This window comes from Aegilops tauschii, chromosome 5 (assembly GCF_002575655.3).
Source record: "Aegilops tauschii subsp. strangulata cultivar AL8/78 chromosome 5, Aet v6.0, whole genome shotgun sequence".
NCBI lineage: Eukaryota > Viridiplantae > Streptophyta > Magnoliopsida > Poales > Poaceae > Aegilops > Aegilops tauschii.
This window is the reverse complement of record NC_053039.3, coordinates 582,741,481-582,813,569: the sequence shown is the minus strand read 5'-3', so window position 1 is coordinate 582,813,569 and position 72,089 is coordinate 582,741,481. Positions and strand designations below refer to the sequence as shown.

At 44.6% G+C, this 72,089-nt stretch overlaps 1 protein-coding gene and 1 long non-coding RNA gene across 4 annotated transcripts; one reads left to right on the top strand and one right to left on the bottom strand.

Annotated features, from left to right (window-relative positions):
• Positions 1–14,123: 14,123 nt before the first annotated feature.
• On the top strand, positions 14,124–17,679 carry LOC120965477 (uncharacterized). Of its 3 annotated transcripts, XR_005758522.3 has the most exons (3): positions 14,264–14,683; positions 14,776–14,827; positions 15,282–17,679. It is a non-coding gene; the product is annotated as an uncharacterized lncRNA (long non-coding RNA). The 3 variants fall into 3 exon arrangements; XR_005758521.3 differs by lacking the exon at positions 14,776–14,827 and having other exon boundaries at positions 14,124–14,683; XR_005758520.3 differs by having other exon boundaries at positions 14,124–14,683; positions 14,776–17,679.
• Positions 17,680–18,047: 368 nt separating this feature from the next.
• LOC109736656 (tau-cadinol synthase) lies at positions 18,048–24,824 on the bottom strand. The gene is made up of 7 exons (XM_020295868.3): positions 23,735–24,824; positions 20,353–20,614; positions 19,582–19,954; positions 19,209–19,427; positions 18,952–19,087; positions 18,603–18,851; positions 18,048–18,510 (listed from the first exon to the last, which is right to left on the bottom strand). Exons 1-7 carry the CDS (start codon positions 23,834–23,836, stop codon positions 18,220–18,222), a joined length of 1,632 nt encoding a protein of 543 aa, XP_020151457.1. The 5' UTR covers positions 23,837–24,824; the 3' UTR covers positions 18,048–18,219.
• Positions 24,825–72,089: the final 47,265 nt, after the last annotated feature.

The following is a 72,089-nucleotide window of genomic DNA, read 5'->3' as shown; positions in this document are numbered from 1 at the left end:
TAAACTACTCACACATCATCGGAGAGGCTATGGTGTTGATGTAGAAGCCCTCCATGATCGATGCCCCCTCCGGCGGAGCTCCGGAAAAGGCCCCAAGATGGGATCTCACGGGTACAGAAGGTTGCGGCCGTGTAATTAGGTTTTTGGCTCCGTATCTGGTAGTTTGGGGGTACGTAGGTATATATAGGAGGAAGGAGTACGTCAGTGGAGCAACATGGGGCCCACGAGGGTGGAGGGCGCACCCGGGGGGGGGGGGGGTAGGCGCGTCCCCCTACCTCAGCCCTCCTGGTTGATGTCTTGACGTAGGGTCCAAGTCCTCTGGATCACGTTCGTTCCGAAAATCACGTTCCCGAAGATTTCATTCCGTTTGGACTACGTTTGATATTCTTTTTCTGCGAAACTCTGAAATAGGCAAAAAACAACAATTCTGGGCTGGGCCTCCGGTTAATAGGTTAGTCCCAAAAATAATATAAAAGTGTATAATAAAGCCCACTAATGTCCAAAACAGAATATAATATAGAATGGAACAATAAAAAATAATAGATACGTTGGAGACGTATCACGTCACAGTAAGCCGGCAATATATGACAATTGAACAGAGCATTGTGTGCTCAAATTTTTGGGTTGTCACCCTTACTGCACTGCTATGATAAGCCGGCGGTATGATCAAATATCAAAGGTATGATATATTTTGTTATGATTATATATGGTTATGATTAAACCGGCCCTGGTTATGAACTGTTTTAGTCACCAGGGGTTTTATATGGGGTATTATGATCCGTCCTGCGGTAAACCGCCAGGACACTTGTGATCTGTTTGTATGCAGGAACATATTCAAATTGATGACATTATACACACAAGTGGCAAATCTTAAATTGGCGGATCAAACAGTGTTGGGCAAAACACAAACGTGCATGATGGCACGACAGAGCAAAGTTTCACTAGTTTATTACATGACCGAGTAAGCCAAAAAGATCAAGTGTTTTCAAAGGATCACATATGTTGAACCGCCCGGCTGATCACTCTTCTTGGCCTTGACGACTTGAGGCGTCTGGATCATCCTTCTCCGGTTCTTCGTCCTCCTCCACCGTCTGGAAATTTGGTGATGACCAATCGATGCCACACAAGGCTTGGAATTCAGCTTCATCATCTATAAGTTTGGACGGATCAACTTCAGGGGCGAAAGTATGCTTACGGATTGGGGGGATTAGATCCATCACTTTATAAGTCGGCATGGGCATCTTCTGATTCTCCATGTCATAAGCCGGTTGGTATCTTGAAAGATCCGTTTCATCTGCAATCAGGCTGGCCAGGGGACGTATCTCCTTCATGCAGGCAGCAAAGTCTTTCTTATCAAAGGGCGTGCCATCTTCTTTTAAGATTGGATACCTAGTAGCTATCTCGGACGGGTCTAGCTCTGCTAGCCACGCCTTGGCCCGGCTTAAAGCTGTCACGGTACCGGCTCTTGCAGACGACCGCTTCATCTCATCAATCCTCACAGGCAGAATAGACAGTTTTTTCAAGACGTCACTCAAAAGAGTAGGTGCTTGATTAGTCGGAGAAATCGTGGCCAGTGTGTGCTGAGTTCCAGTATATAGCTGTTCAACAAGTGTATAAACAGCGTTGAGCTTCACAAGCATATCTTGGCTAAGATTGCTGCTCCTTGGACCTGAGTAATAATTATGGATTGGTTAGAGGCAGTTTATACATCAAGAAAAAGATTCAATTTTGATGCTAGCAAGGCGACTCACCAAAAATAGCAGAAACCATCTGGGACACACTGTGTTTTAAACCGGTAAGCTCAGTGGTCACCTCTTGAAGGGCCGACTCCGCTTTTTCGGCCCGCTGCGTCAAGGCAGTTTTCTCTTCAGCCCAGGCGTTTCTTTCAGCCTCAAAATTGGTCTTCAGCTTTTCCGTTTCAGCCAAGCTAAATTGGAATTTTGAGTCAGCCTTCCGGGTCTCAGATTCTTGCTGCTCCAGCATAGTCTTTGCATCAGCCAATTGCGATTAAAGTTGAGTAGTGGCGTCCTGTACAAGCACAGATTTGTGAACACATTCATATCTGGGTTACACGAGTATAAGTCCCAAGCCTTTTTGCAAGCAACAATACTTGGCACTTGGGGGCTAATGCCTGCCGAAAAAATTATTCATACAACGGCTTATGTAAATAAGTCCCAAGCACTTTGCAAGCAAGAGTACTTGGCACTTGGGGGCTAATGCATATTGTTTGCGTCTTCTTACTACTTTATGATGACCCGTTTGTGCTGCAAACGATCACAACCGGCTCATGGGGGCTACACAAATAAGCTTTGATTTCTAAACAATGATGAATAGGACCGGCTCATTCATGCTGATTAAACCGGCACTTGGGGGCTACGGATGGTGAAAGCCGGCTTTGACAGATTCTATCAAAGATATTCCTCATAATCATGGTTATTTTAAGTCTACAGCACATTTAATTCTATCATATGCAGTAGACTTGGGGGCTGAAAGGATATACATAATTTATCAAAGGAGGAAATTGTATCTCATAGTTTTGATGCATCTGCTTCACCATATCAATTTCAAGGTCGCGGCTGGTGTGCACTTGATTGAGATAGCCAGAGAGTACTTCGCTAGTACTTAATTGAGAATAATTGGCGATGTGAAATCTCACTTTCCGCTTTTCAATGAACTCCTGTTTGGCGGAGTGCTTAGCCAAGACAGTTGGATTTCCGATTCTTTAAAGCCGGTGCCAGTGATCATAACATCGTCGGCATGTGTTTCTGACAGTTTAAGTGGGCTTGGCGATTCAGTACTCAAAGGATTGAGGTTTGTCTGGTTGCTGGAAAGGTCAGGAATCTCTGGTGGAACATCATGGACAGGCTCGTCGGGTTGTAGCATGGAGGTGTCAGATGCTGGAATTTGTTGTTCTGGTTCATGGGCTTTGGGATCTTCAGCCGGCTTGATCACCTTTGACTTCTTGCTAGGCTTGGACTTTCCACTACATGGGTCATGAGAGGTCAGTACAAATATAAAAGAGCATAAGGAGATAGAAAATGAAGAAATTGTTATTACCCAGGAGCAGTCTTGAAAGCCGGCAACTGGGTCTGTGATGAGTCACCAGAAGAAGAGCGAGAAGCCTCCAGGAGGTTTGAATCAGAAGAATTAAGTGGCTGGTGAATGAGACCCGCCAGTGGGTAAAAAGAGTTTAAGTTTGGAAGGACCTCGTTTCGAAGTTTCCGCGGAACTGGAGTATTCGGTAAGCCCGAGGATAATTCTTCACCTCCGCTGGTCCGAGTTTGACGCCGTTTCTCATGCTACTGTTACTTCAAAAGAAAGTGAGGATCCAAATGAGCTAAGGGGTGTGAAAAGCTTACTTTCCGGGTTACTCGTCGAATTTTCTGTCTTGGCAAAGGTGCTGAGCCGGAGAAAATAACAGTTACCCCTTCTTCAAATGCTTGGCTGGCCCCCGTGTCATCCTGATAATAATCAGTGTCAATAAGATAATTGAAAAAGGAGCCAAGGGGATCAAGGGCTACCTCCGACTCAGAGCTGTCATTCAGTTCAAACATATCAGAAGCATTTGATTTCTTCTTATTTTTCTTGGCGGCTTTCTTGTCAGCCCTGGCCTTTTTTGCAGCTTCATGGTCATATTTCTTTTTCCAAAAATCAGATTCAGCATGTGAAACTCATCAAAGTTGAATTAATACAATATTTGAATGATGATGTAAAAGTAAGTAATTTGAAGACTCACATCTGGTGGCGGCTTATGTTTGCAAAAAGGGTTCAGGCCCACTTTGCTGCAGTCTTCCGGATCTTCATTCAGAAGGGTCTTTGTCATTTCATTGATTGCCTCCTCAGTTAAATGCACGGAGCTGTGGCGCAGTGGATCCTTTACACCACCCGTGTAAGTACACATTAAGCCGGGTCGGCGACTCAAGGGTACGATTCACCAAGAAACCCAGCACCGAACCAAGTCAATGCCAGTTAACCCATTTCCTAGCAGATCCTTGACCTTTGTAATGGTGGGGGCAAGCTTTGCACGTTCAGCAATGGCAAGCTTTTCAGGAAGACGATGCTTTGGGTCAAGACGCTGGTTATGATAACCCGGCAGTGGATTCTCGTCAGCCGGAGAGGTGTCTTTGCAGTAAAACCATGTATGGTTCCAATCTTTGGGGTGACTCGGCAATCAAGCATAGGGGAAGATAGCATCTCTTCTTCGTTGAATTGAGATTCTGCCAAGTTCCAAGCTGGGTCCGTTCGTAAACTCGTTTTGGCGGTTCAAATAAAAATATTCCCTAAAGAGTTCAACACTGGGCTCCTCTTGAAGGTATACTTTGCAGAAAACTTGAAAGTTGCAGATGTTTGACATGGAATTGGGCCCGATCTCTTGAGGATGAAGTTGAAAGAAGTGCAGAACATCTCGGAAAAATTTAGAACCGGGCGGTGAGAAACCTCGATTCACGTGATCAGTAAAATCAATGACCTCATCATCCTTTGGATGAGGTCTTTCTTCGCCTGGATCGGGGGCATGCCAATGCATGACATTTTTATTGATAAATAGCCGATTTTGACAAAGTCTTTGAGCGTGTTTTCAGTGACAATGGAGGGAACCCAATTACATGAAGTGACTGTCTTCGGCGGCATTGTGAAGAAAGAAGCCTAAAGGAAAGAAATTTTTTGCCGGTTTAAGTTGATTCATTAAGCCGGAACTAAAACGCTGCAGTATATATTCAGAGTGGCGGCTTAAATGGGGCCTAATGATATATGACTAGTCATAACTGGTGATGTAAGCCGCCATGACAATGCTGATATTTAAGATCTATCAAGGGCAGATTCTGATAAGTATTGGATAAACAGGTTCTATACATTGGAGCAGTTGATTTTGGATCTAACGCTGTTGAAAAAAAGACAGATAAAATCAAATTTTAATATCACAGCAGCCAAGGAACTAGCGTATTGGCGAGATTTCTGCATCTAAAGAGGCATGTTCAGTGATTAAGAGAAGGTACAGAAACAGTTTTCCGCGTATTTCAAAAGTTATTTGGATCAAAAGGGGTAAAACCGAAGTATGATGAAGAACAACGACGAACTCTGAAGAACTTCGAGAAACCCTAATGGAGATCTATAGCGGATAAAGTAGAGGCACTTACTGGATCCACTAAGCAATGGAGAGGCGCCATGTTGTTTCTCTGGTCATGTTCATGTCGAGGCAGCGGCCAGGGTCGAGGAAGGTGACGACCTCGGCGGCGGCAGTGCTTAGGCATGCAGATGCGTCGCAGAGAGAGGTGGAAGACGAGAAGGAAAAGAGGGGAAAATGAAAAGAGGCTGCCTGACCCTATTTATAAGGAGAAGGATAACAAGTGGGCACGAAAAACGAGGAGGCCAAAGAATGATTATCCAGCTAATCGGATGCCTCGATTTTCGGGATGGTTATTAAGGATAAGGATCTGTTAAGATATGTTGGATATTGTGCAAACTTAATGGCAGATGATGTCATGGCGGGTTTTCGTAATTCCAGGAGATGACGTCATGGCAGGTTACCATATCTCGCAAGAGCAAGCAAAGAGGGATTTTTTCTAAGTATTGAAGACTGACATGAACAAGTTCAACTCAACCTGGGGCCTAATGTTGGGGATATGACTATTGGGTATGACCCGCCCAGGAGGGGCCGGGTTATCTCAATGGCGGTTCATCAAGACGAAGCCCATGACGATGTTGAAGATGGCGGTTCATGAAGCAGACTTACTAAGGTCCTGCAAGCCCAAGAGGCGACTTAAGGCCCATAGGTGTAAACCGCCATATGTGTATGACTTGTATTGTAAGGCAAGGGTAATTAGTCACCGAGCCGGACACGTTGTTTATGAGCTGGCCGGGACTCCGTGAGCCGCTGGGTGTCAACCTGTGTATATAAAGGGACGACCCGACGGCGGTTTAGGGCAAGAAACAAGAGATCGAAAGGTAGGTCAAGCGTATTCGCTCCCTGGTAATCGAGACATAAGCAATACCACCTCAAACTGGATTAGGCCTTTACCTTCACCGCAAGGGGCCGAACCAGTATAAACTCCCTATGTCCTTTGTCCCGTTTAACCCCTTTAAGCTAACCTAGTTGCTATGGCTCCACGACTAAGCCCTCACACTAGGACATCTGTCGTGACAATTCCGCGACACCCAGCGTATGCTTTCTTCAAGAGAGAAGCCCCTAGTGAAACTATGGCCCCCGGGTCTATTTTCCATCATATATTTTCAGATCTATAAAACCAAAAACCCAAAAATACCTTGCTGCAATTTATTTACTTTTACTTTGTTTTACGTTTTAGTAATCTTTTATATCTATCTCTATCAGATCTCACCCTTGCAAGTGACCGTGAAGGGATTGACAACCCCCTTATCGTGTTGGGTGCAAGTGTTCGATTGTTTGTGCAGGTGCATAGATTGGAGACTTGCGTGTACCTCCTACTGGATTGATACTCGGGTTCTCAAACTGAGGGAAATACTTATCTCTACTTTGCTGCATCACCCTTTCCTCTTCAAGCGAAAAGCCAACGCAAGCTCAAGAAGTAGCAGGAAGAATTTCTGGCGCCGTTGCTGGGGAGGTTCTACATCAAGCCTACCAAGTACCACCATAAACTATCATCTCTTTCATTACATTATTTGCCATTTTCCTCTCGTTTTCCTCTCCCCCACTTCTAAAACATTTTCAGAAAAACACAAAAAGATTTGCCTTTTTATTCGCCTTCCTTCGTTGGTCTTTGAGTTCGACCTTATGTCTTACTTGGTTTGTTTGCTTGTTCGCTTGTTATAATTGTGTGTTTATTGAAAATCAGAAACAAAATGTTTATGGATCCTCATCTACTAGCTAATCTTTTTAAGAGATCCAACTATGATGAACCAATTGCTAGTGAGTTGGGTGCACTAGAATATCTTTATGAAGTTTTGCTTGAGATTCGTGAATCTGAAAATTGTGATGAAGTGTGAAAAGAAGAAATTTATGAAGTGAAGAAGAAGAAAAGAAGAAATAATAGAGGTAAAAAGGTATCTCTCCCAAATAATGTTGCTCCTATTATTGTTGTGCCTCATGAAAATGAATGAAAATTAATTGTTGAAGATGATGCACTTGATGATGATATTGCTTCCATGTCCTATGGCACTATTGATGATGATTTTTTTATGCCTATGGCACAATATTAGAATTTTTGGAGTAGTAGAAGTATGGTTATTTTCCAGATGATTACAAACTATTCTGTTTTTGACAGATTCTGTTTTCAATGCATAGTTTGCTTGTTTCCTAGTTTCTATGGCTTATATTGCTCAATATAAATTGTGGAAATGATAAGGTACAGTAGGAATTGTTTGAGAACAATTATGAATCTTGTCTTTGACAGTATCAAAGTGAATGATTTGATTTATCATACTAACCTATCTCACGAAGTTCCGGTAAGTTTTGTGTTATTAAAGATTTCAAGTTTTGGGTGAGATATCGATATGAGGAGAATAAGGAGTGACAAGACCCTAAGATTGGGGATGCCCAAGTCACCCCAAGTTAATATTCAAGGAATATCCAAGCAACTAAGCTTGGGGATTCCCCAGAAGGCATCCCCTCTTTCATCTCCAACAATATTGGTAACCTTACTTGGGGCTATATTTTCATTCGTTGCATGATATGAGTTTTGCTTGGAGCATCATTTTATTTTGTTTTGATTTGATTGATGCTATATATAATAATGTTTTGCATCTTTTACTTCAAAAGAAATGTCAAGTATAGCCTTTGCCATGCTTATTTTGCAAGTATATGAGTTGCTGTTTCAAAATAGAAAGTTTATAGCTGTTGCAAAAATTCTCTAGAAAAGTCAGAATGTGATAAAATGTTGAAACTTTTTGCACAATAAGCTATGATAAAATTTCTACAGTGTGGTAATTTTTCAGAATTTTTGGAGTCAGAGAAGTATGGATTTTCTTGCATTCTTTACAGACTGTCCTGTTTAGACATATTGCTATTATGTTTGCATTGCTTGCAAATGTTTGCTTGTTTAATGATTCTATTTGAGGATAGGAATATTAAATATGCAGAGGCCTTTAGTATGCAATGTTGAATAATAATTTAGTGATTTGTTACAGTAGAGAATGATAAGGTTTTGCATTGGTTTATACTAACTTATCTCACGAGTTCTTGTTGAGTTTTGTGTGGATGAAGTTTTTGAGATTTAGGGAAACCGTGATATGAGGGGAATGAAGAAGACACAAGATCTCAAGCTTGGGGATGCCCAAGGCAACCGAAGTTAATATTCCAAGCAGTCTCAAACCTCTAAGCTTGGGGATGCCCCAGTAGGCATCCCACCTTTCTTCTTCAACAATTATCGGTTAGTATCAGTTGATCCTAAGTTTTTGTTTCTTCACATGATGTGTGCTATCCTTGGAATGTCATTTTATTTTGTTTTTCTTGATGTTTTAATAAAATACTTAGATCCGAAACTTCTAAATAAGAGAGAGTCTTCCATTAGCTACCCATTTACTTAACTACTCATTTGATCTTCCCTTATATCTTTTTGGAGTAATTTGTCAATTCTCTCATGCTTCACTTATATTATTTTGAGAGATGAAAATTTTTATGCTCATGTTCTTCAGTTAAATTTGTTTGTGCTTGTCAAAAAGCAATTGCAACATAAGAAACTAGTCCTAAAGTGATTGATATTCAAGGGGGATATAATAAAAAGTTTCATGAAGATCATTGGACAAAATAAACTTGATTCCTTGTAATAGTTTTGCGATATGTTGATATAATATGTGAGTCATGTTGATGAGTAATTATGCTTTAGTAAGTATATTGGTGTTAAGGTTTGTGATTCCCTATGCAAGCACGAAAGTCAATAGTTATGCAATGAAATTACATCCTACTTGTGGTGCATTATTCGGTGTTAGTTATTCTTAATGCTCACTTATGAGATTTTTCATTTCTTGGTTGGATGCTTCTCAATCTTTTGCTAGCCTTCATTTGCACTAAGTATGGCCACTACTTGTGCATCCAAAATCCTTAAACCCAGTTTTGCCATATGAGTCCACTATACCTACCTATATGCGGTATTTCCGTGCCGTTCCAAGCAAATTTGTATGTGCCATCTCTAATTTTCAAAATAATTTTCCTTTTTGTGTGCTCGTACCGCTCATGAAACGGTAGGGGGTGGCTGATATTGTTCCATGCTAGATGTGTTATTCTCAAGATGAGTGTTTATTCACTTGTCATTGCACGAGAGTATGGCAAAGGTATTAGGGATGCCCAGTCCAGAAATGAAAAATGAATTTACTTTATGTTGTCAAATAATAAATTCCTTGGAAAGTGTTGGTATGGACGGCACCCGTGGATTCGGTTAGCCGTGGAATGTGAAAGTATGGTCGAAAGGGAATAAACTCTATTTTCTTTTTGGGAAACGCCTATGATATATCCAGCATGGAAAGTATTGGGAACTACTTGATCATTTTCGTTGACAGGAAAAGCATGCCACCCAAAATGTTTTTATCTCTATCTTTTTCGCTTTGAGCTCTGGCACCTCTACAAATCCCTACTTCCCTCTGTGAAGGGCCTTTCTACTTTACTTTATGCAATTTTTATTTTTTGAGTCTCCACCTTCTTTTATAAAGCACCAACTAAGGGGCACGATGATCGTACTTGAGCATTGGGTGTAGCTAATATGCGAGTGTGTTTCATGAATGGATTAATGATTGAGCATAATGGGCCAGGGATAACTTGCTTTAGTGTTGATATTTTGGAAGACATGGTTGCTTGTTGATATGCTTTAGTATTGAAATTAAAATCTTCATGTCAAAACTAGACTATTGCTTTGTACCATATAAAAGTCCATATTTCCATGCTACAAAAGAAAAGAATATGTGATGAACATGATAGGCAGCATTCCACATCAAAAATTATGTTTTTATCATTTACCTACTCGAGACGAGCAGGAATTAAGCTTGGGGATGCTTATACGTCTCCAACATATCTATAATTTTTTATTGTTCCATGTTGTTATATGATCATTCTTGGATGTTTTACAATCATTATATAGCAAATTATATCATTTTTTGGGACAAACCTATTGACATAGTGCCCAGTGCCAGTTGCTATTTTTTGCTTGTTTTTTACTTCGCAGGAAATCAATATCAAAAGGAGTCCAAACGCAACGAAACTTTTTGGAGAATTTTTATGGACCAGAACACCCAAGATGGGCTAGAGAAGTACCAGAGGGTTGCCCCGAGGGGGGCACAACCCACCTGGGCGCGCCTGGGGGCCAGGCGTGCCCAGGTGGGTTGTGCCCACCTCGGTGGCCTCCCGCACCGCCTCTTCGCCCTATAAATCTTTAAATATTCCAAGAACTCTCGGGGTAACCCTAGATCAGAAGTTCCGCCACTGCAAGCCTCTATAGCCATGAAAAATCAATCTAGACCCCATCCCGGCACTCCACCGGAGGGGGAATTCATCACTGGTGGCCACCTTCATCATCCCGGCGGCCACCATGATGAGGAGGGAGTAGTCCACCCTCGGGGCTGAGGGTTTGTACTAGTAGCTATGTGTTTAATCTCTCTCTCTCTCTCTCCTATTCTTGATGGCACGATCTTGATGTATCGGGGGCTTTGTTAATATAGTTGGATCATATGATGTTTTCCCCTCTCTATCTTGTTGTGATGAATTGAGTTTTCCCTTTGAAATTTCGTTTTATCGGATTGAATACTTTTATGGATTTGAGAGCACTTGATATATGTCTTGCATATGAATACCCGTGATGACAATGGGGTGTTATATTGATTCACTTGATATATGTTTTGGCACTCAACTCACGGATTCCGAGGTGACATTGGGGTAATCTACGCATATGGGTTGATGCACGTTCTCGTCTTTTGTTTCTCGGTAGAAATCTTGCGGCACTCTTTGAGGTACTTTTCGTTGGATTGAGTATTATGAATCTGAATTTGCTTTGGTGTTATTCTAGTACGAACTCTTGATAGATCGATCGGAAAGAATAACTTGGTGTTATTTTAGTATGAACTCTTGATAGATCGATCGGAAAGAATAACATGGTGTTATTTTAGTACAAACTCTTGGATAGATCGATCGGAAAGAATAGCTACAAACAATTTCTTCTTATGTTCGCTGCTAGATAAGAACTTTGGAGTGATTCTTCATCGCACTTTGAGGGATGGTTATATTATCCAATTAGATTAGCATTGTTGAGAGATTGCACTAGCGAAAGTACGGACCCTAGGCCTCATTTTCAAGCATTGCAATACCGTTTGTGCTCACTTTTGTTACTCGTTACCTTGTTGTTTCTTATTCCTACTATTAGAAAAATCAATATCTACTATCATTACTACACTTGTATCACCATCTCTTGGCCGAACTAGTGCACCTATACAAATTACCATTGTATTTGGTGTGTTGGGGACACAAGAAACTCTTTGTTATTTGGTTGCAAGGTTGTTTGAGAGAGGCCATCTTCATCCTACACCTCCCAAAGATTGATAAACCATAGGTCATCCACTTGAGGTAAAATTGCTACTGTCCTACAGAACTCTGCGCTTGGAGACCCAACACGAGTCTACAAGAATAAAGTTTCGTAGTAGAAATCACTAGCCTCTCTAGTACCGCACAATTCTGGCCGGTGCATTACACCCACCATATACCTTACTCGAAACAGCCACCACACCTACCTATTATGGAATTTCTATAGCCATTCCAAGATATATTTCCATGCAACTTTCACCGTTTCGTTTTATTACGACACGCACCATCATTGTCATATTGCTTTGCATTATCGTAAGATAGCTAGCATGATGTTTTCATGGCTTTGTCCATTTTTTTGATGTCATTGCTACGCTAGATCATTGCACATCCCGGTATACCGCCGGAGGCATTCATATAGAGTCATATTTTGTTCTAGCATCAAGTTGTAATTCTTGAGTTGTAAGTAAATAAAAGTGTGATGATCATCATTATTAGAGCATTGTCCCATGTGAGGAAAGGATGATGGAAGCTATGATTCCCTCAGAAGTTGGGATGAGTCTCCGGACTTTACAAAAAATAAAAGAGGCCAAAGAAGCCCACATAAAAGAGGCCAAAGAAGCCCAAACAAAAAAAGAGAACCAAAAAAAGAGAGAAAAGAGAGAAGGGACAATGTTACTATCCTTTTACCACACTTGTGCTTCAAAGTAGCACCATGATCTTCATGATAGAGAGTCTCCTATTTTTTTCACTTTCATATACTAGTGGGAATTTTTCATTATAGAACTTGACTTGTATATTCCAATTATGGGTTTCCTCAAATTGCCCTAGGTCTTCGTGAGCAAGCGAGTTGGATGCACAACCACTTAGTTTCTATTTGAGCTTTCATACACTTATAGCTCTAATGCATCCGTTGCATGCAATCCCTACTCACTCACATTGATATCTATTGATGGGCATCTCCATAGCCTGTTAATACGCCTAGTTGATGTGAGACTTTCTCCTTATTTTTGTCTTCTCCACAACCACCATATTTTATTCCACTCACATTGCCATATCCATGGCTCATGCTCATGTATTGCGTGAAAGTTGAAAAAGTTTGAAAACATCAAAAGTATGAAATAATTGCTTGGCTTGTCATCGGGGGGTTGCATGATTTAATACTTTGTGTGATGAAGATGGAGCATAGCAAGACTATATGGTTTTGTAGGGAAAATTTCCATGTTATTTTGAGAACACATGATTGCTTTATTAGTATGCTTGAAGTATTATAGTTTTTATGTCAATATTAAACTTTTGTTTTGAATCTTATGCATCTCAATATTCATGCCACAATAAAGAAGATTACATGGATAAATATGTCAAGATTAAACTTTTGTTTTTATGTCAAAAATTCTGTTTTTATCATTTACCTACTCGAGGACGAGTAGGAGTTAAGCTTGGGGATGCTTGATACGTCTCCAACATAACTATAATTTTTGATTGTTCCATGCTATTATATTATCTGTTTTGGATGTTTTATATACATTAATATACTATTTTATATTATTTTTGGGAGTAACCTATTAACCTAGAGCCAAGTGCCAGTTTCTGTTTTTTCCTTGTTTTTGAGTTTTACAGAAAAGGAATACCAAACGGAGTCCAAACGGAATAAAACTTTCGCGATAATTTTTCTTGGACCAGAAGACACCCAGTAGACTTGGAGAGAGGGCCCGACGAGTCCCGAGGGCACCACAAGCCCTCCCTGGCTTGTGGGCCCCTCGGGTGTCCAGCTGCAACCCTAATGCGTTATAAATTCCCAAATATTCCCAAACCACCAAAAGCTTCCACCAAAATACTTTTCCGCCACCGTAACCTTATGTTCCCATGAGACCCCATCTTGGGGCCTTTTCCGGCACCCTGCCGGGGGGGGGGGATTTGATCACGGAGGGCTTCTACATCAACTCTATTGCCCTTCCGATGAAGCGTGAGTAGTTTATCATAGACCTACGGGTCCATAGCTAGTAGCTAGATGGCTTCTTCTCTATCTTTGATCTTCAATACAATGTTCTGCTCGATGTTCTTGTAGTTCTATCCGATGTAATATTCATTTGCGGTGTGTTTGTCGAGATCCGATGAATTATGAATTTATGATAAGATTATCTATGAATATTATTTGAGTCGCTTCTAAATTCTTATATGCATGATTTGATACCGTTGCATTTCTCTTCGAATTATCGGTTTGGTTTGCCCAACTAGATTGGTTCTTCTTGCAATGGGAGAGGTGCCTAGTTTTGGGTTCAATCTTGCGGTGTCCTCACTCAGTGACAAAGTAGGGGTAGCGAGGCATGTATAGTATTGTATTTTTGCTATCAAGGGTAAAAAGATGGGATTTTCCATGATATTGCTTGAGTTTATCCCTCTATATCATGTCATGTTACTTAAGGTGTTACTCCATTCTTATGAACTTAATACTCTAGATGCATGCTGGATAGCGGTCGATGTGTGGAGTAATACTAGTAAATGCAGGCAGGAGTCGGTCTACTTGACACGGACGTGATGCATATATTCATAATCATTGCCTTGGATATCGTCATAACTTTGCGCTTTTACTTTGTTTCAGATCTATAAAACAAAAAACCCAAAAATAGCTTGCTGTAATTTATTTACTTTTACTTTGTTTTAGGTTTTACTAATGTTTTATCACTACACCACGAAAACATATTAGGGCAATCAACTGCCGGGAAAGGTCAAGAAAGAAACCGGGGCACTTATACTGCCGTGAAAGCTTTAACCCTATTTTCCCCCTTCCCACGTCCAGTCCCCACCGCTTCTTTCTTCCCTCAGCCACAGGCATCCCCACCCACGCCGCCGCCACTGCATCCCCTATCCACCCCGCCGCCCCATCTCTGTCCAGGACGCCCCACCCATGCCGTCCGCCATCACCATCGCCGCCGCATCCGCATCCGCATCCGCATCCCCAACCAGCGCCGCCGCCCGATTCCCCATCCACACCGCAGCTCCACCCGGTTCACCACCCACGCCGTCGCACCTGCACTGCATCCTTCACACACTCCGCCGCCGCCACCATCCCCGTCCACGACGCCTCACCCGCACCGTCTACTTACTCGCCCCCTACTTCCCCTCGCACAACAGCAGCAGCAGAGTGACGTCTCCACTCTTCTGCCAACTACCCGTACGTCCACTTGAAGCAACAGCAATAACCACGGAGTGAGTCGCAGCTAGAGGCCGCCCTTAGCTCTGTTCGTGCTCGGTCAACTCTAATTTTTTTCATACTTGTTTTGTTGTGTTGTGACATGCAGATTTTTGTTCTTGTGCTCATCTAGTAAATTGGCTACAGTCTAATCGGATCTGGTAGGCAGGAGGCTCGAGCTGAACCCCCTTTGCATTCGGATCCAGTACCATCGCCAGTCACGTACTACTGGTTAAGATCGATGCTTAGTGCCCCTATAGCCTCAATGGGGATCCTGTCTGTATTAGCTCGGTACAGAATTAGATAAGGCCTGGTACTTTACTAAATCGTTGTCCTATGCCACATTGCTAAATAATTATTTGGGAAGCTTGGCAGAAGCAGATCCTGGTTTGGTGCTGATTCTTGCCATCTGCAACTCCTTTTTTAGTTAATTATGTTGGGAACTAGTAAGATTCACACAAACTTCTTATTTTGTATAATTTACTTTATCCTGAATGATAGGCTTTATAGTGCCTTATTTCATAATAGCTGCATAAATAACCCAATAAGCCTTCAGTCCTACATGAGTTTTCAGTTACGTTTGTAATTGACTTTTGCTCTGATTTTTGGTATTAGGTATGACAACAGGGGTGTTTGAGATATGTGCTCGGCCAGGGAATCATTCCAGAACGTACCAGGTTTCTTTTAACTCTGTACCGATTGGTCAAAACCCAAAGCTTAGCCTATGTCATTCATCTCAACCGGTGAATGGATGTTAGATCAGATCTGTACCATGCAGATTGTTTGGTGCTTTGTCCAGTTGCACTCTTCTTCGCTCTACCAACCATTTTGATGTCCAAAAGTCCAAATAATCTGCCATAGCATCACACGCACTTATGTATGCTTTTCTTTTACTCTGTTGCATTGAGCTATAACTGTAAACAGAGAGATTGGTGGTTTGTATGCATACTTTTAGACCATGATCCATACATATAAAGGGAATTTCAGTAATACATGTCAAAACGCAATCCATAGAGCCAATAGACACATTAATTTTGTGGATTTAGAAATTTACCGCAAGATCATAGCCACTTTGGGGTGTCCAAGTAAGAAAACTGGAACATAAACCTTTGAAATTATCCTTTTGTTTTTTGCAGTTAGAAGGAATACAAATACTACAAGGAAGTCCAGTGGCATCACGGTTTCTATTTATTTTTATGGCCTGTATGATGCTTCGGTTCATAAATATAAAGATCTTATTATGCTTGACTATATGCATCTGCTTGCTGCAGGATATGGTATTTAAATAAAAAATAGTATAGGACGGGCTGTTGTTGGTGAAAACATGGATGTTTGGAAGATATGTGCCTAGCGGTAAATACTTGTTTGTTTCATTGTCATATCTAATTAACATATTAATGCTCAGCTGCTTGGCATATGTACTTCCGGTTATATTTTAGCATGGCTGCAACAAGAACAACCTCGCTGATTAAGTTGATCAACAAGAACAAGCCTAACATATGACGCTGGCTGTTATTCTTCTAATCTTTATCTTTCATATCCGTCCTTGTGTTGATCAATTCCTATGTGCTAATTAGTGTTAGTTCAAATTCATTACCTAGAGATATCAGGAATCATTCCAATCAGGCCCTTTGTGGTGTTCTGTTGGGTGTATGAATTGAAGCTAAAGAGGAAGTTGCAGTTAATGGTCCTCCATCTTGCTGTGATTTCAACATTATTTCTGTTTTATTTTCACTCTCATTTTTTCTGCAGTAACGTTAGTCATGAGACAAGTGGCACCATTAAGTCAGAGGGAACTTGCTCTGCTTTGCAGTAACTTACAGAATTCATGTTTTACTGTCTTTGCATTAATCTATGCATGTCCTGAATGTGCTTGGTTGTTAACTATCTAGTTAATTGATGGGACGAAGATAGTGGCAGGTACTGGGCTTGGTTCTCAATGTTTTACCTGCTTTACCTGCCACTATCTTTGCCGGCAGTTGATTGCCCTAATATTTTTTCGTGGTGTAGTGCTAGGCCGCGTACACAACGTGCAGGAGTGCAAGGGGCGACGGCCAAAGACCCCTGAGCACTTAGGATGTAGACCAGCATGCTGGCCTCTCTGTTGAGTCTAGGTAGGACTACGGTGTGTCGACCAGTTGAGGCCGGGCATGACTTGGAAAAGTGAGCCCGACCAAAGTTAATCGAGCGTTTTGTGTAAGTTTGTGCACCCCTGTAGGGCAATTTGTCTATTCGAATATCCATGTCGACGGTAACAGACGCTCTTAGTTGTATCCTGGTCTATTACATCTAGAACTGGATACCGGAGATTCTAAATGGATATGATGGCTTTCCGGGATTACTTTCTCGCAGGGAGTCGAGAAAGGATCATTGGGCGTTACTACAATATACTTGTTACCGCTAATTTGCACTTTACTAAGAAAGATGGTAGTCTTCGATAGGCTAGACCTTCCCTTCTATTCTGGCATTTCTGCAGTTTAGCCCAAAGATATAGTCTCATTCCTTTGATACCGATGCATACTTAATATAGATTTGATGTAAGTTTTGCGAGTACTTTTGATGAGTATTCACGGTTGCTTTGCTACCTCTTTTCCCCTATACCCGATTGCTTTGATCAGATGACAGAGTCCAGGAGCCAGCTGATCCTGCTGACGACTACGACTACCCCGACGGAGCCTACTACTACGTGGAGACCACCGATGACCAGGTGTAGTTAGGAGGCTCCCAAGCAGGAGGCATGCGCCTTTTCGGCCCAGATGTTGTTGTTTTGCTAGCCTTTTAAAGGCAAACTTGTTTACTTATATCTGTACTCAGATATAGTCACTTTTGCTGACTCTTGTGTATTTGAGTTTATGTATTCGAGCCCTCAAGGCGCTAGTCTTGTAATATAAAGCTTGTATTATTTTATTTGTATCTAGATGTTGTGATATTTTCCGGTGAGTCTCTGATCTTGATTGTGCGCATTTGCGTCACATTTAATTCCATCAGCATAACATTTGTGATGCAAAATATAGGTTAAGGGGTGATTTTGACAACATATACATTCTTTCACTCAATAGCGAAATTTGCAAACAGAGGTTCCAATTTTAAAGGGCTAAAATAAGAACTCCGTTACAGGACTAAAGTACCGTGGATATGGATTTCCAATTTGCGAGCGGAGATGTCATCGGTGATGCACACGTTTACTTCCGAGTGTGATGGATTTCCCTAACACACATGGTTACATGTAGCGTGCGCGATGTCACCCTAAAACATGCTAGTATCGCAAGTGGATGGTTCGGCCCTACCTGTGCGGTAAGGTTTTGGAACCATGTTGATGTCTTTAAACTTCGATGCACCACCACACAAATCAGTATCTTATCTCAATAGAAAGATATTCAGTTTATCTCAATCATTCAATATTCTGAGATAGGGAAAATAGATTACAAGAACACGTAAGGGTACATGCGTGCTTATTTTAAATCTGTAAGTACAAGCCAAGTTGGGAACTTAAAATGCATAAAAGAAAGTGCTTATTTGGAAAACTAGAGGCGCCCGTAGACCCATTGAGAAGCTAGAGGGGGATAGGCTGCACGAACTGCTGATGAATCCTGTCTTTGTTGCCACGACTGAATGTGTACAGGTCCATTCTATCATGGAACAATAACGTCATGCTTTTAGTAATGCTAGCGACTCGGTTTACAAGAGGGAGCAGAGCACGACGGTCAAATCGTGCCTGGTTTGTAGTTTTCCACGCATTTTCAACTAGATTTTCCAGCGTGGCGATTGCTACCTCATCCGTGACATGATACTGGTTGATATAGCTTTCTACGGAGCTGGCCACGTCCAATTTGTTCTTTCCATGCTGGGAACAAACACAATAGTAATTAGGTACTCAATATGTTCTATCACACAAAGAATATTCGAATATGAGCAAGGCACATACAATATGTATACCTTAAATGAAGCCAGGTCATCCATGAAACGTGTCACCTCACCGCAAGCCTTTACAGCATCGGTGCAACCAATGGCCCACTCGAATGCTTCCTTGGTTGCCTCTTCACCCATACCAACAAGTGAACCGACGAATAGCATTGGGGTACCAGCTGAGATGATTGAGCACTTGACATGATCTTCAAAGGTTGGTATGTAACTACTATGAAACCATTCAGATTCCTGTTGGTAACAACCGCACAGAGTTTGGAACTGCTTGCGCGCAAATGAGCATGAGGATTTTTAGTTCTATTAGAATATTCAATGGATATGATTCTGAAGAATTGACAGTAGAACCCAAAGAGATACATACCGCTTTCCTACAGTAAGCAACACGGTACTTGTGATCTTGTTTTAGTTCATCATTAAACTCTCTGAAGGTATTCATCATCCTGATGAAGTACTTCTTCAAGTACTCCGGTAAAAGAGGAATAGCACTCTCATCCCATCTGCATTTACCACCAGATGGCAGCTGTTAATTTATAGGTGGACGGCATCTATGGATTTATGATACATATTAATATAGCAAGGAGACTATTAATTAATCAACCCGATGAAATTATTAAAAACCTTTGTATAGCTTCGTTAAGCTTCTGACCCTCTTCCAATGTTGCATGCATATCGAAAGTATCATCTAACATGCTTGCTAGCACAAACAACTTGGCAAGGATTATCCGCGCAACACCATAATGTCGCTCGTAGAGCTCCGTGTATGACCAGAAGTAGCATTCAACGATACGATTCCGAGAGTAGCTTAGCCCGACTTCTTCATATAAATCGTTTCCCCACCTGGAAATCAACACCAAATGGTTATATACTCCTACTTCATATCTTCAAAAGCTCAGTTTCAGATCAGAGCTAATTAATCTAGACATAAGTCATCAACTAAGTTTGCATATGTCCAGCTGGCCATGTCAGAACAATAAATACAACACGTACGTACCGAGAAAAAGCCTTGAGCTCCAACTGGTGAAGACGCTGCAGAAGATTAAAGTCAAGCTTTGCAAGCTCAAGCACGGAGGGGTTGTATTCTTGCTCATGTTTGTACTCTGCAATATAATGTGATGCATCTATTCTGTTCAAAGTCCTTGGTAAAGGTATCACCAAGTTTCTTCTGACTTGCTCAGATAAAGGGTACATGAGGCTGCCTCTCATGGATTCAAGATGATGTCGTGCAAAAGCGATGGCTTCGTCGAGTTCTGGTTCTCCAGGGAGAGAAAGGTAAGACGCGTTGTATAAACTTAACAACCCCCTTGGATCATTAGTTATGTACATGTCGAAGCTCCCATTTTCACCTCTGAATTTATCGAATACATCTGCAAGAAAAGTTGGCACGTATTAGTAGTTGATCTGCAAGATAAGCTGGCATGTATTAGCTCTTACTTATTAACATAGAATTTCATAGTGACAGTTTAGCTTATAGCAGTTAATTAATTTATTGCCTGATCTTTTCCAACTTTTATGTTATTTGCATTTATTTTACATTTCAAGCATGTGCAAATATAATTAATTTCTTCTTCATAAGTGTAGTATGTAGAGACCGAAAGCAATAAAATCTTTCATTATCTAAACAGACTTCAAAACTAGAACCGCGAGAGGTGATCGATTCAAAATGAGATCCTCTCTCTCACTCCGTCTTAATGCTGAATTCAAAATTGAATCGTCTAAACAACTCAGATGTGATAGCTCATAAAGATACAACGTAGATATATACCTGGAGACACCCAAAGTCCATGCTCTCGAAGCAAGCGGAAATAAAGAGCAACCTCATACAGGCTACAGCTATTGAATTCAGTCTCGTGGATTTCATTTATGGCCTTGTTTATCTGTTCTCTGAAGAGGTGATCAATTCCGAGATGCTGGAGTGTGTCCAGGAAGGTCAGTTTCTCTTCCATAGTACCATTGAACGTCTGAAACAACATGCGTACATCCTCCTTCAGTTTGTCAGCTTTCACCCTCATACATTCTTCAGATATCTGCATGCATTATTAAATGGCTCGAGGATCAAAAGGCAAAAGGGATACGAAGTATATTGAGAAAAAAGATTTAATAAAATATGATTTAACAAAAATGCAAGAGGGATACGAGGTATTTAAAGAAAAGTGAAAATGAACAATTTATGATGTCTTTTCTATTACTTGTCCATCAAACTCGTTTATTTGTTATACTTTATTTAAGTATGAAACCAAATCATCGTTTTTTCACGCACACCAAAATCAACCGTGACAAAAGATAGGCCGAATGAGAGTCCTACTGTGGAGGGACTATAGCTTCTATAGTAGCTCTCTGTACTATCAAATAAAGCCAAGACTTCGCGTCACCAAAGGGAGAACCAAGACGAACATAGTATTGGAGTGGCGTATAAGACATCACAGCTATAGATTGTCCTTAGGGATTGATTTATTTTTTATAGAGACCACGGTCGATTAGTGGGTTAATGCAGCAGACCGCGAATGTGTTTGGTATAGAGACCACGGTGGATGAGGTAGAATTAGAACTGCCAACAATGAAATGTGTTGTCATATTCGTTATTGCAATCACTAGTATAGTTCCATAATCTTATTAACGCCAATGATAGGATGCGACTGAACCCTAGAATTGGCGACTAGATAAAGGGGATTTTTTTTACCGAATCATAGGGCTAAATTTAATATTGTATCACACTCTGTGAAATATGTCGATGGAAAAACATGCATACATATAAAGTATGCATTTAAGAAATAACTTTAGGATTTTTCTTAAAAAAACTACATGCGACCATAGAAAACAATAGCATATTTTGGATGACAGTTTTTTGCAAAGTATTTCTAACTTTTTTTCCAATATCGAAGGACAGCCTCCAATAAATATCAATTACAGATGAAGTCCTCACAGAAGGATACACACGCAGTTCAGCCATGGATGCCTAGGCGTCGGCCCTGGAAGACGGTGTCAGTACCGTGACGGCTGGGTTTATGGACCCAACCTTGCACATGAAACGACCACCTTTGGACCTGATTCAAGAAGGAGAAAGAGCTGCTCATCACGGGTTACTCTCCCTCAAGTCTGTGGTGCCATGTAGACCTTCGTCAAGAACTACGCCAAGCCCAAGCCAAGGCTATGTGGTCGCATGCAGATCTTTGCTCAAATATCTACATGGCTATCAAACGAGCCTGCCCAAGTCCAGAAGGAAGCAAGACCAAACTACCCGGCACCGGCACCCGCCGGTAAAGACCCCGGAACAACCTCGCCCCGAAACAACCTTCCCCAGCTGGCCCGCAATCAGCAAGCCTTCGACAGCAAGCTATCGCCTCACTCACGCGTGGCGCGGTTGTGCTGCGCCCGCAGAGCCCTTGTGCTATGCGGCAGGTGAGCAAGCATGTTAGAAGATGGACAAGACGCCGAGGGGTGAGTCACTCCTCCACCCCGCCTCATGGTGCACACCTGTACAAAGGCGTGTCACGCCCCGCGCAGCTTGCATCACGATAGGTGAAGACAAGACATGCGTTCATTCCCAGAAGCCACAATACGACGACACATCACCCAGCATTCAATGCACTCACCCACCTGATCAGACCCAGGCCACTTCCTTAGTAGCGAAGCCATTGTGGTACCCCTTGAGATGTAAAAGGAGGATCTAGCTACTGAGAGAAGAAAAGGGAGGAAAGAGTCACTTTTTCGGCAAGACATAATAGACCTATTCAAAGGTTGGAAACTTGGTAGAACCCCGTAGCAGCACACAATATTTCCCATTCCTGGGACGGACTTGTAGCTTGCCATCCACCAACATAAACATATACAAAGCAGGAGTAGGGTCTTACGCAATCATGTGGCCCGAACCTGGGTAAATCATCGTGTCGATTTCGTGCATTTCAGTAGTGTAGGTCCTCACCTTCGTGCCCCATTCACGAACCAACAAAAGGACGTCTCCAGTTCATGGTGTCACGCCGTTGTTCTGCAGATGCCTACCAACAGACGGGCTTGATTGTTGGCTCTTCGGCGAGGAACGTTGAGGCAGGTGTTGGCGGTGTGCTTCGAGCACGTGGGTGGTGACGTGCGCTGTGGTGAGAGGTCTTGGCAAATTTGTCGCAGGTGGTGGCATCCTAGCCCTGATTAGGATCTAGAGACCCCGGTCCATTGTGGATGTCTCCCCATTGTGGTGGGTATGTGGCCTCTTCCTGCAGCGTAGGGTTGGGAGGGGCCATTCGAAAGCTTTGCATCTCGGGCATCGCTTTCCTCTTGCGGCATCTCCATGGCCTTCTCCCTACCCTCAGACACGCAGGGTGAAAGCTTTTGTCTCCTTTGGCTGTTGCGTCCGTGGCGGTGCTTTGCATCGTGAACCTCTTTGGGCCCTTGGCGATTAGTGTGAGTGTATCTCAGTCGCGTTGTCGTGTCTCCTATGCTTCTTTCTGCCGGCATGTTGGGGGCGTTCAGTAGTGCAATCTTGTGTGTGTTTTTTGCGCTACTGCCGTGTTTTATTGTGTTTTGTTTTTTGATCAGCTTCTGGGGATTTCTTCAATACCTTGTATCATGTGGCCCTGTTTCTTTATTCATATGATAAAGCGGGACGAAATCCTATTTAAAGAGAAGGAAACACCCGCAGTTGCTCTTATGTGCACCGCGCGCACATCAGGGAGAACCCGCTGGCTGCTACTTTGTGTGTCAAAAAGGGAGCAAAAAAGAATATGTTGGACGTACTTGTCACTGGTTTTGGCCAACAGTCACAGTTCGCGGATCATGGTCGTTCAATGTGTGTTTTGGACCGGTGCTCTTGTATCCTAAGCCATCCATAAAAGAAGGACGCCACCTACATAACCCTGATGACTACTGGAGAACCTAATTAGACTGATGGTACACGAATTCTGAGAGCAGAGAGCGAGTCAAGGACAAAGACATCGTGCAGTTTGCAGTCTGATCGTTTTGACCAGTGTTTGCCGACAGCATAGCTGATGTCTATGGAGTAACAATATCAAGAAGGAACCTCCCAACGGGAAACAGAATTCCTTCTGGAGCTCCGTATTGCGGGTAATAGAACTTGCAACCACATTACAATCATAAAAGTTAAACATTTTTTTTTCCACGAAGGCTAATTTTTTAAATAAACATTATATATGTACCTGGAGTGGCTCTGGCTCGTATATGATGAAGAAATCTTCCCAAACAGATGGCTCGAAGTTACAAACCCTCTCGGGACTGCCCGGAACATCAGATGAGGCCATTTGGATTATATGTACGACTACTTTGCTTCAAGTAAGTACGGGTTGAAGTATGGCTACTAGCCCTTTATATACAAGTATAGGTTGCCCACAAGTGGGTTTGTGCAAGACTCGTCAACCACCCGCATTTGTCCTTCAACGTTTAAGGTGATTTTGATGTCCTTTATTTTCCATCTATTTTGTGGTAGACTCCATTTGTGATACGTACGTCATAAATAACGGATCTGTAGATGGCAATCGCTAACACTTCACATGTCTTGAGCTTTATGCACATGTACGTCATAATCAGGTCTATCCTGTACGTAGGTGTGAGTTTGTGACCACTCATGCGTACATGCATGCATCTTTTTCATGGTTAGCAGCCGGAGGAATCTGGTCCACCTCGTATGTACTCTGTCGATGTAACATGCAGCCACTTTATTAATTATTCACAAAGATCTCAGAAAGTAATACACCAATATGTCTGAAGCCGCCATCTTGACAACATCTGTCGTTGCTCCTATCCGTTGATGAAAGGGTTGTAAAGCCCCAATAATTAAGCTACTGTGATCCCGTGCTAATGATGCCATGTCATCATGTTTTACAAAGCCAAATTAACACCTGATAAAAATCAAAGGCAAATTCAAATTCAATTACAAGTCAAATTGTTATTTCTTTAAACTGTCAAACAAAAATATTCGTTGGGTAGCAAATATTCATTAAGTAATTGTCATGAATTAGCCAACCTCATTTCCATTATTACAATGCCCTTAACAGCATTATAACTGCTCCAACAACATTTAAATTGCCTTTTTGAATTAAAACAAATAGGTAATTAATTCCAAACTAGTTAAAACTTTGGGTGCTAGCTCAATATGTTGAGTACTATTTATGTGATAAATGTCAATAGTCAACAAAATTCATTTGCTAATTATATAAAAAATGCAAAACAGTGGAGAAGAAAATAAAACAGAAAAGAAGAAAAGAAAAAGGGAAAAGAAACTAACCTACTGTACACTTGCGGCCCAACCCAGCCCTCCCTCATCGCGAAGGTTTCATTCCGTTTGGATTCCGTTTGGTATTCCTTTTCTGCAAAACACTGAAATAGGCAAAAAAAAACAGAAAATTGGCACTGGGCCTTCGGTTAATAGGTTAGTCCCAAAAATAATATAAAAAAGCATATTAAAGCCCATTAAACATCTAAAACAGATAATATAATAGCATGGAACAATAAAAAATTATAGATACGTTGGAGACGTATCAAGATGTCTCCTGGTGCTTCCACCGAGCCAGGGTAGTTCGCTAGTGCTCCGGAACACTTAGGTTGGCCGGCATGTATCCTTCTTTGTTCCTACGTCCGTCTCTTCGGGGAATTGTCACGCGTTGTTCCTTTAAGTCCTTGTAGCTTGCTATGACTTGGGTTCATACGTTGATGACCGACACGTTCATGGCTGGGTTACGTATGTCTGTCCATGTAAGTTTGTGCCACCTTGGGTTTACGACTAGTCATGTCGGCACGGGTTCTCTGTCATATGGATGCTAGCAACAGTGTTATATACGTGAGCCAAAAGGCGCAAACGGTCCCAGCCCAGGTAAGGTGGCAACCGTGGATTACCATGTGTGAGACCGCAAAGTGATATGATGTGTCACATGCTAGATCGGTGTGACTTAGGTTCGGGGTCCCGACAACCTTGGCCAACCCCTTCTCGTCAACAATGGAGGAGCGCAGCAGGGCTAGCCCGTACTTGCTGGTCGCGACCTCACGGCCAGCGGGAGCCTTCGCCGTGGTGTTCATGCATGCGAGAGCCATGGATGCAGAAGGAGATCACTACTAGGGAAAAGCCTAGCAGTAGCGCGGGGCACCATGCTACTGATACGGCGCTACAACTAATGTTTAGCAGTAGCGCGTTTCTAACCGCGCTACTGCTATACCTACTTAGCAGTAGCGCTGTCTGTACCAGCGCTACTCCTAAGTGGCTTAGCAGTAGCGTTTTCTTGTCCAGCGCTAAAGAGCGCTACTACTATATTTTCTCATATCTTTTTTGCTACGTATTTGTGATGTTTTTGTATAGGTTTTATACAGTATTCTAATCATATCATAAACATGCAATATGCTCATCATATCATACACATAATAGTCTCATCATATCATCAAGCACAAATCATGTCGTCACATCATAATCACGATATAGCAATACAAGTTACATGCCACGTCTCATCATACATAATGTAGTACTTCTTGAGGCGCCGGTTCGTATCCCTGGGCCTGACACTCCGGGCACTCGTCGTATACTCCTGGCGTAGAACTTCTTTGCCATCGATGATCTATGTACCTGCATCGTCACATGAGTCGATGATATGCAACATATATAGTTGAGCAACAGAAAGAGACAGACTTGGCAAAAATAGAAGCAACATATCATAAGCATAAATAACAAAGTTCATTGTACCAAAAATGCCCTAACTAGAGTGATCTTCGCTAGTTGAGGAGGACGGTTTAATTACATCACAAATAAAGTTTCGTCGTGCATAACTCAAAGTTTCGTCATAGAGAAAGTATGAACTAAACGTACACATTGTCATATATCGTCAATCACTCCAACATGTTGTGCCATCCATCCAAGTCAGGGAGATAGTCCCCTAGGGCAGTGAAAGGCTTCAGGTTGAGATGCTAAGCGGCCACGCATGTTAGGACGTCTTCCCGCGAGATTTGCCCTTCTTCATAGAACATCCCAGTTTTTTCGAGGACCTCCTTCATGATTATTTGGGAAAGTTCACTCTGGATGTGATAGAACTCAACTCGAAGTCGATGATCCGGGATATCTCCTAGGTTCTTTGCCCATCGCAGAATATGGGCATCGCTGGATCTTGGTGACATGCGAAGGTTCTGCTGATCCCGTCTGTACTCCAACATGTGGTGGAGGACATAGAATCCATCACTGAGAGTACCACTCGGTTGCTGGATGCAACAGAAGTCGTCTTATGTCCGAAGGAGGGAGCGCGGTTCCTTGTCTTCTTGAGCGTGATCTCTCCACCCCGCAGGCCATAGCTAAAGATAGCACTGTCGAGAACAGACTTGATGTGGGTGTAATCCTTTTTCTTCATGTTTGATGTCTACTACGCAACCTTTTTCTTGTAGACGTTGTTGGGCCTCCAAGTGCAGAGGTTTGTAGGACAGTAGCAAATTTCCCTCAAGTGGATGACCTAAGGTTTATCAATCCGTGGGAGGCGTATGATGAAGATGGTCTCTCTCAAACAACCTTGCAACCAAATAACAAGGAGTCTCTTGTGTCCCCAACACACCCAATACAATGGTAAATTGTAGGTGCACTAGTTCGGCGAAGTGATGGTGATACAAGTGCAATATGGATAGTAGATATAGGTTTTTCTAATCTGAAAATATAAAAACAGCAAGGCAAAATAGTAGTTATGCTTTTGAGAATGACGGTCAGAATCATCACACTGGAAACACAAAAATGGCTAGATTACTAGGTGATTCTCTAAGACACCTAGAGTCATAATAATAGCTCCAACATATATACTGAGGCAATGAAGTACCTCAACGCACTGGTTAGTGTGGTTAATCTGGCCCAAACATTGGGAATGAAAAGAATTGATTTGCAAATGCATTAGACTATTTAGAAACCTGGGATGACTCGGACAGCATAACGACTGTAAATGCTCAAAAAGAACTTGAGACACCCTGCAAAATGGTGGCATAATCACACAACATCACAATATCAAGGTTCCGAGATCAACGTTCAACATATGGAAGTAGTAGGAACTGAACTGAGGCTTAAATCCATCAATCCTATAGGTCTACAGATTAGTAACACTTGATCCTAATAGAAAGAAGAGAAAGCCAAGTTCCTTAACCCCGTAGGAAGATAGGATGACTCGGGTCAGAAGGGCATAAGGTATAATGAGTAAGAAGAGCCTTACGTTCCCTTCCACAATTAATTCCCTTATATAACTAAAGAATCTCTAGACTCAACTTCGACAAGTTTGGCTTGGTAATCCTAGAGGTAGTCAGGTTCTGATACCAAAGCTGTCAGGACCCCGATCCTAAGTCACACCGATCTAGCATGTAACACATCATATCACTTTGCGGCCTCACACACGGTATTCCCACGGGTGCCACCTTACCTGGCCCGGGACCATTTGCGCCTTTTGGCTCACGTATATGATAGTGTCGCTAGCATCCATATGACAGAGAACCCGGGCCGACACGACTAGTCGTAAACCCAAGGTGGCACTAGCTTACAGGGACAGGCATACATGACCCAGCAATGCATGTGTCGGTCAGCAGCGAGTGAATCCGGGCTGTAGCAAGCTAACAAGACTCCGGTAGACACCACATGACATTTCCTCGAAGGGACAAACATAGGAGCAAAGAAGTACACATGCCGATCATCCCATGTGGAAGCACTAGGAGAAATTTCCCCATAAGAGAGCCTACCAAGAATAAACAACTAGGTTGTCGGATCCCACACATAGCAATACACGTTACACGTATGCATATCATGCAAGTATGTGCTGTACAACATGGCATCGCAACATAACTCAACAACTCATATAGACAAAGGCCCAGAAGAGCCACATAGCATTTATTACAACAGGGGTCACATGATCCAACACACAGAGCATACAAGCAACAGAAGCATAACATGTCTGAATACAGACAACTACAAATGAAAAAACCTGAGAAGCCTGACTATCTACAAGACCCTCCCAAGGGTACAAGATCGTAGCTGAGGTAACAAGCTAAACGTCGAAGTCCATGTGGAACTACTAGTGAGACTGAAGTCTCTCTGCAAAAACATAAATTAAGCAAACGTGAGTACAAATGTACCCAACAAGACTTACATCAGAACTAGCTACATATGCATTAGTATAAACAAAGGGGTGGTGGAGTTTAACTGCAGCACACTAGCTTTGACGTTGTGGCTATCCTGTACTACGACTGCTGGCAACTCTTTTGAGGTGGCGCACACGAGTCCATATATTCACCATATCAATACACCACTATGGATCCGCTCCCGTCTCCCTACGAGAAGGCCATACATAGCACTCACACTTATCTTGCGTGTTTTAGAGTATCCACTTTCACTTGTCTATGAACTGTATAAGCAACCTAATAGTCCATTACCGCGGACGCGGCTATTCAAATAGATCATTTATAACCCTGCAGGGGTGTACTTCTTCACACATGTTTCCACCACTTAGCGTCTGCACACGACATGTGCTCGGCAGACTTCAAGCGAAAGCCGACGTGGGTGTAGACCATGACCTGACTAACCACACAAGTCCCTAGTCCATGTTTATCGTCTATTAAGGTTCCATCCGCAGGGAGTCCGGCCGAGGTTTCCACTACGACCCCGAACGATGTGAGCAGGGTTCCCGAGGCACCAAAAGGGCGACTCGGTACACCGGGCCACTTGCCTACCGCATCATAGCCCACCCCTCCGGTCAGTGCTACGCACGGCCTCCAGCATGCTACAAACACCAAAAACTACTTGCAACTCCTGGACAGAGGACAGGGGGGTTAATAAGTCGAGCGGGGTCATATTTCAGGGCCCACCGTGTGGTAGTAGCTGTTCTTGGATCACAAACATAGAACTCAGTTCCTGAGGACGGTTTCAATGAGACAAACCACCATGTACTCTTACATGGCCTCTCACCGCTACCTGTACCAAATCGTGTTCACACACTTAGCTCTCGACGGTAGGACATGTTCACACCATTCCAATCCATCCCAGATGAATCAGACCTGACACAACTCTAAGCATAGCAGGCATAACAAGAAAGCATGAATGAGTAGGCACATCATGGCTCAAACAAATCGTACTCATGCTAGTGGGTTTCAACTATTTACTGTAGTAAAGGCAGGTCATGCAGGGCAAAGGGGTTCAAGTACCGCAGCATGTAACAGTTGAAACGTTGTTATCCTAATGCAGTAAAAGAGAGCAGGAGCGAGAGAGTGGGATTGTATCGGAGTGATCAAGGGGTTTTTGCTTGCCTGGCACTTCTGAAGATAGTATAGCTCTTCATCGGTGACATCAAACTCATCGTCGGAACTACATCCACTGAGAGGGAACAAACACCGGCAAACAAAGAAGAAGCACAATCAATGCAATCCAATAGTATGATTCATGATCATGACATGGCAATATGCCGTTGATTGTGCTAATGAAACTAGCAACCATATTAAATGAAGTTGGTTTGAACCAAAAGTTCAAATTCAAACTCCATATGTGATTATTTAAATGCCAAACATTTGATTTGCGCTATTCAGAAACTATAAGTTTTTCCAACATGCATGAAAATGCAATATATAGATTCTTTGAATTTTTCTGATAATTTTTCATATATAATTCTTTTCAATCTGATTTATAGATTAATTTCTATGATTTTTTGAAGTTTCAATCATTTCCTGGATTTTATGGTTATTTAGAATTGAAACAAAATCCAGTAAATGATTTACTACGTTAGGATGACGTCAGCAAGTCAACGGGACAGCCCAGGTCAAACTGACCAGTGGGTCCTGTATGTCAGTTACTAACTAACTAGCCTAGGTTAAATAGTACTAAACTGGATTAGTTAGCGAGGTGGGGCCCGCATGTCAGTGACCCAGGGGGTCAAATCCCTGGTCAACTAGGTCAAACCCACCGGCGGCGTGACGCCGGCGAGGCCAGACGCGGCTGAGCGGCGCGGGAATCCTGCTCCGACCACCAAATGGACGGCAGAGGGCATCTACATGATGCGGACACCCCCCCGCATCGAGTGGTGGTGGTGGTTGTTCCTGGGTGGCCGGAATCGTCGCCGGCGATGACCTTGGCGGCTGCCGGAGCTCGGGTGAGCTTGGTATCGTTGCTACGATGGGCGTGGTGACTCGGGGTTAGCTCCTACGTGCTCGACCCGACACGGTGAACAAGATGGACACGACGTCCGAGCCATTGCGTGGCCGGGAACACGTCGGCGACGAGCATAGACGTCGGCGGGTGCGGGCGTGCTCGGTGCGGCAGGTACAGTGTGCGGCAGTGAGAACGAAGAGGGGGAGGACGGCCAGTGGCTCACGGTGATCACGACAACGCAGACAACAGGCTCGGGGAGGAACCGGAGCGGAGCAGGGCAGCGAGGGGATCTCTGGCGACGACGATCGGGGATGAGCTCGGTGCAGCGTCTCTGAGACGGGTGAGCACTTGGGGCTCGGTCTGGTCGGTGAAGTGGACGTCGGCGGTGCTCATGGACACGACGGGGCGACGGTGGCTGCGGCTACGTCGACGGGGAGGTCGTGGCTGCATCGGCCATGATGGGAGAGAGCGAGGGAGAGAGCAGGGGGAGAGAATGAGGTGTCCAGGGGGTCGGGGTGATGCCGAGGAGGCTGTTCGAGGCGCTGCGCTGGCGCGGGCGAGGCAGCTAGGCAGGGTGGTGGCGTGGCGAGCTCAGTGGCATCGCGGTGTCCCTCCTCTGCCTACTGGCAGAGGTAGGTGATGACTGGCACCAGGCCAGTGGGCTGGGCTGGCCAGGTAAGTGGCCTAGGTTGGCTTCCTCCCTCTCTCTCTTTTTCTAGTTTTCTTTTTATCTTTTCTGTTGTTTGTTTTCTGGTTTATTTAAAATACCAGAACACTCCTAAAAATCCTGAAAATAATTGTGGGCACTATTTGAATTATTCTCAACAGCCCCCAAATACATTCAGAATTATTTGGACATTTGAAAATATTTATAGCTTTTAAATGTCCAACTGCAAATACTTATGATTTAATTCAGTGACCCCAAATGACCTTGAAAAAAGTGCACTATTTTTGGCAGAGGTTCAAGACCAATCTGAAGATGATGATCTTCCGTGAAGGGCATTTTGGGTTCATTGAAAATATTTTAAGTTGAGCCTGGTTGAATTCCATTTGGTGCTAGGGTTTGAACATCCCCATTTCAATTTTCAAATAAATTTAGACATGATGGATGGATGATTATGCAACTATTTGCAAACAAATTCTAGGGCTGTGACAAGCATCCCGAGATTTCTATCAGAGAAGGGAATATGAAAACGCGTACCAACCCCTAAGCATAGATTACCCCAATGTCACCACGGGAATCCGCAAGTTGATAACCAAAACATACATCAAGTGGATCAACAAAATATCCCATTGACACCACGGATATCCCATCGCAAGATATACATCAAGTGCTCTCACATCCAAAGATTCAATCCGACATAACAAAACCTCAAAGCAAAAGACTCGATTCATCACAAGGAGATAGATGGGGAGAAACATCATAAGTTCCAACTATAATAGAAAAGCTCACGGTACATCAAGATCCTGCCAAATCAAGAGCACGAGAGAGAGAGAGATCAAACACATAGGTACTGGTACATACCCTCAGCCCCGAGGGTGAACTACTCCCTCCTCGTCATGGAGAGCGCCGGGATGATGAAGATGGCCACCGGTGATGATTTCCCGCTCCGGCAGGGTGGCGGAACAGGGTCCCGATTGGTTTTTGGTGGCTACAGAGGTTTTCGGCGGCGGAACTCCCAATCTAGGTTTCTTTTCGGGGGTTTCTGTATTTATAGGAATTTTTGGCGTCGGTTTCAAGTCAGGGGGTCCACGAGTCAACCACAAGGACGGAGCACCCTCCCGGGGGGGGGGGGCGCATCCTCCACCCTTGTGGTAGGCTTGGGACTCTTCTGGCCCAAATCTTTTCCGTCGCGGGCTTCTTCTGGTCCATAAAAAATCTCCGTAAATTTTCAGGTCAATTGGACTCCGTTTCATATTGCTTTTTTGTAAAACTCAAAAAACAAGGAAAAAATAGAAACTGGCACTGGGCTCTAGGTTAATAGGTTAGTCCCAAAAATCATATAAAATAGCATATAAATGCATATAAAACATCCAAGATGGATAATATAATAGCATGGAACAATAAAAAATTATAGATACGTTGGAGACGTATCAATGTTCTTTGACGAATCCAAGTAAAGAGCGTGGGAGAATCGGGGGTAAAGGATGATGAGGACGGCGCGCCCATCGCTGCGCAAAAAGAGTACACCTCAAATTAGCCTCCACACGTGCAAATGAATGATTGAAATCGAAGGAAGGATATCCGCGCGGATGACTTACATGGGATGATAAGGCACGAGAATCGTCTCCTTGTCCTTATTGCCAACCATGAAATCAGCGATGTAGTTACTCGCGTATTCACGGTGCTTTGGGCAGACTGCTAAGAAGCGGACAATAGTAAAATCCTGATGATGTGATTCATGTACAAGGCAAAAAGGCGGACAAATGTAAAATCCAGCTTTTTCAAGTGAAACATGTCGAAGATGTAATCGAATCGAAGGAATAACTTTTCCGCGGGCAATGTGTCGACGTACAACCTTTGCTGCGGCACGTTAACCACGTAGAGCGTGTATCCTGGATTTTTCGAGGCGACCAGGCTTTTCTCTCTCCGCAGCACATCGTCATGAAATCTCCTGAGATCGCCGTATATGGCCTCTACCGCTGCCTTAGGTAGGATCAGATCACTGGGGATATGGTATTTTGCCACACCTATGATAGGTATACGGTCTTGAACCCGAGGCTGCGGAGGCGGCTGGCTCATAGAAGCAGCTTTGTTGCCTTTCCTGGGCCTCTTCCTATACTTCTGTGCTACTGGAAGGTCACCTATAATACGTTCATCCTCTGGCAATTCAGGCACCGACTCATCACGCTCAAACCCTTAGTACTCATACTGATGGGCCATCAATGCTCCGTCGTCATAGGCGCCAGTATTGAGATACTATAGAGGGTCATCGTCATCCTCATCGATCGCATCGATATCATGCATTGCTTCTTCGACGGTGGCGACGTCATCAGTGACTAATGGAGCCTCTTCCTCACGCCTTCCACTATCACCCAACACGACATGCGACGCTAGTTGGGTAGGTGGGGTGTTGGTGTTCATACCTTGCGGAGGCTGGTTGGTCGTGTGTGTGCTCCCGGCCGCCCCGAGATGAAGCAGACTCTTCGGCCACAACAGGACCCAACGCTTACAATCGCCAAGATGCCGCGGGGTCTCATCGTCATCTCTGCCTAATGCTACCAGAGGAGCCAAATTCTCGTGGCCCGGTTCAACACTGGCCACGGAAACCTTGAAGACGTCAGGGGGGATTGGCCGGCTGTGGAACAATTGTTCCTTCGGCTTCACTATCGTCGCCTTTCCCACGTCCATCTTCTGGCCGCTGATGGTGTACAGTATGGTGCACAGGGTCATGTCGACCTGCAAAGACATGTCTGCGACGTGAGACATCCGAAAGGCAACGGAAACGTGAGATTATACATATATTGAAGAGGGCCGGTGTTACAGGTACCGTGAGGTCGTTGAGCTCGGCCAAGGACGAAGCCCCGCCGAGGACACTAGAGACGGAGGACGTGCTGCTATGATCAGGTGTGGGAGCAGGTGCGAGAGCAGGTGCGGTTGCGTGAGCAGGTGCAACGCTAAACGAGCTTCTCCCGAAGAAGTTGTAAAGGGGAAAGTCCGCTGCGTCTTTATTTGGATATTGCTTGCTCCAATTGACGATAGCCGGAATCAACACACCATACGAAGCTGTCATTTCCTCTCTTGCGGTAGCTACCGCTGCTTTGACTGTCTCAGCTGATTTCTTATCAACCGCAATCTCAACCTTCTTGTCGATGTTTTCTTCATTTAACCTCCGTCTTCCCTTTCTCTCCTCAGTGGTCTCACAGTAGTACTTCTTCCACGTGGCACCATCTCCGACGTCGTGCACACGTCCATACGATGGTTGAATGTCCACCGGGTGTCCTTTCAATATGTTCAAGGCCCGGTTGAATGAGGTGTCCCACTTGGGCCTCGCCAACGCCTCAGACGGCGAGTCATTTTCGGCCACAATGCTGTGCTGCTCTTTCTGCAAAAGGAACAAGGATCGTTTACAAATATGACTAAACATGCAGTCGAATTGATCAGAAGCTAAAATTAGGGGGTAAATTAAAACTTACCAGCAGTCTCACGAACTCCGTCATGACCGCGTCCGTCGCGAAAACCTTCTTGACTGGGTCCCAAAGGTACCGGGCCTGATGACGTCACGCTCCTGCGGGACGGTGAACTCCGCCAAGGGGTCTGGGATCCCCAAACTTTCATGCTCCGCGTCCTCCTTGGCCCATATGGGCCTCTTCCCTGTGTAACCACGGCTTTTGAGGTGGTGGCATCCTAGGTTCCTCTCTTGAAGCCCCTTCATGTACTTCGACTTTTCTTTGGCAGCTTCAGCAACGCAAGCCGCCTTGAATATTTCAAACTGCTCTTCTGTAGTTGTCGGATTATCCTTTACAATCTCGGAGTAGGGTTCCTTTTTGACCATGATCCGATGTTTCACCCTTACTTTCCAGGCGGACAACACGCTGCTAAACTTGCCAATGATGCGTTTGTTTGTCTTCTTCATTGCCGGATCTTGCCACGGTAATAAGAATACCTGGTGCAGCTTCCTTAGGAGGGAGTGCTCCATAGTTGGTATCTTCTTTAGTTTCTCATCGTTGATGGTGGCGGTTGCCGTAGGATCCAGCCTATTTGACTGCCGTAGCACGTGCGCGTTTCCGCAGGCTCTTTTGGCTCAAAATTGCCGGAGTCCACCTCCGTGACCACCAATCTAGTAGTGTTGAGCTGGTTTGGGCGCCCACTGCTAGGGAAAAGCCTAGTAGTAGCGCGGTTTAATGCCTACTAGTAGTGCGGGGCCCCGCGCTACTAGTAAGGCGCTACAACTACTTCTTAGCAGTAGCGCCGGTAACACACGCTAATTCTAAGACGTATAGCCGTAGCATGTATAATTTCTAGTGCTACTGCTAATCTAACTATTAGTAGCGTGCTTCCAATCCAGCGCTACTAGTATTCTGTTTTTCATATGTTTTATTTTTAGTGTATTTATACACCGTTATACAAATTTTGATACAGTACCAATTAAGTGGTTGTTGTATCATTATGTCCATGATGAATTAATATATCACTAGTCGTTAAAATGAATCAGTTAGAATTTTTTTAATAGCATTTATTGAATTGATAATGAAAAGGAAACAAAGGCACTATAGAAGAACATTCCTACATATTTGGCAATGCTCTAACAGATAGTATAGGGTCATAACCCACAAAAATAAAGTAACAATATTTTCCGTAAGGATCAAAATACAAACCAACATCTGACATATATCTTGAAACGTCCATTTGATGGAACAAACTTGGACCCAGAGGTTCAAATCTTTTTGTTAACTTTAACTCCAACATATTAACAACCTGCAAATAGGATCATTTTCCATGTTTCGTCATTGGGGCACTTCTCGAAGCTCTCTTGTAGGACCATGTGAAATTATATTTATAAATGTAACCCCATAGAACTTTCTACGTTCTCGGTTAACAAATAAAAGTCATGCGCCAAGGTATAACATGCATGTGTGTTTATATAGGGGAATTATCTAGGGAAGCATAGCTATGATAAATGAAAACTAAATGAACAAAATACTCTTTCTTTGCAACTTTGTAAATTACTCTGACGTTCTTCAAATCTAATCCAATAATTGTATATACTATATGTGAAATAAAGTTATGAAATACATCTTAACAAAAAGGAGAATATGGATGGAGAAAGCAAGCCTTTGGATAGCTTCAGACCTACAAATGTCTCATGATAAGGGGCAATACAAAATGTAATTTAGCAACCTGAAACTGAACTAACCTGCATATATTTATACTACATGTTGTTTTAAAGTATTTACCTTTTATCAAGTTAGTCAGGAGCAAAACTCCCTGGTAAAGTACAAATAAAACATAAGAGTAGGACTACAAAGATAGACAAAGAATACACAATACTTCCAGTTCTAAGAATATATTACATACCATTCTTCTAAACCACATCATGTATCCTTATATCTATCAAATACTCTAATTCCAACTTGTTGGTGACCTAAGTAAAATGCAAACATATGTCAAACAGGATCCAAGAAATGAAATGAACATAGAGCATCTGTAAGACTATTATTTGCAGGGGAGATAACAAAACGTAAAAGTTTCTGCAATAACAAAGAAGAATCGGATCATTACCAAGCATGAGGTTAGCAATGTGCCGATCAGCTGTAATAATGACTAAGCATCTGAGAACACTTAACTAATTCTCATGGCATCAAGGGATGGTGAGCCGGAACTGAAATTGAACAAAATAAATAATTCCCTGCGTTCCTCCAGAATTTCATAGGACCACTTTCTTTTAAGAGGTATGCAAGTGTGTGCATGTGAATTTGAAAGATATAATTTGGATAAATATTTCTAGACAATTACTCGAGGATTGCTTGAGCTGAACAAAAGTCCTCAAACTCAATTATACGAAGCAGCTTATTTATACTGCATTTAGTTTTGGAGAATTTACCTTTTGCCAATTTAGTCATGAGCAAAATTTCCCAGCGAAGAAAGTTGTGAGAAAGCGTACAAAAATATAAAAATAAATAATACTTCCAAGAATATCTTGTTATCTTACAAAGTTAAATAGTTGAAGTAGTATAAATCACACCTTTCTAATCGCCCAAAGGATCCTTAAAAAATAGACAAAAAAATAACTTTAATAATATCATAGACAGTTAAACACTTCTAGTAGTATAAATCGCACTCTTGCTGATGACCTTGGAAGTTTCCATTGTCCTCACCCACATAATGTACATCTATCTGTGCCCAATACTCCCTGTCTGCAAAACGATTATTTTGAGCGCAAAACTCATGTATTAAGTCTCCGTGAAATAACAAATTAAGAAGAATCAGTACAGTGCATGAGGGAAAAGCCATGATATCACTTGACTAACTTATAGCACGTCAAGAGAAGGTGGAGTCGAAAACAACCCCTACATTGCATCAAAAGTTATTAGCACCACACAGTATACAGGTTATGTAAGCCCACATGCATATTTTTAAACTCCAAAACATGCCATTTGGATAGAGTAAAGATGACGTGGTAGTACATTATATGGTGAAAACATAAGTGTAATTACATGTGATTTTACTTAGAAGCAAATTACGTACAAATGAAGCTATGCGCGGACATCTTCGTATAATTCCGACTATGATCCTTGTCCCTGAACCTGACGGCCACCTCTCACCATTGCCAGTTTCCCACACGTCAGCTCACTCAGGGTCTCATGAGAAAGAAGTGTAAAAGCGTATTTCGATCAGTGTTTATACCTTTCAAATATGTACATTATACACAGACTTTGACATCCATCAGTGTGGGATTAATGAGTAGGGACCTTTAATTCAAGTTTAGTGAGTAGTGAATGCCCATAGTAGCAACAAAATTTATAAAGATAGCCACAAATCACTGTCAGATTGATCAACAAAGGCCTTTAATTCATGTTTATTGAATGCAAAGCATCAGCAAATTTGATACAAACAACTTCAGTTGGACTGCGATCAAAACATAAAAAATCCATACCTGGCAGTCAGGTTAAAAGCTAAAAGAATGTATCGGTGGTAGACTGCAGCCAACATTCGTCAGTTCATTATTATAAAAGAACAAAAATTCTCTCATATTTAGAGATAAAACAATTTTACTCAAATACCTAGGTTTGCAACAAAAGATTCGTGGGAGCTAAGCCTCTGGAGATTAAAGCCTCACAATCAAATACCGAGGTTTGCGACAAAAGCTACCTGGGAGCTAAGTCCCTGTCAAGACATATGTAGATTTATTTTTACCTATATGTTCCACTTTAATCATTGCCCTCCTTTGAATGCTTTGGTAAAGCGATAAACCATGCAGAATTATCTTAGAAAATAAAATAACAAACATAAATATCTAATGGACTATGTTTCCATGTTTAAGAAATAGCAGTCCACACAACTGGTGCAAATTACATTGCCATGACATATCCATGTAATACATGGCCTGTTTTGATTCATAATCAACTACACAGATGAGGCATACTGATCTATTAGGAGCTAGTACCTGATGTGAGTGCCATGAATATCAAAATGTACACTGGACAAAACGATGCTATGTTGTTGCTATTGCTTCCATGAAGTATTACTTTGGATTTGTTGGCCGCTATCTTGTACGTCCCTGTGAATAAGATTTGAGGTATCTGTGTAGTGGTGTCATCTTGGATATCCTCGGTGAAAAGCTGAAGAAGACCATCATATTTAGGGACATTATATAGTCAAATAGAAAATAGAACAGGAGGGAGTTGTCGATGGAGAGAAAGACAGGATTTTGGAAGTACTGGTTGTGACCCACATTGCACGGACGCACGCATGTAAGCTGATTTTCCAAGCTGATGACCAATTCCAGCCATACGTTGTTCCATAAAAAAAATCCGGCCAGATGAGGTAGTAGGTATGTACTTACGTACCAGTAATGAAAATCAATTTCTTTGGGCTGCCAACACAGATGTGAGGGACACGATTGATACTGTAACATCCCAAATTTTCAATTTGGAATGTTATACATTAGATCATCATGCATAATATATTTTATTGCATTTTGTTTTGCGATTCTAGAAATCCTACGCAACTCAAGGACCCACGGAGAGAGTTGGGGATTTCGCTATTTTCATATTTGGGTTTTCTCAAATTTTGAAAATAGGATTATTTGTTTTAATTATTTTTCTCTCTCAAAATATTTCATATCAAAATATATGAGAGGGGATAAAATGACTTCTCCACAAATAATAAAATATTGGAGGAAAAATATTAAAAACAATATTTGATTTTATTCGGATTTTATTTTAATTAGGAAAAATAGGCGTTTTTCAAAATTGCATTTTAGGCCCAAATAAATGTTCATCTTGTCCGGCTTATTTTTATAGGACGGGAAAAATTTATGTCGAGATTTTTGGAGTCCGTTTAGTATTTCTTTTCTTAATTTTTCTGCATGTCCGAATTATTAAAAAAAAGTCAACCGACTCCGGGCCGTACCCGAGCGGGACTCCTCGGGCCGGCCTTTATAAGCCGCGACCCCCGGCGCCCCAGCCCACCCTAGCCGCCCCGTGAAACCCTAGCCCTGATCCGCCGCCGCCGCCGCCGGAGCCGCCGCCGCCGCCGGAGCCGCCGCCGCCACCGGAGCCACTAGTGCAGAACATGCCTTTATCACCGGTTCGTAAGGGCCTTTATTGCCGGTTCTGCAACCGGCACTATGGAGTGGAGACTAAAGCCCCCCCTTTAGTACCGGTTCGGCACGAACTGGCCCTAAAGTGCCACCACGTGGCACGAGCCAGGCCCGGGTGCTGGTAGACCATTAGTAACGGTTGGTAGCACCAACCGGTACTAAACGTTTGGGGGGTTTTGGTTTTAATTTTTATTTTTCCATTAATTTTGTGTTTTCCATTTAATTTTTTTTTGTTTGCTGGTATTTTACGATACTACATATTGTAAACGTTATGCATATACATAAATAGATTTTCTCGTAGAACTGATCATATATATATAATCGAATGTCTCACAACCACCATTAATTATTCACACATACACATGTATATATATACAATTTCTCCTACATGTTGCCTTGGTGCCTTCGGAGCACGATGACAAGTGGTTCATGGGGGCGGTAGCGGGTAATAGTATTCTCATTTGGGATCTATGACCTGGTCGAGCAAAAATCCCGCTATTTCCTCTTGAAGTGCTCGTATGCGCTCCTCTGATAGGAGCTTGTCCCGCACCTCTTTGAACTGTTAAGAAGGAGATCAATATGCATATGTATTAGTTGTGTAACTAGATATCGACAATCATGTAAGATTAGTGAATAGTGTTGTGGCAAATGTACCCAGTCCTGTCTATCAGATCTGCTCCTTTCAGACGCCATCATGCGAATGTTCTCGCAAACGTAGTATGCACACACTTCAGTCCCCGGCGCCTGCTTCAGGGCCTTTACGATAATAGAATTTAATCAGATAATAACTAATCAAGCATGTTAATTAATTAATGGTATTGAAACAAGAATTAAAGAGATGGTAGCTAGCTAGCTAGTACTACTTAATTACTTACCTTGGGTCGATACCAACATAGATTTTGTCGCCATTTTCCTGGAGTCACCTTGATGTACTTTGCCCAAGCCCTACCCGCCGGCAAAGAAAATTAATAAAGGAGTTATTAAAAATAGTTCATATCAGGAAATGACGAACTAAATAGGCCGAGATATAGTTAATAATGAATGAAATAACCTGTCGACTATCCCCTTCACGATGCTGTAGTCACTATTTTTTTTAAGTAGTGAGTCCAGTACTTCAACTTTTCCTTCGTCAACTTTAATGTCTAACAAGATCCAGTGGAAGCTGCATGCGCATACGTTTGCATGTATAAATTAAGCGGGCATGTGCATAACACTAATCAACTATAACCCTAAACCCTATACACTTATTAACATGTAGCTAGTAAGCAAAAACAGAATTTGTAGTACAAGACAGTGTGACTCACTCGAAGTTGTAAGGAAGTAGTATATCTTCATTGCTATTGAGGCGCTTCAAGAACTCTACCATGTTTTTCTCTACGTCTTGTCTACACCATTCCAATTTCCATGTGTATTCATTAACGGTATTTGGGTCAATGAACCCAATGCCATAGCGTCCAGCTTTTTTCATTTCATACATCTTCATCCTGCATAATACCACAGAAAAGAATATATAGTGAGGATATATAATTACAGGTAATTAATGATCAACCAATGAGCACTAGAGCTAGCTTGATACTTAAATTACAGAAAGAAATCACTTACAGAAAATAGCAACTGACGATAGATTTGTCGAGTGCATCTTGATTGAATAACTGAAATAGTTCTGAATACTCAACGGCCAGAGCTTTCTTATGGAAGTAACGATCTTCCTCGACTTGCTCCATGAGGGACTCTCGATTGGAAATCTTGGTAATTTTCATGTACCAATCATGCAATTCATACATTCTCGTTGGGAGGTTCTTGACCTCCTCGGGCTCGACCAAAGGTTCGCCGCGGACATATTTCCGTTTTATTTCCTCCTCTCTAAGCGGAGGCATGGGCTCGATATCGAGGAGTTGTCCAACAGTGATCTTGAGCATTTCAGCCTGCATTATATGCTCATCGGTTATTACCACTTCGCCCAGCTCGGGAACGTAAACGGTTTGCCCACAATAATATTGGGCGCGCGTACTCTCATGTGTTGTTGGCACAACAAGCGGGGGGGTCGATTGCGCCGCCTGTTCTCCCAGCTGGGGAACGGTTTTCCCGCATTTTTTGACAGCTGCTTGTTGGCTCGAGCTCGAGCTCGCTTCTTTCTGTAGTCGTGCTCGATGTGCCTTCCTGATTTGGCACTCATAGTCTGAGTCAACAGGCTTGGGAGCTGGTGGTCTAGCCATACGAATGAAGTGGTCAATCTTTTCCTCAGGCACTTTCTCCCTCGACGGCGTTGCCGGTTTTGGTCGAAAATGAGCGTCCACTTCGTCCCGCACTATTGCATCGTTTTGCTCCTCGGTCATGTCGTAAGGCCTCTGAGGAAGAGGAGCTAGGCTGCTTGGACCATATTTATATCGCTTGTCTCCGTCTGTACTTTCTGTACTACCTCGACTCGTACCGCTACGCACCATAGCTGCGGCGTGTCTCTTCTGCGATTGCTTAGGCGACGGAGACGGCTGACGTGGCTTAGTTGGAGCAGGAGGAGTGGCCTGACGCTGTGCCGGACTTGAAGCAGGAGGTGTGGCCTGACACGGTGTCGGACTTGAAGCAGGAGGTGTGGCCTGACGCTGTGCCGGACTTGAAGCAGGAGGTGTGGCCTGACACGGTGTCAGACTTGAAACAGGAGGAGTGGCCTGACGCTGTGCCGGACTTGAAGCAGGAGTCTGCTCACGCGTTCGTGGACTTGGAGGAGCGGGAGTTTGCTGACACGGTGGCGGACTTCGAGGAGGAGTCGGCAGACGCGGTGTCGGTGGACTTTGAAAGATGATGCAATCCTTTTTCCATAGGATGATACGATGTATGGCCTCTCCCAGTGTTTGCTCGTTGTCACCTCCAGGAATGTCAAGCTCTAGCCCCTAATATGGGCCCACCACCTCATCAACCAAGACACGAGCATAGCCCGCTGGAATCGGGGCGCAATGGAAGGTTGCTTCGGGGGTAATTGTAAAAGCAACGGCGTTCGCCACCTTCATGGATATGTTCTTCATTTTGAAGTGTAGCTCACAGTTAGTGTTCTCTATGATGTCATCCACAGGGTATGTATCCAGCAGTGCGTCACCCGGAGCGGAACCAACGCTGCTTCTCGGCATGGATAGGACGGTGCTATCCAATGCTGGATGATCATCCGCTTGCTGCTGCCGCTGCTGAGACCCCCTTTCCTGGCTAAGTGAGTCGATCTGCTGCTGCTGGTGGTGGTGGAATTTGAGTGCCAAGTCCGCGTGCCTTGCTTCTAGGCCTTGAAGGCGTTCCGCGTCCTGCTTCCTCTGCTCCTCCTACAGCTTCCTCTTCTTGTCCTCCTCCATCTTCTTTCTTGCACGGGTCCTGTAGTCGTCGTCCCATTCCGAAAAGCCCTCATACCAGGGAATAACGCCCTTGCCTCGTGTTCTTCCCGGGTGTTCAGGATTTCCCAGGGCGCACGTAAGCTCGTCGTTCTCTCTGTTGGGCGTGAACACCCCCTTTCGAGCATCTTCTATTGCGTCAAGTAACTTTTGTTCTGCTCCTTTTAGACTTGCCTTCTTCGAAACCGGGCCTGTCTTCGGGTCCAACGCCCCCCATGCGCATAGAACCAAGTTCTGCACCTGGGGGGCCAACTCCTAGTAACCGGAGTGACCCCTGCATCCTCCATCTCTTGCTCAGACTTATCCCACTTAGGCATTGCCACCGCGTAGCCACCTAGACCCAGCCTATGGAACTACGTCTTTTTTGCGGCATTGGCCTTGTTTTTTCTCGACCGTTCCTTAGATAATTCTGATTCCTTGAATTTCACGAAAGCGGGCCAGTGTTCTCTTTGCTTCTCCAGTGTTCCCTTGAATTCTGGAGTCTTCCTTTCTGTAGCGAGGTAGTTGGCCCATACAGTTTTCTTGTGGGTGTTGAATGCAATTGCCATCTTCTTAAGAGCAGAGTCCTTGACTTTTTGCACATCTGCATCAGTGAAATAATCCGGTAGGGTGAAATGTTCCATCAGAGATTCCCAAAGCTTTTGTTTTGCTCTGTCGTCGACCCAAGTAACATCTGGGCGTTTAGTTTTTGGCTCTTTCCATTCTTGAATGCAGATCGGGAGTTGGTCCTTCACAAGAACTCCGCACTGACGAACGAACTTGCTCCCAATGTTCTTAGGCGTGAGGGGTTCGCCACTAGCTTTGATGGAATCGATGTTGTACTTTACACCCTCCTTCAACTTTTTGCTCGGGCCGCGCTTTGTCCTGCTGTTTGTAGAAGCAGATTTGCTCGATCCGGAGGGCTGAAAGAAGAAAGATCGATTCGTTAATATATCTTCAAATAAAAAAACATGTGATGATCACTAGATGCCTGCTTATATAAATATACCTCGCCGGTAGTCTTTGTTATTTCAAGATCAACATTGTATTCGTCATCATAATCATTGTCTGCGTCATCACACTAGTGCAGAACAGGCCTTTATCACCGGTTCGTAAGGGCCTTTAGTGTCGGTTCTGCAACCGGCACTATGGAGTGGAGACAAAAGGCCCCCCCTTTAGTACCGGTTCGGCACGAACCGGCGCTAAAGTGCCACCACGTGGCACGAGCCAGGCCCGGGTGCTGATAGACCATTAGTACCGGTTGGTAGCACCAACCGGTACTAAATGTTTGGGGGGGTTTTGGTTTTAATTTTTATTTTTCCATTAATTTTGTGTTTTCCATTTAATTCTTTTTTGTTTGCTGGTATTTTACGATACTACATATTGTACACGTTATGCATATACATAAATAGATTTTCTCGTAGAACTGATCATATATATATAATCGAATGTCTCACAACCACCATTAATTATTCACACACACACATGTATATATATACAATTTCTCCTACATGTTGCCTTGGTGCCTTCGGAGCACCATGACAAGTGGTTCATGGGGGCGGTAGCGGGTAATAGTATTCTCCTTTGGGATCTATGACCTGGTCGAGCAAAAATCCCGCTATTTCCTCTTGAAGTGCTCGTATGCGCTCCTCTGATAGGAGCTTGTCCCGCACCTCTTTGAACAGTTAAGAAGGAGATCAATATGCATGTGTATTAGTTGTGTGACTAGATATCGACAATCATGTAAGATTAGTGAATAGTGTTCTGGCAAACGTACCCAGTCCTGTCTATCAGATCTGCTCCTTTCAGACGCCATCATGCAAATGTTCTCGCAAACGTAGTATGCACACACTTCAGTCCCCGGCGCCTGCTTCAGGGCCTTTACGACAATAGAATTTAATCAGATAATAATTAATCAAGCATGTTAATTAATTAATGGTATTGAAACAAGAATTAAAGAGATGGTAGCTAGCTAGCTAGTACTACTTAATTACTTACCTTGGGTCGACACCAACATAGATTTTGTCGCCATTTTCCTGGAGTCACCTTGATGTACTTTGCCCAAGCCCTACCCGCCGGCAAAGAAAATTAATAAAGGAGTTATTAAAAATAGTTCATATCAGGAAATGACGAACTAAATAGGCCGAGATATAGTTAATAATGAATGAAATAACCTGTCGACTATCCCCTTCACGATGTTGTAGTCACTATTTTTTTAAGTAGTGAGTCCAGTACTTCAACTTTTCCTTCGTCAACTTTAATGTCTAACAAGATCCAGTGGAAGCTGCATGCGCATACGTTTGCATGTATAAATTAAGCGGGCATGTGCATAACACTAATCAACTATAACCCTAAACCCTATACACTTATTAACATGTAGCTAGTAAGCAAAAACAGAATTTGTAGTACAAGACAGTGTGACTCACTCGAAGTTGTAAGGAAGTAGTATATCTTCATTGCTATTGAGGCGCTTCAAGAACTCTACCATGTTTTTCTCTACGTCTTGTCTACACCATTCCAATTTCCATGTGTATTCATTAACGGTATTTGGGTCAATGAACCCAATGCCATAGCGTCCAGCTTTTTTCATTTCATACATCTTCATCCTGCATAATACCACAAGAAAGAATATATAGTGATGATATATAATTACAGGTAATTAATGATCAACCAATGAGCACTAGAGCTAGCTTGATACTTAAATTACAGAAAGAAATCACTTACAGAAAATAGCAACTGACGATAGAGTTGTCGAGTGCATCTTGATTGAATAACTGAAATAGTTCTGAATACTCAACGGCCAGAGCTTTCTTATGGAAGTAATGATCTTCCTCGACTTGCACCATGAGGGACTCTCGATTGGAAATCTTGGTAATTTTCATGTACCAATCATGCAATTCATACATTCTCGTTGGGAGGTTCTTGACCTCCTCGGGCTCGACCAAAGGTTCGCCGCGGACATATTTCTGTTTTATTTCCTCCTCTCTAAGCGGAGGCATGGGCTCGATATCGAGGAGTTGTCCAACAGTGATCTTGAGCATTTCAGCCTGCATTATATGCTCATCGGTTATTACCACATCGCCCAGCTTGGGAACGTAAACGGTTTGCCCACAATAATATTGGGCGCGCGTACTCTCATGTGTTGTTGGCACAACAAGCGGGGGGTCGATTGTGCCGCCTGTTCTCCCAGCTGGGGAACGGTTTTCCCGCATTTTTTGACAGCTGCTTGGGTGCTCGAGCTCGAGCTCGCTTCTTTCTGTAGTCGTGCTCGATGTGCCTTCCTGATTTGGCACTCATAGTCCGAGTCAACAGGCTTGGGAGCTGGTGGTCTAGCCATACGAATGAAGTGGTCAATCTTTTCCGCAGGCACTTTCTCCCTCGACGGCGTTGCCGGTTTCGGTCGAAAATGAGCGTCCACTTCGTCCCGCACTATTGCATCGTTTTGCTCCTCGGTCATGTCGTAAGGCCTCTGAGGAAGAGGAGCTAGGCTGCTTGAACCATATTTATATCGCTTGTCTCCGTCTGTACTTTCTGTACTACCTCGACTCGTACCGCTACGCACCATAGCTGCGGCGTGTCTCTTCTGCGATTGCTTAGGCGGCGGAGACGGCTGACGTGGCTTAGTTGGAGCAGGAGGAGTGGCCTGACGCTGTGCCGGACTTGAAGCAGGAGGTGTGGCCTGACACGGTGTCGGACTTGAAGCAGGAGGTGTGGCCTGACGCTGTGCTGGACTTGAAGCAGGAGGTGTGGCCTGACACGGTGTCAGACTTGAAACAGGAGGAGTGGCCTGACGCTGTGCCGGACTTGAAGCAGGAGTCTGCTCACGCGTTCGTGGACTTGGAGGAGCGGGAGTTTGCTGACACAGTGGCGGACTTCGAGGAGGAGTCGGCAGACGCGGTGTCGGTGGACTTTGAAAGATGATGCAATCCTTTTTCCATAGGATGATACGATGTATGGCCTCTCCCAGTGTTTGCTCGTTGTCACCTCCAGGAATGTCAAGCTCTAGCCCCGAATATGGGCCCACCACCTCATCAACCAAGACACGAGCATAGCCCGCTGGAATCGGGGCGCAATGGAAGGTTGCTTCGGGGGTAATTGTAAAAGCAACGACGTTCGCCACCTTCATGGATATGTTCTTCATTTTGAAGTGTAGCTCACAGTTAGTGTTCTCTATGATGTCATCCACAGGGTATGTATCCAGCAGTGCGTCGCCCGGAGCGGAACCAATGTTGCTTCTCGGCATGGATGGGACGGTGCTATCCAATGCTGGATGATCATCCGCTTGCTGCTGCCGCTGCTAAGACCCCCTTTCCTGGCTAAGTGAGTCGATCTGCTGCTGCTGCTGGTGGTGGAATTTGAGTGCCAAGTCCGCGTGCCTTGCTTCTAGGCCTTGAAGGCATTCCGCGTCCTGCTTCCTCTGCTCCTCCTACAACTTCCTCTTCTTGTCCTCCTCCATCTTCTTTCTTGCACGGGTCCTGTAGTCGTCGTTCCATTCCGAAAAGCCCTCATACCAGGGAATAACGCCCTTGCCTCGTGTTCTTCCTGGGTGTTCAGGATTTCCCAGGGCGCGCATAAGCTCGTCGTTCTCTCTGTTGGGCGTGAACACCCCCTTTCGAGCCGCTTCTATTGCGTCAAGTAACTTTTGTTCTGCTCCTTTTAGACTTGCCTTCTTCGAAAACAGGCCTGTCTTCGGGTCCAACGCCCCCCCCCCATGCGCATAGAACCAAGTTCTGCACCTGGGGGGCCAGCTCCTAGTAACCTGAGTGACCCCTGCATCCTCCATCTCTTGCTCAGACTTATCCCACTTAGGCATTGCCACCGCGTAGCCACCTGGACCCAGCCTATGGAACTGCGTCTTTTTTGCGGCATTGGCCTTCTTTTTTATCGACCGTTCCTTGATAATTCTGATTCCTTGAATTTCACGAAAGCGGGCCAGTGTTCTCTTTGCTTCTCCAGTGTTCCCTTGAATTCTGGAGTCTTCCTTTCTGCAGCGAGGTAGTTGGCCCATACAGTTTTCTTGTGGGTGTTGAATGCAATTGCCATCTTCTTAAGAGCAGAGTCCTTGACTTTCTGCACATCTGCATCAGTGAAATAATCCGGTAGGGTGAAATGTTCCATCAGAGATTCCCAAAGCTTTTGTTTTGCTCTGTCGTCGACCCAAGTAACATCTGGGCATTTAGTTTTTGGCTCTTTCCATTCTTGAATGCAGATCGGGAGTTGGTCCTTCACAAGAACTCCGCACTGACGAACGAACTTGCTCGCAATGTTCTTAGGCGTGAGGGGTTCGCCACTAGCTTTGATGGAATCGATGTTGTACTTTACACCCTCCTTCAACTTTTTGCTCGGGCCGCGCTTTGTCCTGCTGTTTGTAGAAGCAGATTTGCTCGATCCGGAGGGCTGAAAGAAGAAAGATCGATTCGTTAATATATCTTCAAATAAAAAAACATGTGATGATCACTAGATGCCTGCTTATATAAATATACCTCGCCGGTAGTCTTTGTTATTTCAAGATCAACATTGTATTCGTCATCATAATCATTGTCTGCGTCATCACACTAGTGCAGAACAGGCCTTTATCACCGGTTCGTAAGGGCCTTTAGTGTCGGTTCTGCAACCGGCACTATGGAGTGGAGACTAAAGGCCCCCCCTTTAGTACCGGTTCGGCACGAACCGGCGCTAAAGTGCCACCACGTGGCACGAGCCAGGCCCGGGTGCTGGTAGACCATTAGTACCGGTTGGTAGCACCAACCGGTACTAAATGTTTGGGGGGGTTTTGGTTTTAATTTTTAGTTTTCCATTAATTTCGTGTTTTCCATTTAATTCTTTTTTGTTTGCTGGTATTTTACGATACTACATATTGTACACGTTATGCATATATATAAATAGATTTTCTCATAGAACTGATCATATATATATAATCGAATGTCTCACAACCACCATTAATTATTCACACATACACATGTATATATATATACAATTTCTCCTACATGTTGCCTTGGTGCCTTCGGAGCACGATGTCAAGTGGTTCATGGGGCGGTAGCGGGTAATAGTATTCTCCTTTGGGATCTATGACCTGGTCGAGCAAAAATCCCGCTATTTCCTCTTGAAGTGCTCGTATGCGCTCCTCTGATAGGAGCTTGTCCCACACCTCTTTGAACTGTTAAGAAGGAGATCAATATGCATGTGTATTAGTTGTGTGACTAGATATCGACAATCATGTAAGATTTGTGAATAGTGTTCTGGCAAACATACCCAGTCCTGTCTATCAGATCTGCTCCTTTCAGACGCCATCATGCGAATGTTCTTGCAAACATAGTATGCACACAGTTCAGTCCCCGGCGCCTGCTTCAGGGCCTTTACGACAATAGAATTTAATCAGATAATAATTAATCAAGCATGTTAATTAATTAATGGTATTGAAACAAGAATTAAAGAGATGGTAGCTAGCTAGCTAGTACTACTTTATTACTTACCTTGGGTCGATACCAACATAGCTTTTGTCGCCATTTTCCTGGAGTCACCTTGCTATACTTTGCCCAAGCCCTGCCCGCCGGCAAAGAAAATTAATAAAGGGGTTACTAAAAATAGTTCATATCAGGAAATGACGAACTAAATAGGCCGAGATATAGTTAATAATGATTGAAATAACCTGTTGACTATCCCTTTCACGATGCTGTAGTCACTATTATTTTAAAGTAGTGAGTCCAGTACTTCAACTTTTCCTTCGTCAACTTTAATGTCTAACAAGATCCAGTGGAAGCTGCATGCGCATACGTTTGCATGTATAAATTAAGCGGGCATGTGCATAACACTAATCAACTATAACCCTAAACCCTATACACTTATTAACATGTAGCTAGTAAGCAAAAACAGAATTTGAAGTACAAGACAGTGTGACTCACTCGAAGTTGTAAGGAAGTAGTATATCTTCATTGCTATTGAGGCGCTTCAAGAACTCTAGCATGCATTTCTCTACATCTTGTCTACACCATTCCAATTTCCATGTGTATTCATTAACGGTATTTGGGTCAATGAACCCAATGCCATAGCGTCCAGCTTTTTTCATTTCATACATCTTGATCCTGCATAATACCACAAAAAAGAATATATAGTGAGGATATATAATTACAGGCAATTAATGATCAATCAATGAGCACTAGAGCTAGCTTGAGACTTAAATTACAGAAAGAAATCACTTACAGACAATAGCAACTGACGATAGATTTGTCGAGTGCATCTTGATTGAATAACTGAAATAGTTCTTAATACTCAATGGCCAGAGCTTTCTTATGGAAGTAATGATCTTCCTCGACTTGCACCATGAGGGACTCTCGATTGGAAATCTTGGTAATTTTCATGTACCAATCATGCAATTCATACATTCTCGTTGGGAGGTTCTTGACCTCCTCGGGCTCGACCAAAGGTTGGCCCCGGACATATTTCCGTCTTATTTCCTCCTCTCTAAGCGGAGGCATGGGCTCGATCTCGAGGAGTAGTCCAACAGTGATCTTGAGCATTTCAGCCTGCATTATATGCTCCTCGGTTATTAGCACATCGCCCAGCTCAGGAACGTAAACGGTTTGCCCACAATAATATTGGGCGCGCGTACTCTCATGTGTTGTTGGCACAACAAGCGGGGGGGTCGATTGCGCGCCTGTTCTCCCAGCTGGGGAACGGGTTTCCCGCATTTTTTGACAGCTGCTTGTTGGCTCGAGCTCGAGCTCGCTTCTTTCTGTAGTCGTTCTCGATGTGCCTTCTTGATTTGGCGCTCATAGTCCGAGTCAACAGGCTTGGGAGCTAGTGGTCTAGCCATACGAATGAAGTGGTCAATCTTTTCCTCAGGCACTTTCTCCCTCGGCGGCGTTGCCGGTTTCGGTCGAAAATGAGCGTCCACTTCGGCCCGCACTATTGCATCGTTTTTCTCCTCGGTCATGTCGTAAGGTCTCTGAGGAAGAAGAGCGAGGCTGCTTGGACCATATTTATATCGCTTGTCTCCGCCTGTACTTTCTGTACTACCTCGACTCGTACCGCTACGCACCATAGCTGCGGCGTGTCTCTTCTGCGATTGCTTAGGCGGCGGAGACGACTGACGTGGCTTAGTTGGAGCAGGAGGAGTGGCCTGACGCTGTGCCGGACTTGAAGCAGGAGGTGTGGCCTGACACGGTGTCGGACTTGAAGCAGGAGGTGTGGCCTGATGCTGTGCCGGACTTGAAGCAGGAGGTGTGGCCTGACACGGTGGCGGACATGGAGGAGCGGGAGTCTGCTGACACGGTGGCGGACTTCGAGGACGAGTCGGCAGATGCGGTGTCGGTGGACTTCGAAAGACGATGCAACCCTTTTTCCATAGGATGAAACAATGTATGGCCTCTCCCAGTGTTTGCTCGTCGTCACCTCCAGGAATGTCAAGCTCTAGCCCCGAATATGGGCCCACCACCTCATCAACCAAGACACGAGCATAGCCCTCTGGAATCGGGGCGCAATGGAAGGTTGCTTCGGGGGTAATTGTAAAAGCAACGCCGTTCGCCACCTTCATGGATATGTTCTTCATTTTGTAGTGTAGCTCACAGTTAGTGTTCTCTATGATGTCATCCACAGGGTATGTATCCTGCAGTGCGTCGCCTGGGGCGGGACCAACGCTGCATCTCGGCATGGATGGGACGGTGCTATCCAATGCTGGATGATCATCCGCTTGCTGCTGCCGCTGCTGAGACCCCCTTTCCTGGCTAAGTGAGTCGATCTGCTGCTGCTGCTGCTGGTGGTGGAATTTGAGTGCCAAGTCCGCGTGCCTTGCTTCTAGGCCTTGAAGGCGTTCCGCGTCCTGCTTCCTCTGCTCCTCCTCCAGCTTCCTCTTCTTCTCCTCCTCCATCTTCTTTCTTGCACGGGTCCTGTAGTCGTCGTTCCATTCCGAAAAGCCCTCATACCAGGGAATAACGCCCTTGCCTCGTGTTCTTCCCGGGTGTTCAGGATTTCCCGGGGCATGCGTAAGCTCGTCGTTCTCTCTGTTGGGCGTGAACACCCCCTTTCGAGCATCTTCTATTGCGTCAAGTAACTTTTGTTCTGCTCCGTTTAGACTTGCCTTCTTCGAAACCAGGCATGTCTTCGGGTCCAACGCCCCCCCATGCGCATAGAACCAAGTTCTGCACCTAGCGGGGCCAGCTCCTAGTAACCGGAGTGACCCCTGCATCCTCCATCTCTTGCTCAGACTTATCCCACTTAGGCATTGCCACCGCGTAGCCACCTAGACCCAGCCTATGGAACTGCGTCTTTTTTGCGGCATTGGCCTTGTTTTTTCTCGACCATTCCTTAGATAATTCTGATTCCTTGAATTTCTTGAAAGTGGGCCAGTGTTCTCTTTGCTTCTCCAGTGTTCCCTTGAATTCTAGAGTCTTCCTTTCTGCAGCGAGGTAGTTGGCCCATACAGTTTTCTTGTGGGTGTTGAATGCAATTGCCATCTTCTTAAGAGCAGCGTCCTTGACTTTCTGCACATCTGCATCCGTGAAATAATCTGGTAGGGTGAAATGTTCCATCAGAGATTCCCAAAGCTTTTGTTTGCTCTGTCGTCGACCCAAGTAACATCTGGGCGTTTAGTTTTTTGCTCTTTCCATTCTTGAATGGAGATCAGGAGTTGGTCCTTCACAAGAACTCCGCACCGATGAACGAACTTGCTCGCAATGTTCTTAGGCGTGAGGGGTTCGCCACTAGCTTTGATGGAATCGATGTTGTACTTTACACCCTCCTTCGACTTTCTGCTGGGGCCGCGCTTTGTCCTGCTGTCTGTAGAAGCAAATTTGCTCGATCCGGAGGGCTGAAAGAAGAAAGATCGATTCGTTAATATATCTTCAAATAAAAAAACATGTGATGATCACTAGATGCCTGCTTATATAAATATACCTCGCCGGTAGTCTTTGTTATTTCAAGATCAACATTGTATTCGTCATCATAATCATTGTCCGCGTCATCATAATCATAATCATGGTTCATGACTTCATCAGCTCGGTCGTCGAGATCGAATATCTTATCATCACCCTCCCTGGTATTGTTCAGATATTAGGAGCCGCCATTTGCTTCATTCAGATCATCTGGCCTGCTAGGGCTGCGTATGATCTCGAACAGGGCCCCTTCTCCCTCTCTGCCGGTATTGTCTGCCATAGCTTTTATTTAACTAATACAGAAGAAATATAAAACAATTTAGTATTCAAATTACAATGCATGGATGCATTCAATAAGGAAAAACTGAATCATATAGTACATAATATGCATCGTCTTGAATAATATATAATCTCGAATACATCATCTCGAATAATATATAATCTCGAATACATCGTCTCGAATAATATATAATCTCAAATACATCATCTCAAATAATATATAATCTCGAATACATCACTGGCTAGGTAGCTAATAAAGATCGAATACTATAGAAGAATCTAGGCCACTCGCGGTTCCTGGGGCGCGGGCGGTGGACACCCAAAGACAAGGAACCATCACAGGATCATATCTCCGGTCATCTGCCCAAAGAACCTGCCAGGTATTGGAGAACCTGACGTCCATAGCAGCCATGTAGCGATGGACGTGCTCGTCCACCTCCCTGACACGACGACGCACCACCTCCGGCGGGGCCGGCTCCCTCTGCACCGAATGTGGCCCACGCGAACGCCACCAAAGGAGATCAGGGTCGACGACGGAACCCGAGGCCGGGTTCGTCACCAAGCGGCGCGCCCCTCCAGGTAGCACCTCCGAGTGCCAGCCCGGCGGAGCCCAATCCCGGACATGGGTCAGCCGGACGTCGTCGCGAACGGGTCGACGGCGAGGATGCGGGCTGGGCATCGTCGAGAACAAATACTATATGCCCGCAAAAAGTAACATTTTTTAAATGATTGGATTGTGATAACTAAAATTATAAGAAACTGAAAAAAACATCGATCAACGTCTAACAATTTGACATTAATCTAATTCATCTAGCTAAAACTAATTCTAAAATTTGTAACATTTCTACATATATAACTAACATTTCTATAACATTTCTAATATTTCTATAACCAAAAAACAGAAAAATTGCTAACATTTCTATAACTAAAATTACAAGAAACTAAAAACTACCATTTTCATAACATTTCTAACATTTCTATAACAATTTGAAATTAATCGAATTCATCTAGATAAAACTAACATTTCTAAAATTTCTAACATTTCTATATACTATTTGACATTAATCTAATTAATTAATTAATTCATCTAAAACATTTGTATAAAAAACAGAAAAAACAGAATCGTGTGTGTGTTTCTGTGTGCCTGTGTGTGCGCGCGCGCGAGTGTGTGTGTGCGTGTGTGTGTGTGTGCGCGCGTGTGCGTGTGTGCACCCTACGGCGCCAGCAGCGCGGTGACTTCGATTGGAGGGAGGAGAGGGGCCGGGGAGAGGGGCTCACAGCACGGGCGACGGCGACGGCGAGGCAAAGGGGACGGCGACGAACGGCGACTGGGACGGCGACTGGGGCAGCGGCGATGGCGACGGGGACGGCGACGGGGGCGGCGACGAGGGGCGGCGACAAGGGCCGGCGGCGAAGAGGGAGAACGAACTACCGAATTTTTTTTAAGTGTTTTCTTATATAGAACCCACCTTTAGTACCGGTTGGAGTCACCAACCGGTACTAAAGGTCTGTTTTGGCCAGTCGAAGCGGCGGGAAGCGCACACCTTTAGTACCGGGTGGTGGCACCAACCGGTACTAAAGACCCCCCTTTAGTACCGGTTGGAGCCACGACCCAGTACTAAAGGGGTGCGGTGGCGCAGGTGCGGTGCGGGCAAGTTTAGTCCCACCTCGCTAGCCGAAGGGCGCCCGCACCTGCTTATAAGCCCCGCTGCGGCAGCTGTCTCGAGCTCCTCTCTATTGTAGGCCTTGTGGGCCTACCTGTTCGATGCTGCCCTGCCCTTTGCGGGCCTGCATCCTGGCCCAAGAACAAGTCGGGTTTCTAGTCGTATGCATGCCGCTGTGGCGCAGTAGGCGGGCTTTTTTATTTTCTTATTTTTTTTGCTTTATTTCTTTTTGTTTTATTTATTTTGAGTTGTTTTTTTTCTGTATTTAGAGTTTCTTTGTGAATATTTTTGCTTTAGGTACAAAAAATTACAAACTTTCTATTAGTGCCGGTAGTTTACAAATTTGAATAGTTTACATTTTGAATTATTTGAAATTTGTGTGAATCACTAGTTTGTGAATAACTTAACTTTGAAAATAGATTTTCACTGATTCTTTTTTCTTATGTTTAATATATAGTGTGTTTTATCATTATATCCAATTTGGTAATGCTTAGGTTATTTAAAAAATGAAATGCCTTTGTAACGGATGAGTTTTCGTCCGAAACCCTGATACTTCGAAAGAGATTGTCCATTTTATACACGAAGTGCATCCAGTTTTTGCGGTAACCCGCTCTACTTTTTTGCACATGCTATGTGGGTGAAATTATGATACCATGCCAACTTTCAACCTTTTCTGAGTTCATTTGAAATGCTTTTCAATTTCAGGGTCATTTAGCTGAAAAAATCAGTAAATGCATGAAAGAATTTGTTTGCACATAAAATTTCTCCGCGTTTCAAATGCCAAAACACATAACTACCCTAACTATTACAGAGATTCCCTCCTGGGTGTGAAACACAGAAGAAATTGATGATAGTGAAGCCGATCACATCCTAGATCTTTGGGTGTGAAACTTTTTCTTCGCGTATGTCCCTTTGCGCCGTAGCCATGGAAAATCTTCATCATTTAACTGGATGCTAGGGTCAATATTCACTGTGAATGGAGCAGTTTCATCAAACTTTTCATAATCTTCTGACATGTCTGTCTAGTCATCCACTCCCACGATGTTTCTCTTCCCAGAAAGAACTATGTGGCGCTTTGGCTCATCGTATGATGCATTCGCTTCCTTATCTTTTCTTTTTCTCAGCTTGGTAGACATATCCTTCACATAGAAAACCTGTGCCACATCATTAGCTAGGACGAATAGTTCGTCTGCATACGCAAGATTGTTGAGATCCACTGTTGTCATTCCATACTGCGGGTCTTCCGTTACCCCATATCGTGTCATATTGACCCATTTGCACCGAAACAAAGGGACCTTCAAATCACGTCCATAGTCAAGTTCCCATATCTCCTCTATGTAACCATAATATGTTTCCTTTCCCGTCTTGGTTGTTGCATCAAAGCGGACACCACTGTTTTGGTTGGTGCTCTTGTTATCTTGGGCGATCGTGTAAAATGTATTACCATTTATCTCGTACCCTTTGAAAGTCATTATATTCGAAGATGGTAACTGGGAGAGCGAGTACAGGTCATCTTCAATAGAGGCGTCATGCATGGTATGTGTCTGCAACCAGCCGGTGAAACTCCTGGTTTGTTCACGTGTAATCCAGTCATCAGACCGCTCCGGGTGTTTGGAGCGTAGAAAATTCTTGTGTTCGTCCATATACGGAGCCACCAAGGTGGAATTCTGTATAACTGTGTAGTGTGCTTTAGTGAGAGAATGTCCGTCCATACATATTTTTTGATTCCCTCCTAGCGTGCCTTTTCCATCCAGTCTGCCCCTATGCCGCGATTCAGGAACACCAATCGGCTTAAGGTCAGGAATAAAGTCAATACAAAACTCAATGACCTCCTCATTTTCATGGCCCTTGGAGATGCTTCCTTGTGGCCTAGCACGGTTATGAACATATTTCTTTAAGAGTCCCATGAACCTCTCAAAGGGGAACATATTGTGTAGAAATACAGGACCCAAAATGCTAATCTCTTTGCATAGGTGAACTAGGACGTGTGTCATGATGTTGAAGAAGGATGGTGGGAACACCAACTCGAAACTGACAAGACATTGCACCAAATCATTCTCTAACCTTGGTATGCTTTCTGGATCGATTACCTTCTGAGAGATTGCATTGAGGAATGCACATTGCTTCACAATGGCTAATCGAACGTTATCCGGTAGAAGCCCCCTCAATGCAACCGGAAGCAGTTGCGTCATAATCACGTGGCAGTCATGAGACTTTAGGTTCTGGAACTTTTTCTCTGCCATGTTTATTATTCCCTTTATATTCAACAAGAAGCTAGACGGTACCTTAATACTGAGCAGGCATTTAAAGAAGATTTCCTTCTCTTCTTTGGTAAAAGCGTAGCTGGCATGCCCCTGATGTATGTCGTCTTTTCCATGCATACGTTGCTAGTCCTCCCGTGCCTCAGGTGTATCTTTTGTCTTCCCATACACGCCCAAGAAGCCAAGCAGGGTCACCCAAAGATTCTTCGTCACGTGCATCACGTCGATCGCGGAGCGGACCTCTAGGTCTTTCCAATAGGGCAGGTCCCAGATTATTATAATTATTAGAGGAATTGCTAGGATAAGGCCTAGGATTAAAGTTTCTTCTATACGCGTTGTTACCAAAATTGTTCCTACCAACAAAATTCACATCCATAGATTCAATATTATTCTCAATCAAAGTAGACAAATGCATATCATTAGGATCAGAAGAAACACTCTTACTAGCAAATAATTTCATAAGTTCATCCATCTTTCCACTCAAAACATTAATTTCTTCTATCGCATGCACTTCTTTATTAGTAGATCTTTCAGTGTGCCATTGAGAATAATTAACCATAATATTATCTAGGAGTTTAGTAGCTTCTCCAAAAGTGATTTCCATAAAAGTGGCTCCCACGGCCGAATCTAAAAGATTTCTAGAAGCAAAATTCAATCCGGCTTAAATTTTTTGTATAATCATCCACAAATTCAAACCATGAGTAGGGCAATTACGTATCATTAATTTCATCCTCTCCCAAGCTTGTGCAACATGTTCATGATCAAGTTGCTTAAAATTCATAATATCGTTTCTAAGAGAGATGATCTTAGCCGGAGGAAAATACTTAGAGATAAAAGCATCTTTGCACTTATTCCATGAATCAATACTATTTTTAGGCAAAGACGAAAACCAAGCTTTAGCACGATCTCTAAGCGAAAAGGAAATATCTCCCCGGCAACGGTGCCAGAAATCCTTCTTGCTACCTCTTGAGCACTGCGTTGGTTTTTCCTTGAAGAGGAAAGGGTGATGCAGCAAAGTAGCGTAAGTATTTCCCTCAGTTTTTGAGAACCAAGGTATCAATCCAGTAGGAGGCTATGCGCGAGTCCCTCGCACCTTCACAAAACAAATAAATCCTCGCAACTAACGCGATAAGGGGTTGTCAATCCCTTCACGGTCACTTACGAGAGTGAGAACTTATAGATATGATAGGATAATATTTTTGGTATTTTTTTGATAAAGATGCAAAGTAAAATAAAAGCAAAGTAAAAAGCATAGGAAATAACTAAGTGTTGGAAGATTAATATGATGAAGATAGACCCGGGGGCCATAGGTTTCACTAGTGGCTTCTCTCAAGTGCATAAGTATTTTACGGCGGGTGAACGAATTACTGTTGAGCAATTATCAGAATTGAGCATAGTTATGAGAATATCTAGGTATGATCATGTATATAGGCATCACGTCCGAGACAAGTAGACCGACTCCTGCCTGCATCTACTACTATTACTCCACTCATCGACCGCTATCCAGCATGCATCTGGAGTACTAAGTTCATAAAAATAGAGTAACGCCTTAAGCAAGATGACATGATGTAGAGCGATAAATTCATGCAATATGATAAAAAACCCACCTTGTTATCCTCGATGGCAACAATACAATACGTGCCTTGCTGACCCTACTGTCACTTGGAAAGGACACCGCAAGATTGAACCCAAAGCTAAGCACTTCTCCCATTGCAAGAAAGATCAATCTAGTAGGCCAAACCAAACTGATAATTCAAAGAGACTTGCAAAGATAACCAATCATACATAATAGAATTTAGAAGATTCAAATATTGTTCATAGATAAACTTGATCATAAACCCACAATTCATCGGTCTCAACAAACACATCGCAAAAGAAGATTACATCGAATAGATCTCCATGAGAGAGGGGGAGAACATTGTATTGAGATCCAAAAAGAGAGAAGAAGCCATCTAGCTAATAACTATGGACCCGAAGGTCTGAGGTAAACTACTCACACTTCATTGGAGGTGCTATGGTGATGATGTAGAAGCCCTCCGTAATCGATGCCCCTCCGGCGGAGCTCCGAAACAAGCCCCAAGATGGGATCTCGTGGGTACAGAAGGTTGCGGTGGTGGAATTAGGTTTTTGGCTCCGTAGCTGATCGTTTGGGGGTACGTAGGTATAAATAGGAGGAAGAGGTACGTCGGTGGAGCAACAGGGGGCCCACGAGGGTGGAGGGCGCGCCCTGGGGGGTGGGCGCGCCCCCTACCTCATGGCCTCCTCTTTTGTTTCTTGACGTAGGGTCCAAGTCTCCTGGATCATATTCTTCCTAAAAATCACGTTTCCGAAGGTTTCATTCCGTTTGGACTCCGTTTGATATTCCTTTTCTGTGAAACTCTGAAATAGGCAAAAAAAAACAGCAATTCTGGGCTGGGCCTCCGGTTAATAGGTTAGTCCCAAAAATAATATAAAAGTGAATAATAAAGCCGAATAATGTCCAAAACAATAGATAATATAGCATGGAGCAATCAAAAATTATAGATACGTTGGAGACGTATCAAGCATCCCCAAGCTTAATTCCTGCTCGTCCTCGAGTAGGTAAATGATAAAAACAGAATTTTTGGAGTAGGTAAAGACCATGAGTAGGTAAAGACCATGATGCTTTAGGAAGGTGCAAAAGGAGATTTGTGGAGTCCAGGGGGCCAGGCGCTAGGGACCCTAGCGTTTAGGGTCAGACGCCGAGGACCCTGGTGTCTGGTCCTGGAGTGCGAGAAGGACTCTTGCCTTGCGTGCTAAACCGACTTTGAGGAGGCTCTTTCTCCATGAATCGACCCCAGGGCTCAACATATAAATAGAGGGGCAGGACTAGCACACGGGAGAAATAAAGATTCACCAAGCCATGTGCCGGCAACCCCGCCCCTCTAGTTTATCCTCCGTCAGAGTTTCCGTTGTGCTTGGCGAAGCCCTGCGTAGATTGTTCTTCACACACACCGTCACCATGCCGTCGTGCCACCGGAACACATCTACTACTTCGCCCCTCTTGCTGGATCAACAAGGCGAGGACATCATCGAGCAAAACTGTGCTGAACGCGGAGGTGCCGTACATTCGGTACTTGACCGGGACGGATCGTGAAGGTGTACGACTTCATCAACCGCGTTGATAAACGCTTCCGCTTAGCGATCTTCAAGGGTATGAAGATGCTCCCCCCACTCATAGTTGTGCATCTCCATGGATAGATCTCTCGTGTGCTTAGAAAATTGTTGTTTTCCATGCAACATTCCTCAACAGTGGCATCATGAGCCAGGTGTATGCGTAGATGATATGCACGAGTAGAACACAAAGGAGTTGTGGGCGGTGATGTTCATACTGCTTACCACCAATGTCTTATTTTGATTCGGCGGTGTTGTGGGATGAAGCAGCCCGGACCAACCTTACATGTCCACGTACATGAGACCGGTTCCACCGACTGATGCAACTTGTTTTTAATGAGGTGGTTGGCAGGTGTCTGTTTCTCTCACTTTAGTTTAATCGAATTTTACTATGGCTGGTCCTTGCGGAAGGTTAAAACAACAAACTTGCTAATCACCATTGTGGTTTTGCGTAGGTAAGAATGGTTCTTGCTAGTTACCCATAGCAGCCACGTAAAACTTGCAACAAAAAAGTAGAAGACATATAACTTGATTTTGCAGGGTATATTGTGATGTGATATGGTCAAGACGTGATGTGGTATATGTTGGGGATATTACCACTGGGCGTAAACCGGCCAAGAGAGACCGGGTTAACCCCATAAGTAGTTCATATGTATCTAAAGTCCATGAAGACAGACGGTGACGCTTTATGAAGGCCCAGGGCCCAAAAACGGTTTAAGGCCTGTAGACATAAACTGGCATTGATATGTAAACTTGTGTTGTAAGATAGAAGTAGCAGAGACCGAGCCGGACACGATTATGAGCCGGCCTCGGGATTCTGTAAACCGATGGGCGTCAACCCATGTATATAAGGGGACGACCCGGCGGCGGTTCAAGGACAACAGACAACAACTCGAGACTCGGGAAAAGTGTATTCGCTCCCTGGTCATCGAAATCCCAGCAATTCCATCACAACTAGACGTAGGCTTTTACCTTCATCATAAGGGGCCGAACTAGTATAAAACTCTCTTGCGTCCCTTGTCCGCTTTAATCCCTTTAAGTTAACCCGTAGCGATGGCTCCACGACTAAGTCCTTTCTCTAGGACATCTGCCGTGGCAAAACCACGACAGTTGGCGCCCACCGTGGGGCTATCGCACGATGGTTTCAAGTTCTTGGAGGGCAACTTTGAAGGACTCAAGGGTTACGCTGTGGGCCGGATGACCAAGAGTCGTCGCGGCAAGCTCTACATCGACGATGTAGGCTGGGGCCCCGAGGCCGGCTCAATCGAATACGGGTACCGGGTCCCCTTTGGTGGCATACACGTTTTCATTGGCAAGATCGGCGAACCGGGCCCTGAGCCGGACATCTGCACCGACCTCGTCGAAACGGCTGCGCGTGCGAGATCTGCCCGGGTCAAGCCTGTCATGAAGCGTGCCTTCGTGGGAGTTATCCATGGAGGGGAATATGAAGATAGATCGGAATCTGGTGGTGAGACCGTCGTTTATTCCAGCGACGAGTCATCGACCGGAGAGACAGAGTCGTTATATCAGTTACAAGATGGCCGGATTGGGGGCTGTTCCGATGGCGACAGTATTCCGGACCCCTTTGATCTGCCAAACCGGGTTGCGATCTTCATGGCCGGTACGCAACCGGTGCTCCACTCTTGGACCGCAGTGGCGATGATTTCCGGATCGGCAGCGGCAACAGCGGCCGGGGCAGGAGGCCCTGTGCGACCGCCAGCTCAGGTTCTATCTGATTTGTTTGACGCGTTGGCAACGCTGATGGCGGAGGTTAACCCGGCGGATCAGGATGCACACAATGCGGAAATCACGAAAGTGAAATATCAGATCACCCAGGCCAAAGCCGACTTAGCAGCTGAGGATACTAGGATGGCCGCGGAGCGGGCCGCTTTGGATGCACAAGCTTACAGGATTATGCTGGATCAGAGTGCGTCGAACGAAGTCCTGAAGAGGAGGCACCGATCTCGCTTGCCGCCGGTTTATGACGCTAGAAATCTCTTTAACACCCCAGGAGCAGGGACCAGTAATCCGCCGGTGGTAAACCGGGCGGAGGCACCTGGAGTAGAGGCGCCGGTTCAGCCACGTTTGGTGGATCCGCCTCGTCAGAACAACATTGTAACACCACATGTCCCCTCGTCACCTGGTCATTACTCTAACCCGATGGACAACATTGTCGCTGCCGCTTCATGGCTGGCGGCCATCCCGATCGAAGGCGATTCTCCGGCGGCGGTTGAGACGCATCGGGTTAAGGAGCTTCTTCAGACAGCCTTGGTTCAACAAGAGGCTTATTCATATAGTCGTGATCGGATTCATTCCACTCCCCGTCCAAGCCGGAGTTACAGCAGGTGTATGGATGAACCGGCAGTGTCAAGCAATGCGCGGAACCGTGATCTGCCCCGTGGCAATAACCCGGTGGGTGGTGCTGGTGATGCTCAGGAGGTGGTGGACCGGGCTCGGGCACGTAGAGAGGCCGAGTTAGCGGCGCAGCATGAAGCCCGTCAGCTTACTCCGGTTCGTCCAACCACATCGGTGGAACCACGAGTTACCTCTAGTTCTTTGGGAGTGCCGTGTCTTGTCCCGGCGTTGCGCAATGTGCGCCTGCCCAAGGATTTCAAGGGCCCGCGCAAGGTGCCGAATTACACCGCCGATTTATCCCCTGAAACATGGGTCGAAAGCTATGATATGGCCATGGAGATGCTGGATGTGGATGATGCGGCATGTGCGAAATACTTCACCATGATGCTAGAAGGGACGGCCCGCACTTGGCTAAAGAGCTTACCGGCTAATTCTATCAGGTCATGGGCCGAGTTGAGAGCCCGGTTTATTCAGAATTTCAAGGATACATGCAAGCAGCCCATGTCAATTGTGAACTTAGCTGCCTGTGTCCAGGAGGAAGGAGAATCAACAACCCATTGAGTGCACCGGGTTTCGGAGATTTTGCATTCATCGGACCGCATCAACGCTGACATCGCAGTTTTAACATTGGAAGGCAGTTGCCGGTTTGAACCCCTGAAGTTGAAGTTGGGACGGCTCAAACGTCATTGTAATGACATGGGAGCCCTCATGGCTGCACTGGTGAAGTATGTCGACACTGATAGTACCAAGGATCCCGAGTCTGATAATTGATAAGACAGGGAAGGGAAAAAAGAGCGGCAACGCCAAGGGGCAGCACCACAACCCGGCGGGTCATGGAAACGGCGGCAAGCATAAGGCAGACCACGGTTTAGACTTTGTGGCTAATACTAATACACATGACAAGGGCCAGCGGCGTAAGGGTAAACCACCCCAGCGCGGTGGAGGGCCAAGTCCTAATCCGGACCGTTTGTCTTATCTGTTGAACCAGCCCTGTCCAAAGCACGGGACGAAGGAGATCCCGTCCACGCACCTCTGGAAAGACTGTTACATTATGCAAGAGTTCAAAAATTCTGATTCTTTCCGGTATGATCATGGACCAGGAGGCGGTTCGGGCCCCGGGTCTCATGGGCCGGGTTATGGTGGAGGAAATTCCGGTTCAGGCTTCCACGATAATCAGGGTGGACATAACAATCAAAGTAATTAGGGTAACCAAGGTGGCTATAATCATCAGGGCAATCAGCAGCAGTAGCAGCAGTCAGGTTACCAGAGCAACCCGAAGCACTTGAATAGCGGACGGTATCATGTCTTCACCACTAGCTTGGACAAACGCGATCAGAAGCTTCATAAAAGGGCGGTGAATGCCTTTGAACCGGCGGTGCCCCATTATTTGCGCTGGTCCGAGCAGCCGATTGTGTGGAGTAGAGAAGATCATCCACCTCGGGTTGACAATCCGCGTCATCTGGCTCTAGTGGTGGCACCTCAGGTGGGAGGTTATAAGTTCATTAAGGTACTCATGGATGGAGGGAGTAGTATCAATATGCTTTATTATGAAACTTTCTGTCGCATGGGGTTAACAGATAAAAATCTTAAACAGTCCAATACGGTGTTCCATGGTGTGGTGCCCGGAACTAAATGTCACTGGCAATGTAATCTTTCCCTTAACAAATGGCCCCCACCACCAACATCCCACCTCTCCTCCCACTCTCCACCTCCACGATCCTCCATGGCGATCTCTAGCTTTCTCCATGATGGAAGGGCTACTACACTGGGATTTTGCGCCGGGCTTGGCCCTGGCCGATCAGGTGAGGCGCAAGTTTGGCTCCACGGTTCACTTTTCCCCCTCCTGGGACACCAAGGAGTTCTTTTTGGTGGTCTCGTTCTCGTCGGCATCCTTCTATCTTTCCACGGATTCAGTTGGTATTGCTCTCCAGTGTTGTATTGGTGGCATCAGCTCTGGTTTCAAGGTTGTTCAATTGAGCTCTCGATCAATTTGGTTCTCCGTTGGAAACAATAAAGTGGGTCACTTCATCTATGGTCTCAAGGACAGAATTTGCCCTGATTTTATCGCCATTTTCATCTTTTCAATGGGCGTTTCTCTCGGTTCTCTAATGATCACCATTGGCATGCTGATGAAGAATTAACAGATCTTTCCTCTCGGAGACCCTTGGCGGTAAAATCTAATTTGGGTTTTCTTCATAAAAATGATACTTTTGATCGGGCCTCTGAGCGTGAGCTCAGCAAGTTTCATATTGCTCCTATCAGTCACATGCATTTCTCCAATGCGAATCATGCTGAAGCCTCTACTTCCTTGGTGATTTCGGATAATTCTCGGATGAACAGCATGATTCTGGCCCTACAGGAACTTCAAAATTCCCACCCGAATTCAGACCAATCTGGGGCGGCCGACACGGCTAATCAGCCATTATTGCCACTCATTAATACGTCCCATTCTTTGGTGGATTTTTATTTGCACCAGGAGAAATTGGAGGAGACACAAATGGCCAACTACCTCATTTTGGGAGGTTTTAAATGCTTGATTGATATACCATATCCTTCCCCTCCGCAGTGTATTCTGAGTTTAGCTTACAAATATGCTCCCGCACATTCCAGTTGGCCTCCGGTCCTCAATAATAAACACAAGGCGGATCTGGCCCAAGCCCATTATACGGGAGATGAGATTGCCACACTCGCCTCTAATTGGGCCGTGCTCTGTGCGAAATGCTTACAATGGGGGCACCCAAAGATTTCTTGCCCAGCGAGACTCATTTGCATTCAGTGCTCGGCTACTGACCATAAGGCAATTGCTTGCCCCCAAAAACTAGCAAGTCCAATCGAATCAATTACACCTGCTCTTTCCCTGACCCCTCCCGGATCGAGTGTACCTACCAATTCCATACACAAACCACTCCAATCCAGGGAAAAACGCACCACCGTCCGATGCGAGAGCTGCGGCCACTATGGACACATGTCATCCTCTTGCCTATCGCGCCACAGGGCCCAAAGATGGCAGTGGATTCCCAAGCGGCAAAAGGTTTCCATTCCTACCCCTCACGGTCCGCCTTCCGCCTCGGCTTCACCACCTCCTCAGCCTATCGCTGTCACTCCACCGCCCTCCTCCATCGTTGCTCTCCAAGCCGCAACAATGGCGAACTACCCTCTGAACCCCGTCCCCTTCCTACCTTCGGGCTGGGCGGTCGAACCTGGACCTGCTAACAGGGTAGTCCGCAGTGGCATGGTGGTCTCTCCAATCCCGCCGCTGAATCATGACTTCCTCGCCATTGCGGACGCTAGCCACTTTATTCCTCTGCATCGTCGTCAGGCCATTCGGGATGCGGTTGAAGGTATGTTGCACGAATCTCAGTTATTCACCACAGAGACAAGCGATCATCCTTTTGGCATTGGCATCTTCGGATTTGTTGACTCCTTTGCGAGAGATACGGCTGTAGCTACTCCTTTAGAGCTTGAAGAAGAAGACCTTCTGATCACTTTTGTACCACACAATGCTGCACTGAATAGGCGCACCACCACTTTTGGTCCACAAGTTTGGTTGATGTACTTTGGATTTCCATATGACTATCAGAAAGAGTTTTACATCAACAAATCTGTTGGGGGTTTTGGTGGATTGATTTCGTGGTATAATCCAAGGCAAGACCGCAGATATGTGATGGTTCACGTCCAGTTGATTCACATGAGACTGATCCCTAAGAGTTTTGTTGTTCGTCAGTTAGGAGGGGCCTGTGATTGTTGGACCGTTCAAGTTACTATTCTCCGCAGCAACGATTGGAATGCACATCTACCATAAGTCCCTCCTGCTGGAGAAGAACCTCCGCCCCCAATGGTGATCCACATCCCCTGTTCGGCCCTGAGATGACTGCAGAGCAGCTCTACCAGCAGCAAGTGCATAACTGGTTTGCGCAGAATGGGGCGCCACCTGCAATGGATCAGCCAGACAGCAATGAGGGTGATTCCGAGTCTGAAGAGGTTCAGATTGATGCTGGATGGGGTGAGTGGCCGGCCCCTCCTGCCCCACAGCCTCAACTGCCACCATACCTTATGAACTTTCAATCATGGCTGGCGGCGCAGGGCCTGACTGTCCAGGATGGCCTTGTTCCTGAGAACAATATCTTTGATAATCCTGCCCAAGCCTGGAATGACTCCATCACGGTCTCTGACGATTCCAGCAGTAATCACACTGACTTGGCTCTGATTGTTTTTGAGAACCATGAGGTTTTCGACCCTCTTAATGCCATGGAAGCAGTACAAGACCATACGGCTGAAAATATTTCCCTGTTTGTCCAAGCCCATAACACTGGGATTCAGTTCAGTTTGTCTGCACAAGGAAATGAGGTGATGAATTTTCTGCTAGCCAATCTTGCCCCCCGTTTGCAGCTCAACACCTTCCTCACAGCTGCCATTCGCCCCATCCTGGCAACATTTGGACCTTGGCGCAATGGCTATGGCATACGGAACCAGCATGAGCAGCTAGAGCTCCAAATATCCATCAGGACGGAAGAGCTTTGTATTCTGCAACTCCCCAACACCAATAATGCTCCACATTCTTCTAGGCAGTCCACTGTTGTCATTCAGGACATCTCTGAGTCCCCTGAAACCCAAAATGCTGCTATTCAGAACACGGAGACACAAAGTACTGCGGTTCTGGAGCTTGAGACAAATACTTCTGAAGTTCAGAGCCATGAAATTCAGATTGCTGAGGTTCACAGCCAAGAAGTTCAGGTTTCTGCTGCTGCTATGAATGATCTACCCGGTGGGTCTGCTGTTGCTTTGCCTAGTGTTCTCCCCGTCCTGGTGCCTCAACCCTCTCCTAACAAAAATTCAGTGGCTGCCAGCATCACTCCACCATCACTGCTGAATATCCTCGAGCCGGTCCACACTGATGCTAGCAACTCTGAAGATTCTGGGTCGACCAGGTATTCACTTTTTGATGACACTTCTTCTGACTCCACAGCTTTGTCTGCTGACCTGATGCGCAAGGACAGGAAGAAGAAACCTGTTGTGGTTGATGAATCCACTCTACGTCGCAGCACTCGCTCCAATAAATATGATGGCTTCAAAGCCCCGTCAATGGCTGATGGAAGGTCCACCAAGAGTAAGGTTAAGCAGCGTCAGGTGCCCGAGGCCCCCAATCTGAGCACCACCACCTCTGCTGCGCAGAGTTCAGTGCCTCCCCCAACACCTATCCCCATGCTCCAGATGATTGGCACTGTCAAATGCGGCGTCCCGGCGACTGAGCTCTCCGAAGATAACCTTATGGCTGACAAGGAGAGCTCGACCTCGTCACCCACTTAAAGACCCAGCTCCATGCCCCTCAAGAAGCAGTGGAACGTTCTGGTCTAGAACGTTAGAGGAATAAATTCTGATGACAAGCTCCTAGCTATTAGAAATGCTATCGATATCGGTGGGTGTGATGTAATATGCCTGCAAGAAACTAAGCGCATGCATTTTGATTTGGCTTTCCTTAAAACCTTCTGCCCCAAACATTTCGATCAATTTGCTTTTGTTCCCTCCCGGGGAGCTTCTGGGGGAATTATTACCATCTGGATTGGTTCTGCATTTGATGGATCTATCTGTTATTCTGAAATTCACGCTCTTGGGGTTTCACTTACCTCCAAAGTTTCTGGCAATGTTTGGTCATTATATAACATATATGGGCCTTGCCAAGGCAATGATCGCCTTCTTTTCACTAACTGGCTATATGATCTGGATATACCAGACTCTGAAGATTGGCTGCTTGTAGGGGATTACAACTTTATACGATCTTCTGAAAATAGAAATAAGGCTGGAGGTGATCCAAATGACATCTTAATGTTTAATGACATTATTCGGGCGCAAGCACTAATTGAAATACCTCTCAAAGGTCGTTCTTACACCTGGAGCAATATGCAGGATGATCCGCTCCTCGAACAACTTGATTGCTTCTTCTCATCTTGCCACTGGACTCAATCCTTCCCAAACACCATAGTTACTACTTTGGGGAAACCAATCTCTGATCACACACCCTATGTGGTTCACATTGAAACAAGCATACCCAAAAGCAAGATTTTTCGATTTGAAAACTACTGGACTAACCACTCAACTTCCTCCAAGTCGTGGCTACCTCCTGGAACAAACAGTGCTATGCCACCAACGCTGCTGCTGCCATTTGCAAAAAAATGAAGAACCTTAGATATGACCTCAAAGTCTGGAGCAAACACATTTCCAAACTGTCTATACTCATCCAGAACTGCAACCAGACCCTCCTTCTGCTCGATGGGTTGGAAGATCAACGACCCCTATCCCGCCCGGAGACCAATTTCTGACGCATTCTTAAAGCACACCTACTCAAACTGCTACAATTTCAGAACCAATACTGGAAGAAGAGGTGCACCATCAGATATATCAAGTTTGGATCTGAAAATACTAAGTTATTTCATGCGCTTGCCACTGAAAGGTACAGACAAAACTCCATAGCCACATTGAAAACACCCGATGGGCAAACTATCAGTGACCACACGTCCAAGGAAGCACTCCTGTTCAAAACCTACAAGCAAAGATTGGGTGAATCGTCGCCACGTGAAATGAAATTTAACCTACCCAACATCATCAATCGAATTGAAGGGCTCCATACCTTATCCATCCCCTTTACACACAAAGAGATCGATGAGGTTGTGAGAACCATGCCCAATGACCGAGCACCTGGCCCCGACGGATTCAATGGGCATTTCTTGAAATCTTGCTGGCATATCATCAAACAGGACTTCTACAAACTTTGTGAGGAATTTCATAGTGGCAATTTAAACCTCACCAGCATTAACTCAGGATACATCACCCTCATCCCTAAGATTAGCTCCCCTGAGACACCCATTGACTTTAGACCGATAACGCTCCTCAACTGCTGCCTGAAAATCGTAACAAAGATATTGGCCAATAGGCTGCAAGTAATCATGCTCAAAATTGTACACAAAAACCATTACGGCTTTCTCCGCACCCGTACCATACAAGACTGTCTCGCTTGGGCCTTTGAGTATATATATCAATGCAAGCAATCAGGTGCACCCACCATCCTGCTCAAGCTCGATTTCGCAAAGGCGTTTGACACCATTGACCACTCTGCCATGCTTGCTATCATGAAACAAATGGGATTTGATGATAAATGGCTGAGCTGGATCAAGAGCATATTTGAGTCTGGTACCTCCTTGGTCCTTTTAAATGGTGTCCCGGGCCGACAGTTTCACTGCAGATGCGGAGTTCGACAGGGAGACCCACTTTCTCCCCTAATCTTTGTCCTGGCTGCTGACCTCCTACAAGCTGCAATCAATGATGCTTATAGACAGCACAAGATCCGACTTCCAATCCCATCCAACCAACAATCTGATTACCCTGTGATCCAATACGCCGATGATACCATCCTGCTGATGCCTGCATGTCAAGAGCAAGTCAAATTCATGAAGCAACTGTTACTGGACTATGCTGATTCCATTGGCCTCAAACTCAACTTCCAAAAATCTCTGCTCATACCAATCAATGTAGATGACGACACGGTCAACCAACTTGCTCAGCTGTGGGAATGCACTATAGGTAAAATGCCATTCATGTACCTTGGATTGCCAATGGGTACCACCAAACCAAGCAAGACAAATCTGATGCCACTGGTGGAGCGAACTGAATGCAGATTATCCTCCTCCCTATGCATGCTGTATCATGGTTCTAAACTGACGCTCCTCAACTTGCTCATTACATCCATGATGATATACCCGATGTGCACGCTAAATTTCCCTCCCAAGTTGATTGAACACCTTGACAAAATCAGAAGACGCTGCCTGTGGCGCAAGAAAACGGACCAAGGGGAAAAAGCCAACTCCCTCGCTGCATGGAATCTTGTTTGCCGCCCAAAAAAGAACGGAGGCCCAGGGATTCTCGATATCAAAACCCAAAACACAGCTCTCCTCCTCAAGTTCCTACACAGCTTTTACAACAAGCACGACATTCCCTGGGTACATCTGATTTGGAACACGTACTACAACAACAAGGTACCCCATGCCACAGATGCCTGCGGGTCTTTCTGGTGGAAAGATGTCATGAACCTGAGCGATCTATACCGTGGAATCACTACGGTTCAAATTGGTAAGGGTGACACCGTGTTGTTTTGGAAAGATCTCTGGACTGCGCAGCTGAATGAGGAAGCTTTCCCACGGGCTTTTTCATTCACCAAACTTGAGGATGCCTCGGTTGCAGAGTTCTTGGCGATCACCAACCTCCACACTGGCTTCCATCTGCCTCTGACACCACAGGCACGACAACAGTTGCAACAATTGCAAGCACAAACTGCAGACACAATCCCTGACAACAACGCACTTGACCACTGGACCTATTCCTGGAGAGCCAAATATACTTCGGCCAGATACTATAAATTCTTCTTCAGAAACGTCTTGGCCGATCCGGCCTTCTCCTGGATATGGGATTCCAAATGCATGACCAAAATCAAAGTGTTTACATGGCTGCTCCTCGCAGATAGAGTCAACACAAGAAGCATGCCGAAAAGAAGACACTACAACGTCGAAATAGCATACAATGTGCACTTTGTGACAGCAATGATGAGGAAACCGTGGAACACCTTTTCTTCAACTGCCCTTTTAGCCAACGCTGCTAGACTGCGCTTGGTATCTCCTGGCCCGATAGTGGAAACAGATTGCAACTTCTCCAGGGGGAAAACTTCATTGCATTCGTCGTTATTCATGGAGATTTTCATGCTATCTGCCTGGAGCATTTGGAAAGAACGCAGTGGGATCATCTTCCAAAGAATTCCCCCCACCTTTAGTTCTTGGAGGGCTAGATTACGAATAGATCTTGACCTACTACGGCATAGGGTCAAGCCCCCCTTAGTTGAGCTTATCTCTGCTTTCCTTGTAACCAACTTGTAACTTTTTTGTAACCCAACACCATACCCCCCATCTCTGAAGTGTCTACACACCTCTACTAATATACTGACCACCCATATTGTAACCATGTAAAGTTAACACCTTAACGTAAGTAATGAAATATATCTGTCAGTAGGATCCTTTCCTACTGTCTTTGACCCCTCAAAAAAAAGATAGCTCTGGAGGTGGCTTTTGGAGATGAGCATGATTCGAGATCAGAAACCTTGACCTTTGAAGTGGTGAAAATTAGAAGCCCGTATCATGCCCTATTTGGACGGCCAGCTTATGCTAAGTTTATGGCAAGGCCTTGTTATGTCTATCTGCAGCTCAAG

Excerpts from the sequence above, each read along its gene's own strand:
- LOC109736656 (XM_020295868.3), bottom strand. The coding sequence starts at position 23,836 with ATGGCCTCATCTGATGTTCCGGGCAGTCCCGAGAGGGTTTGTAACTTC. Across the intron at positions 19,955-20,352 it reads TGGACTTTGGGTGTCTCCAG|ATGTATTCGATAAATTCAGA; the intron begins GTATATATCTAC and ends CTTTTCTTGCAG. Across the intron at positions 19,428-19,581 it reads GAGCTCAAGGCTTTTTCTCG|GTGGGGAAACGATTTATATG; the intron begins GTACGTACGTGT and ends GTTGATTTCCAG.